Here is a 72,089-nt window from a genome sequence, read left to right as displayed (position 1 = left end):
TCCCCTTAATTTGGCAGACAAGGGTATATAATCTATTGGCCATATTATTCTGTTAATGGATGGTCATGTTTTCTTCTCGAGTAATAAGTCTCGGGACACCACTTCCGTTCTATTCTTAGCCCTATTCTTAGCCCTATTCACTGGGTTCAATTTCAGCCTGCTCTGTTTCAACCATGCCATCACAGCCTCCAGAGCTCTGGCCAGATTGTCCGGGGCTGTGTCTGGCCGGCTGTCCATCAACAGAAAAAGCTGGGTTTCATCCGCGTATTGATGACAGCCCAGCCCAAACCTCCGCACCAACTGGGTGAGGGGTGCATGTAGATGTTAAATAACATCGGGGAGCGTATCGCCCCTTGGGGAACCCCGCACACCAAAGGGTGATGGTGCGATAAATCTCCCCCGAGCGCCACCTTCTGTCCCCGACCCTGGAGAAAGGAGACCAGCCACTGTAAGGCTGTCCCCCTAATCCCCACGTCGGCAAGGCGGCTGGCCAACAAATCATAGTCATAGAATCATAGAATCATAGAGTTGGAAGGGGCCATACAGACCATCTAGTCCAACCCCCTGCCCAGTGCAGGATCAGCCTAAAGCATCTCTGACAAGTATTCATCCAGCCTCTTCTTGAAAACTGCCAGTGAGGGGGAGCTCACCACCTCCCTAGGCAGCTGATTCCACTTTTGAACTACTCTGACTGTGAAAAAGTTTTTCCTAATATCCAGTCGGTACCTGTGTGCATGTAGTTTTAGCCCATTGCTTCACGTCCTACCTTCTGCTGCCAACTGGAACAGCTCTTTGCCCTCCTCCAAATGACAGCCTTTCACATATTTAAAGAGAGAATCATGTCCCCCCTCAACCTCCTCTTCTCCAAACTAAACATTCCCAAGGCCCTCAGCCTTTCCTCGTAGGGCTCAGTCTCCAGACCCCTGATCATTCTTGTCGCTCTCCTCTGCACCCTCTCGATTTTGTCCACATCCTTTTTGAAGTGAGGCCTCCAGAACTGCACACAATACTCCAGGTGTGGCCTGACCAAGGCAGTATAGAGAGGGGCTATGACCTCCTGCAATTTCGACACTATGGCCCCTTTGATACAACCCAGGACTGAATTAGCCTTTTTTGCCACAGCATCACACTGACTGCTCATATTCAGTTTACAGTCCACTCTTACCCCAAGATCCCTTTCACATATACTACTGCCCAGAAGTGTATCCCCCATCCAGTATTTGTGCTTCCCATTTTTGTGGCCCAGATGTAATACTGTGCACTTGTCTTTGTTGAATTGCATCCTATTCACAGCTGCCCACTTCTCCAGAGTATTCAGGTCTTGTTGAATTTTAATTCTATCTTCTTGGGTGTTTGCTACCGCTCCCAATTTGGTATCATCAGCAAATTTAATGAGCAGCCCTTCCACTCCTTCATCCAGATCATTGATAAAAATATTGAAAAGTACCGGGCCCAAAACCGAGCCCTGCGGCACCCCACTGGACACCTCCCTCCAATCTGATGAAACGCCGTTGACCACCACTCTGAGTGCGGTCCTCCAACCAGTTCCCTATCCACTGAACTGTCCCATAGTCTACTCCACAGTCTTCCAGTTTGCCCATCAGAATGTCATGGGGGACCTTATCAAAAGCTTTACTGAAATCCAGATAAATCACGTCAACAGAGTTCCCCCGATCCAGTAAGCTGCTCACTCGATCAAAGAAGGAAACCAATTTGGTTTGGCAAGATCTGTTAGGAACAAAACCATGCTGACTTCCCCGGATCACTGAGTGGTCCTTCAGATGCTTACCAATTGATCCATTTAAAATCTGTTCTAATATCTTCCCAGCAACAGAAGTCAGACTGACCGGCCTGTAGTTTCCCAGGTCATCCTTCCTCCCTTTCTTAAAGATTGGGATAACATTTGCTCTTCTCCAATCTTATGGCACATCCCCAGTCCATCAGGAGGTCTCGAAGATGATGGACAGGGGTTCTGCAAGTTCTCTAGAAAGTTCTTTCAGCACTCTTGGGTGCACCCCATCCGGCCCAGGGGATTTGTATTCATCCAGTGCAGCCAGATGCCTCTCCTCTACCTCTCTGTCAATGTCAATTAGCCACTCAGGTGTCCTGCCACATTTTCTACTATCTCTAGATGTGCTGAGTTCTTCAGGGAGAAAACAGAGGCAAAAAAGTAGTTAAGTCTGTCTGCTTTTTCTCTGTCCTGCATCAGAGTTTCTCCATCTACTCCCAACAGCGGTCCAATTGCCTCTTTTACCTTGCTTTTGCTTCTCACATATCTGTAGAAGTTTTTCTTATTGTAGCGAGCCCTCCTGGCCAGACCCAGCTCGTACTGAGCTTTGGCCTCTCTGATGGCTGATCTGCAGTGCCTAGTAACCCTCATATACTCTTCTTTAGAGGTCTGTCCTTCTCTCCATTTCCTGAACATTTCCTTTTTCTCCCTTAGCTTATTCTGGAGCTCTCTGTGCATCCACATCGGTTTCTTGGAGCCCTTACCATGTTTCCGTCTTGCTGGGATAGTGAGGGCTTGAGCTTGCAAAAGCTCATGTTTGAGAATGGCCCACCCTTCACTCGCTCCTTTCCCTTCCAGCACACTCCCCCCCGGAATGACTCTCATCAAGCCTCTGAGTTCATCGAAGTTGCCCCTACGAAAATCTAACCTACGAGTCTGGCTACGAACTTCCTTGGCTCCCCACAGCAACTGGAATTCAAGAAGGACATGGTCACTTCCCCCTAAGGTCCCCACCACCTTCATCTCATCTACCAATTCTTCCCTGTTGGATAATATGAAGTCTAGTATGGCCGAGCTCCTCCACCTTTCCTGACTGGCCAGGCAGGTCAGGAAATTGCGTGATTCATGACGCTTTGCTGAGCCTGTCTCCCAGCACACATCGGGGAAGTTGAAGTCACCCATAATTACAAGGTTCTGATGTCTGGATACTCTGCCAATCTGTTCAAAGAGGGCAGCATCCATTTCTTCTCGCTGGTCAGGTGGTCTGTAGCAGACTCCAACAATAATACCCTTTGTCCTTCCTCCCCTTATTTCTACCCATATGCTTTCCACCGGGCTGTCCGCCCCATTCTCCATAATTTCTTGACAGTCAAGCCCTCTCCTCCCATACAACGCCACCCCACCTCCTCTTCTACACTTCCGGTTTTTCTTGAACAACTCATACCCATCCACTAGCACATTCCAGTCATGGGAATTGTCCCACCAAGTCTCAGTAATTCCTACTATATCATAGCCCTCTGTTTGCAATAGAAGCTCAAGCTCTTTTTTCTTATTGCTCATACTTTGGGCATTGGTATATAGACACTTGTATCCTTGTACCTTTGTTTGACCTTTCCTACCCAGGTGGGTCCCCACTGTGTTCACTTCATCATTGAAGTCGCCATGTCGATCATCCCCTGCCCCCTGCAGCATCAGTTTAAAGCTCTCCTAATGAATTTCTCCAGGTTTGTTCCAAACGTTTTCTTCCCTGCCCTTGAGAGGTGAAGCCCATCATGTGCTAGAAGGCCTTCTCTAAGAAAACCTATCCCATGGTCCCAGAACCCAAAGCGCTCCTGCCGGCACCACCATCTCAGCCAGCGATTCACCTCAAGTATGGTCCGCTCCCTGCGTGCTCCTCTTCCTGTGACTGGAAAGATAGATGAGAATACCACCTGAGCCCCCAATGTCTTCAACTGCCTTCCAAGGGCTTCATAATCCTCTTTAATTCTTGCAACAGTATTCGAAGCCATGTCGTTCGTTCCCACATGAATCAGCACAAACGGGTACTTATCAGCAGGTCTGAAGAGTTTTGGCAGCCGGTCGGTAATATCCTGAATTCTGGCTCCCGGCAAGCAACACATCTCTCGGAATAGGGGATCTGGCCCAGAGACTTGGCGTTCCATACCCCTGAGCAAGGAGTCCCCGACGACTACCACCTTCCGTTTTTTTCCACTTCCATGTGGCCCCATGTCTTCTGCACTCCCTCTTCCAGATCTTTGCAGTTCTCCTTCCACTGTCACCTCTGTCACCATCTTTAGCACTTCAAAGCGATTCTTGAGCTCAAGTGGACCAGAGCATCTTCTTCGTTGACGCCTTCGGGTTTGTACTGTAGATCTGAGAGGAGGCTCAGAAGGGAGATCGTCTCTTTCTCCTCCTCCTCGACTTTCCTCTTCTTGGCTGTGCAGAGCCCCCAGGCTGTTGTCAATAAAATCCTCTCCCTCCTTGATCTCCTGAAGGGTGGTGATCCTCTCCTCCAGGCTCTGAACCTTTTCTTCCAAAACTCTGACCAGCTTACACTTCTGGCAAGTGAACTCTGTCTTCTCTTCTGGGAGGAAAACAAACATGGCACACTCCATGCAGGTGACTGCGAAGGGGGCTTCAGTAGACATGATTGCCTTCCAAATATACCTAGAGTACTAGCAGAACCAGTATACTAGCAGAGTTTCAGGTTCCCCAGGCAGATCCCCAGGCTAAGAGCCACGGCTCGCACCAAAGGCTTGCTCCTCTGGCGAGGAGGAGCCTTTTGTTTCAAAAGGTGCCTTCCTGCCTAGCCCAGCAGGGCCCCAGGACACTAGGGGGCGGGGCTTGTCACCAAGAGCAACAGCAACCAGCAGCAAACAACAGCAATTCACTCAGCCCCCAACAGCCTCACACAGAACTTAACCAGAACCACTCTCTAGCAAGCTACCCAGAACCCACTCACCCTCAGCTTCTCACACAGTAGCTAGGAAAGGCAAAAGGCAGAAAGACAACAAACCCTTACCATCTAGCTTTAGCTCTCCACCATGTGCTCTTGCCTCAGCTCAGGTGCTTCAACCGTGTCAAACGCTGCTGTGAGATCAAATAACACAAGCAGCGCTGACCCGCCTCGATCCAGATGCCTGTGAAGGTCATCTGTGAGGGCAACCAAGGCCATCTCCGTCCCATGGCCAGGATGGAAGCCAGACTGGAATGGGCCCAGGACTACAGCATTATTCAGGAATGCCTGCAGTTGTACTTCCACCGCCACTTTAGAACTTTCCCATAAACATATGTAAAAATTAAGCAAATAAAAGGTAGGCTTGGTGTTATTTGGTACTAATGATTCATACTGTTAGAAGGGTTGCCAACTCTGGCTTAGACAATTCCTGGAGATTTGGAGGCAGTGCCTGAGGAGGGAACAGAACAGGGAAATAATACATAGAGTCTGCTTTCCAAAGCTGTCATTTCCTTCAAGGGAACTGATGTCTGTAGTTTGGCAAAGAGTAGAAATTCTGGGAGAACTCCCATCTGGAAGTTAACAACTGTAATTCCTAGCCACCTTGAGGACTGATATTGGCCAAGAGAGAGGCAGGATACCAATTATGCAAATCAAGTAAAAGGCATACACATTTGGCACCTAAATTCCCAGACTGCCTGGTGGCAGTCCCCTCCCCCACTTTTTTTTTAAAAAAAGTTTTTTAGCTCACTCATACCCAGAGTCTCTGAATAGATTATAATTTTTCAAAAACATACAACAAAAATAGATCTGAACATATAAATTTAAAGAAATGCAACAACAATACCAACACACACAACAACAAAAGAGCGCCTCCTGACCCTGCAATAAATAACATTCATACTGGTAGTCAGTCTCTTTATAGTATCTTGTGGTGTCTTAAGGAACAACAGATTTATTATAGTGCAAGTTCTTGTACTGCAATAAATCTGCTTTCAGTGTGCCACTGGACAAAGAAAGAACAAAGTAAAAGTGCAGTCCAAAACTAAGTTATACAATTCACTTGGTTTAGGATTGCACTGTAACATGGCTTGGCATTCGGTGCTATAATTTTTTGCTGGTTGTTCTTTGGGAGGGGGGCTGTTTTTCCCTGTTGTTGGGCTTGGGGGTATTCAAAGAGGGTGGTGATTACTTGTCAAAAGGCTTTTTAAGATAGGCTAATTGTAGGTCTTGTAAAGCAAAAAAAATAATTTGTAGCTTTTAGGGACCAACGGTTGTTTCCCATTTAATAGGCTTGTTGGGTAGGAAGAATTAAGAAGGGTCAAGGTGTGTTCTGATCTATATATACAAAGACAAGTTTCCTGACTGATTCATCAACACCCAAAAACATGAACCTGGACCTAGAAACATGAAATTTGGGGAGAACATTCCTTTAATGATGTAAACACCCTCTAAGAAGGGTTTTTAAGAATGTTGCCTCCTAAGGGGGTCAAAAGGGGTAAAATGTGTTTTCCCAAAGGGATACAGCTTCCCTGTGTGGTTGGTAGGCTGCTGCCTGCTTGCACCCCCACCCACTGGCAGCTCGGCCACTCTCCCCTGACTGGGCCAGCCTTTCAAGGTCATTTGTGTATGTGGCCTGATTGGTCCTTGCCCCCCACATTCTAAGCAGTATGCAGTTGCTATTGGGAGACATTGAATATGTACTGAGGTCAAATGCACCTCCCAGTCTTCTCAAATTTTACTAAGGTTGCCAACTTAAAACACACACACACAAACCAAAAAATGTTACATACTCCTAAGAATTATAACTGGATTTAAAGTAGTTAAATACTGTAGTGAAGCATGGGTATCAAACTAATCCAATTATAAATAAACTAGCAACAAAGCCCGTTATGGGGAAAAATACAACGGGCTTTAGAAAGGGGAGAGCAGGCAAGTGGGCTTTCCCTCCTCTTTCAACACTGGTAACAGCCAGATGAATGCGGGGGGCGGGCAGGCATGGCCACTTCCTCTGCACTTCATCTTGGCCAAGTGAAGGGGAGGAGAGCATTTTCACCTGCTCTGCATCTGATCCTGACTGAGTGAAGGGGGGTGGGCATTGCCACCTGCTCCACTCCTGATCCCGGCTGGATGAAGGGGCGAGCATTGCTGCCTGCTCTGCACCAGATCCTGGCTGGGGAAGCAGGTGCAGGTATCGCCTCTTGCTCTGCACCTGATTCCAGCGAGGTGAAGTGGGGGGGGCATTGCTGCCTGCTCCATGCCTGATTCCAGTAGGTTGAACAGGAGGCGGGCATTGGCTCCTGCTCTGCTCCTGATCCCTGCTTGGTGAAGGGGAGGCAGTCATTACCTCCTACTCTGTGCCTGATCCAGGCTGGATGAAGGGGGGCAGGCATTGCCTCTTGCTCCATGCCTGATCCTGGCTGGGTGAAGGGGAGGTGGTCGTTACCTCCTGCTCTGTGCCTGATCCAGACTGGGTGAATGGGCATGCATTGTCACCTGCCCCTTGCCTGATTTTAGCCAGGTGAAGACAGGAGGCAGGCGTTGCTACCTGCTCTACTCTTGATCCCAGCTGGGTGAAGGGGGGCAGACATTTCCATCTGTTCTGCCCCTGATCCAAGCTAGTTGTGGGGGGGCGGGCATTGCCACCTGCTTTGCTCCTGATCAGAGCTTGGTGAAGAGGGGAGAGGAATTGTTATGTGCTCTGCTCCTGAGGAATATCTTACATATGCTTAGTGCCATAAATATTAGACCATATAACTCCGAATAGTCTCTCAGTATGATGAACTCAAAGTCTCTAAGCTTATAGAAAAATAAATTCTGGATTTGCCAAAACACTGGAGACAATGAAAAGTCCACAGAACTCTTGTTCCAGGTGGGAGAAGTGAGGAGACTGCACAGAAGCGCTGCCCCCCTCCCTTTCTCACTTGTGGTAATGAAGAGCAAGTGAGTAAAGTTGCGTGATCCCAACTGTTGTTGATGCGTTTTGTATTGATTTCTCTCTCTTTTCTCTTATTACTCAGGTGGAATGATGAACAATAGCAAAAGAATGATTACAAAAAATAAGCCAGATTAAGTTCGGAATTCAAACCCCTAGGTTGTAAGGATCCCAAATCGTGAATCCAATGTGCTTCTCGTCCTAACTGGTCTTTTTGCACAGAATGTTGTTTTCCCAGAAGATACATATAGAACAGTGAACGTAAATTCAGTCTCCTTGGAATGAAATTCAACAAAATGCATCTAGCATTTGGTTTTTTATCCTGGATAAATGTTCTAATATCCGTATGCCTACAGGATGTATGGTGCTTCCTACATAAAGTTTCTTACAGGTGCAACTTATTAGATATACCACAGACTCCGTCTAGCAAGTGGAGAAGTGGCAGAGATTGATATTCGATGTCCTACCCTCTATCCTACCCTCCCTTCCTGACCATACCAAGGGGCAGACTTGGCAGTGGCCACAGGCAAAATGGCCCCTAGGGAGTTCACTGGTGTTTCAAATCTCATGTGCACTAAAATATCCTTGATGTTCCTAGTGCATTTAAATCCCACCCTAAGGGGTCTCTCACAGCCCTCAATCTCCAAAACTAGATGCCAATGGTGATGAATGATGTGTCTAATTTCTTGTGCCAATGGCATATACTCTAAAGAACAAAAAATGGATTCCTGAACCCAAGACTCTCTTGATTTAAACAATTCCATTCTAGGAGTATGCTCTACCTTATTCTCTGCTTCCAGTAGCATGGTCAGGAAGGGAGATTCAAATAGAGGGTAGGACATCGAATATCAATCTTTGCCACTTCTCCACTTGCCAGACAGAGTCTGTGGTATATCTAATAAGTTACACCTGTAAGAAAGTTTATGTAGGAAGCACCACACGTCCTATACGCATATGGATATTAGAACATTTCTGGACACTGGCATGCTTGCCCTGTGTCTATGTTTCCCAAGAACTAACTTGGAAAATTTCCTATCATTGGGAAGAATGGAGATTGGCTGTGCGCAGCTTGTTCAGGGACACTTAGGTGGGTGGGCGGGCTTCAGTTTGTTTCTCTTGGACTGTTTGTGTGTTGAGATTGCATTTGGTAGGGTGCCTTTGGCCATGGTAACCTTTCTCCATGTATTTCTGCAGTGGAAGTCAGCTTGGACTTTTTCCCACAAGAGGAACAAATAGAGTGGCTGGGTGGGGGACCTTGTTCAGGGGTGCATAGAATTGGACCCCAGAGTCCAATCTTCCTGAATCTTAGGTGGTCTTTAGAGGACAGACAGGAGTAGGCTCCTGACAAATTTGGTGGATTTTCTTGCAAAATGCCACACCTAGCCCCCTGGATAGCCCCCAGATATTTTTACCCATAAGGGATAATGGAGAGTAGCTGGGGGCACCTCCTTTAGGCCCCCCCCGGGTCCAATCTTTATGAAACATGGGGGAGTCCTTAGAGGACAGCCAGGAGTAGGTAACCTGACAATATGGTGAAGTTTGATTGAAAATGACCCCCTCCCCCACCCCAGGCCACCGGATAGCCCCTGGATTGAGTTTCCTTTACCGAATTTGTTCTGTATTACCGAACTGAACTAGAGAATCAATTCGGTAATCAGGGATCACCAAATTTTTTCGCTAGTTTTGTATTACCAAACTGGATTTACCTTTTTTCTTTTTGGCACATTCCTATTTCCCACTGACCATACACTTGTGGAAGAGCTTCTTGTTCTGGTAAGTTCCTTGCAGTGTGAAAAGGACCACCATTAGGAGAACAGGTTCCATAGGATTTTTTCCCTTGTTGTTACCCAATATGAAAAATATTTTTTAACAAATAAACTATTTTTTTGTTTTAAAAATCATTTACTGGGGAATAATTGTAGGGATGTGTGACCCTATCCACTCACATCACTACTCTTATCAAGATATTTGACTTCCCGTGAAATACTTGTGTCTCTCAAGGAGAAGCCTTCAGATTTGCTTTACATTTCACAATAGATAAGATCCGGTGGCAACTAAGGGAGGACCCTTAAAACCAAGATATTTCACTAGTCTTACTGAAAATCTTTTGACTTTAGGCTCATCCTGCATTGGGAAGGGGGTTGGACTAGAAATTCTGTATGGCCCCTTCCAACTCTGAGATTCTGTGATTTCTCAGATATTTTGTCTGAGGAGAAATCTCCAAATTCTCCAGAATTTCATTTTTATGCAGCATTAAGACGTGACATTTCTAAGCTAGAGAAGGGCCAGTTTGGTCCATTGGACAGCCTTAAACTGGGAAACTTGAGCTCTGGTTCCATCTGTGACATGAGCTTGCTGTGGGGCATCGGCCAAGTCCCATGTCAAAGAAATAAATGGGTAATAATGGTAAAAAATATATATTCCCTCAACTCATTATATTTTATTTTGTTTATCATAAAGTGCTTTCACTTAAACACTTTTTAAATGTGATTGAAGGCACTGCTTATGACTCTTTGTTTACTAAATCATGAAAACAGTGAACTCCATCCAATAATGTGGGGCATTAGTCTCTAGTTGGATACTGCTGAAAAGGAATGGAAAACAATTAAAGCTTGTGTACCAGTGCTGTTCTCTTTCTACAGCATCTTGCACAGTTACCTTGCAATTTAAGCAGGCTGTTGAAGCGTGCCTAATTTCACAGATTGTGCCCCCAGGCCCTCTGCATCCCTGTGTCTAACGAACATAATTTAGGTAGAATTGATTTAGCTTGACCTGTTTTGAGATGCAAATGTAGTTGTACCTAATTTCTTAAGTTGTCTGCATTGTGCTCCGTGGTGGAAGATGTAAACATTTGGTACATCTGTGAGATGAAGAATAAAATCTTTCTTGAAACTGGAGAGCGTAAGCAGAAAAAGAAACATACTTAACACAGTGTTTTCTGAAAGAAGTGTAAATATGGGGAAAGGATGATTGATAGTGCAAGCCTTCAGGGAGTTACTCTTGTTTAAGGTCATTGAAATTAATGGTCTTAGAGTGGAGTAACTCTGTCTAAGGTCACATTGTAATACCAGCAGTGAGTGTATTCCTGATGCTTGATTTGGGAACTTGGGTCCTGAAAAATCTTGGGTGCCTGTTTTGCTAAGGGGCGCAATGTCCTTTTGGATTTGGAGACAATGAACACAAGTGTGGAAGGAAAGCAGATTTATTAAATCCCTCCAGTAATTTACAGGAAAGAAATGAATACGTACAAAGCAGAACAGAGACAGAATGTAGTTTGTTTATGCCCCTATACTGCTGTCGGGAACCCCTGGAGACGACAACGGAAGGACCCTTGGCTCTGACCAGTTGCATGATGCTCCCCGCAGGTCAGCCCAAGCTGAGGTTCTGCTTTGTAGGGGTTCTCTGAGACTTATACAAATGCTAAATTGCATACATAGTTACACCTGGAACTTGTTTTTCCCTTTCTTTAGAAAGAGATGGTGCATTCATGGCCAACTGATAAGCAGTATGTATGGCAAAAGTCCCAAATGGAAAGTGTTCCCTAAAACTCTCATATCAGGTGCTTAGTCTAAATGACCTCACTCAGTAACATGACACCAAGATTATATAAATAGAATGAAAAAAGGGAATGTCCAGACCTGGTCTGCACAGCAAATCAGGCCTACGATGGAGGAACTGTGGCACGCCACTAAACTCCTCAAAACTATAATATTCTTCCATATATTCCTCAAATCTCTTCCACATACAGTGCCTCCTGCCAGTCTGTCGGAAAACACCTGATGCAGTTCTGTTCCAAGTCATATTCTATGGCTTTCTGGGTATTTTATAGTTTAACAATGTTTATGTTCTGATAAGTAACATTGTGGAGCCATGGAGATGGAGCTGTTCAAAGTACAGTCTAGAGGCAGAGAATAAATTGGGCATCGCAGGCCATGTAACTTTATCCATTGTAAAATATTATGTAATCATTAATGCTTAAATTAATTCAAGGTGCTGTATGAAAAGCTGAGAGGCTGGGACATTTGCTGAGAGGCTTAGTGAGAGAAGCAGGTTAGACAGAGACATTTGCTGAGAGGCTTAGTGAGAGAAGCAGGTTAGACAGAGCAGCTGCATTCTATGGTCTCATTGGTTCTCTTCCTGCAGCCTAACACATGTTCTAACCCTCATAAACTTACTCATGATAGCATAGAAAGAGCAAGCAATCTAAGTAGTGAAAACTTGAGAATTTGCTCCCTTCCCCTACCCAGTTGAAATAAAAGGCAGACACAAAGCTTGGGTATAAAATTGGGCCACTTTATTAATAACAACATAAAAGGTCAATACAGCCATGATCACCTCCTTGACCTGTCTGGGCGAGCCCCCACTGCCCCAGGGGAGAGCCATCCAACGCATGGCTGTACCTGGTGGCCAGACAAATGGTTCCCCCCTCCAAACCTATAGCACCTCTCTGTAAAGCAAGAGGGCCTTACTTATACAGGGGAGCCATGTAGCAGTCTGCCCTCACAACTGGCAGCCATACAGCCTACCAGCTGCTCCTGACAGACCCCAATTCCCTACCAATGGGGATGTGCCAAGGGGTCACCAGCCTGCTCATTTTCCCATCCTAACCTGCCAACAGCTGCACCATACCAGGTACATAACATCATCCCACAGTGCAAGGTAGGCAAAAAACACCCCTCCCTATATGAGAATTGGAAGAGGAGAAAAAATTCCTACCTGGCTCTGATAAACAGCGACCAGCTAATCCTGCACTGCTATTAGGAGGGTGGGCAGAGGAAGGAAGGTGACTTTGTGTTGGGGGAGGGTGGAGCCAGCTTATACGCTTTTACCTCTGCCCACCCAGCCAATCCCAGATGCCCGGGAAAGGCTGCCTGCCTTTCCTTCTTCTGAGGCTGCAAACACGGCCCCCATCCAAGCTGCTTTGGTGCAGTCCAAGAGGGCCTACTTAGCAGAGTTGCACTATCATTCTCAATTCACCACACAGTTTATGGAATGCTGCTGCTACAGTTCTTCCAGTGGCTGCCTAGTATTGCAATAAGGCTGCTTTCATATGTTCCTCTTTGGGTGAAGATATCATTGTGCATCATTCGGGACAGTCGGTTGGCTTTGACTAGGGCCAAGGCCTTTTCTGCCCTGGCCCTGGCCTGGTGGAACGCTCTCCCAATGGGGGTCCAGGCCCTGTGCGATCTCCTACAATTCCACAAGGCCTGCAAGACGGAGATATTCCACTGGGCCTTTGGCTACGGACCAGCATCTTGTCCCCCTTCTGACTACCCTGCCCTGGAGTTACATCATGGTGGTGCCCGTGTGGCTTATGGTGACTTTGCAGTAGCCTGATTTGCTTGGTGGCACCTGGACTTTTTCATACTATTTGGACCAATGTGGTTATAATATTTTATTGTATTTTTAACTGCATATCTTGTTGGAATCCACCCTGAGCCTGCTTGCAGGAAGGGCAGGGTATAAGCTGAATAAAATAAAATAAATAAATAAATCTAGTGCAAGTAAGACTGGCAACTTGCCATATACCGTCTGTCTCTCTTGCATTGGGGTCAGAGTTTGAGGTGGCATCCCTCTCCTAGGGCAACTTCTTCAGCTTGGGGCGAGCCTCAGAACTTAACGGCACCAAAATTGCATAGAACACAGTCCTTCCTTGAAACCACTGAGCCCCTTTTCCCTCAGTTATACTACATGCAACTGCAACAACAACAACAACAACAACAACGGACTCTGATAAAGGCAAATGTCAGTGGGTGCACACTATAGTGGGAAACAGTCTGGCAAAGGGGTAGAGCTTTGCCACATGCTGTTTGCATTTCTTCCGCTAGAGCAGTGGCATTGCCTCAGTGGGACGCTTCCTGGCTCCCCCCATCATCTGCTTGGTACTCAGGCCGGGTGGCTTTCCTGCTAGAGCGTCCAGGTTGGCCTGGCTGCAGGACATCTCTGCATCCCTTCCTGGAGCTGCGCCTTTATCTTCAGTGCTGGGAGACCTCCTTCAAGGGGCCTGGGGGCCCCTGATCTGGCTGGTAAGTGCAAGGGCAGGGCGGTAGGTCCCCCACATACAAACACCCTTATTTGAAACTCTGCCTGTATGGATCTTATTATTGAATGATTGATGTCATTTATAGTCTGCCTTTCTCACTGAGACTCCAGGCAGATTACACAGTGTGAGATAAGTACATTCAGTATTACCGAAATTTCCATAAACAATGCCATAGGGTAAATAAACACATTTTTTCCAAAGAATCCAATTCAGAGTTGAAAAAGTGCTAAAACAGCAATTCTCGGACTGACATTAGACCACATGAAGCACAAGTTGCTCATAGGAGCACATATTTTAGACAACAGGTAGTAAGTAAGGCAACATAGTAGGGAGCCCCTCCCTACAATACAAAAACTTTTTTGAATAATTTGGTTTTGCATTGTTTGCAGAAAGCTAGGAGAGTGGGGGCTCTCCTGACCTCCTCGGGCAGGCTGTTCCACAGGGTGGGGGCTACCACAGAGAAAGTCTGTGTACGGGCTGCTGTTGATTTTGCCCATGTGCAGGGTGGCCCCTGCAAGAAACCCTGTTCAGATGAGTGAAGCTGTCATTGAGGAACATAGAGATGGAGGTGGTCCCATAGGTATGCTGGGCCAAGGCCGTGAAGAGCTTTGTATGTGTGGCCTATGTATCTAAGGCTGTTTCCAGATAGGGCTCTGAAAAAATGTTCTCCCATCACAGCAGCAGCAAGTGGCCTGGGAGTGGATAGGAACAGCATTCATGGACCCCCTCCCATTACCCTACCACCCACTGCTGCTATTGACCCTGCCCCCAGACTGCCCCTTTTCCTTTTCCTGACTGCACCTGCCACTTGGACCCCCGCTCCATTTACCTACTAAACTGCATTGTAGCACTACAGTACAGCTAGGCAAGAAAAGGGGGAAAACCTTCATAGAGCTAAAAAGCAGGGGAATAGCATGCTGTATCATAGTACTGTGATATGGTAGTACTGTGATAGAGGGTGTACTCATGTAGAACCTTCCCCCAAAACCACTCCACAAATTCCCCTCTGAGCCACAAAAAAGCAAACAGGTTTATTTTAATCTGGTTTGTGCAAGAGAGCCACAAGAATCACATGAATCCTGTCTGGAATGAACAGGATGTCATATGACTGGTCCTCTTTTAGTGAGGGGGCTTCCTGCTTCCTGTGCAAGGAGAAAACTCTGATTTAGACTCTGTGTGGTTAGAGTGTTGAACTGGGGTCTGGGAGACCCAGGTTCAAATCACCATTCAGTCATGGAGTCTTTTTGGATGACCTTGAGTCAGTCACACTTTCTAAGGCACAACCTCACAGTGTTGTTGGGTGGATAACTTGGAAGGGAGGAGAACAATATAAGCTGCTTTAAGTCCCCATTGAGAAGATGGAGTATAAAATAAATAAATAAACGAGTGATATGAAGTGGAACAGTCCAATTTACTTTATGATACTTGAACGGGGTGGTTCAGTCCTATCGGGTAGAACTTTCTTTAGTTTGATTCTGAAATCCTTCTCATTAAAAGCAAGTTGCTGTAAACCTGAGTACCATTCTAAACCTCTGGTCCCATCAGGGCTTGGAACCCCACCCATGGAACTCACAGACAAAGGGAAAACATCACAGGTCTAAAACTGAACATTCTGTTGTGGAGTCAGTTTTAGCCTTGTCAGGCTCACAAATGTGGCCACTGCTGCCATGAGGTTCTATGACATGAGCAAGGTTGGCGTCCACAGCAAGCTGGGAAGGGGTTGAACCATGTCTATTCCCTTACAAATAGACCAACAATATGAGGCTGCAGAACAATTCTCCTTTATTAAATACAGAGGTAGGTGGAGTTCACTTCATGGCCTTGTCCAGTGGCTCTCTCCTCCATCTTCAACCCAAGTCACTCCCAGCTGCTCCTCCACACAGCTATGGGCTCTGCCTCTCTCCTTCTGTCTCCAGCCCAAGGGCATACCCTCATTAGTTACAGCAGCATCTGTGAGTGCTGGCCAGCCCCAGCATATTGTTGGAATTCCGGGAATCATCTACCCCACAGATAGTTTCAGGGGAGTACTCATCTCCCAGTGCTCCTTGAAACATGCCCAAGTCAGTCACTCACATGCCCAGACTCATGATCTGACCACTCCAGGGTAGAGATGGGCACGAACCTAAATACAAACCAAAAAACCCCACAAACTTCCACGGACTGGTTTACTGGTTCATTTGGTTCGTATTAAAGGGGCAGTTTAAATGGCCATTTCCTGTGCTTGTGATGGCATTTCCTGAATATGGAGCCTTACTGAACGAACATCAAGGATCTGGTAGTGCATTCTGACTTTGGGAGGGAAGAGACAACTAGTACCTTACCAACTGGCCACTTTCCCTGTGGCCACTATAATGTCTGTTCTTTGTCTGTCAATACAGACACTATAGTGAATCCTGTGACCAAGAGAAATTTATATTCAAGGGATTTTTCCACGTGCAGTACCCAAAATGTGATTTATGCAGTTAAGTGTTCATGTGGTTTGCTGTACATAGGGAGCACAATTCGTTCAGTAAGGCTCCGTATTCAGGAGCACATGTCGAAAATTAGAAACAAAATTCCAGAAGCGCCTCTCACTCAACACTTCATTCATCACCACACAAATGAACGGGAGTTACAATTCACAGTTCTTAAAGTTCTAAAATATGGGGCAGGTGTGAATATCAGGAGATCTTTATTACGACTGGAAACAGAATTGATTTTCAGACTTCATATCTTAGCCCCAAATGGTCTCAATCAGGAGGCAGACTTCATACCGTTCCTGTAGTGTATTGGGGGCAACTTGCAACCTCAACACTAAGAACCATGTATATAAAAGAACTATGTCCCAGTTCATGTGGTTCAACATCATTACAGTATGGATTGTGTGGCTGTTAAAATAGGAAATTTGACTTTTAGCATATTGTGACATGGGTCACTTTAAGTAGTTTAACACCTGGCAGCAACGCTCATTAGGGGGCTGCATTTTTAAACTCCACCCGGAATTGCAGCAGCACCTTAGAGGAGATCGAGAGAAGACAGAGGCTTTCAGCCCGGGATTGAAACAAGGAAAATTCAATGGTAGACGACTCCTGCTTTGCAATTAACGAATTTATTGGTAAGCATGTAGGAAGGGTAGCTACTGATTGTACCATCGGTAGTTTCAAAACAACTCCTGTGTAAATGATATAATTTATGCACTTTTGTATGTATATGTATTAATTGTATATATGTAATTCCAGGCAATTGTATGGAGGCTTTTGAAGAAGCGTGTTTATAGCGAAACGGGATATTCAGCCGGGCATACCCGTTGCCATTCTCCCGTCGGGAGGAACCCCCCCCCCCAGCGGGTGTTCACTCTCTGTACGGTCATCACCACCTTGGTTGTTTATGGTGTTGCCTGAGAATAATCAGTAAAACGACATTGGAAACAAAAATTGGTTGTTCTGCAACGGTCCTTTTTGGCTCCTGCTGTGGTATATTGCCCACCACCTCATTAAGAGCTGTCCAGGGTGGGGGGGATTCAATGGTGCCAGTTTTATCACAAAGTTTTGCCCAAATCCAAGAGAATCTCATCAACATCATGCTGACAACACATACACTGGATGTGACTTAATGCAGCTGGTGCTGCACCATTTTCTCCACTCCTGTGACTCACACTGTTCCCCTGGTTGTGTCACCCATATTTTTTTCGCTGTTTTTACCTGCTGCTATGAAAGATGAAATGTGGCTGATTTATTTTTTGCTGTTTATATTTTTATCCTGCTTATAAAAATATTGATATAATTTGTTTGTAATTTGTGTGTTTTAGTGAAGTTTTGGTGCCTTAGACTTTTTTTTTGGAAAGATGGAAGACAAATAAATAAATCTGTCACTAACACAAAAAGGAATTGCATGCAGAGGTGATGTAGAGATCACTTTTCTCCTTAGAAAACAGGTGCATTTTGAGCTGAAAAGCTCTTCCATAGAGGTATTTTCTTTCTGTTTTCAGTGCTTTTGGAAGCAGAGAAAAGGAAAACAAGCGGAGAGCAAGAAAGCCTACATTCTGTTGAAACAAATGAAGGAAAAGCATTAAGACTAGACAAAGAACTGCTTAACAGCTCCAACTGCACAATTTTTCCTAGATTAAAAGTGATTTATGTACCTCCTTTGGATTCAGTTGTTTGTGCTTTGAAAACAAAAAAAAAATCCAACCTATTTCTTGGCTTCGGGTTTTTGCCATCCTGTTGCACTTAAGCCAAAGGAAGTAATAAATGCGGCCCTGACCTGGCTGCCGTGAAGCGGCTTTATCTGGGGGCCGAAAATTGCCCCCTTGGGAGGAGGAGGCAGATGGCTTAACATTGCTACCATAAGCTATACCTTATAAAATATAAATAATAATAATAATATCCTGCTTGGTAGTTTTAAGGCCAGCGGAGATTGACCTGAGGTGCTTCCCAAAAAGGCAAGGGCCAGTACAAGGGTAAACAGCCCACCAAGAAGCAGCCTCCCAAGACGGCCCCTCCAAATCAGCTTCCTGTTTGAAGATTCTGAAACGTCTTTCTTCCCTTGAGTCTTTGTCAGGTCCAGTTGAGGCGGTGGCTATTACTGGTCTCATGGCACAAGATGCCAAGGATGATGTTGTGGTGGAAGTCGAACCAGAAGAACAAATGAAGGTGGTCAGGTGCCAGAGGGTAAGTCCGCCCTGTCTCAGCAGACATGGAGCGTATCCATCTTGGGGCTTTCTGCTTTATGGAGGATATGGGCAAGTCCCATATAGGGCGCTTCCTTTTGGCGATACAGTTTTGCCCCTTGGGGACCATCTTACCCAGGCTACCAGGGATAAGATAGTTGAAGGGGAGTGTGTGGATGTCTTCACTCTTCTTTTCTGGGAGCTGGAGAAGAAGGATAAAGACGATCTAAATGAACGAGATAAGGAAAAATCAGGAGAAGGAAGGTAGACCTTAACTGGCATAATTGGCTCCTGGGATTCCTGATTTATGCTGGGGTGTTGGGTAGAGCCCAGCCTTTATGGGTGGTGTCTCTATTTCAATACCTGAACATTATATATAGGAGAATCACTGACGTCGTTGGTGCTGCTTGGCTGCAGTATGATGAAGAGTTTAGGATGAAGGCCGCCCTCAATCCTTGGCTTCCCTGGGACCAAATTCATCAGCAGCTGTGGCTGCAGGTGATGTCTCCCGCAAAGCCAAACTCTGGTGATAGGTTAGATAGTGGCCACCTGATTCACTGCACTTTAACAAGCTTAGTGTGTGTGATTGGCAGCAGTTGCAACCCCGCCTTCTCTGCTGGGACTTTACAGCGAAGGGGGCCTGTAACAGGAAAACTTGTAAGTACAGGCATGAGTGCCCATCTTGTTCTGGCCCTCACCCTTATGCTGCCTGCCCTGGATCCAAGCAGGGAGGAGGTGGCAGAAGATCAGGGGGCGGTGGAGGCCAGCAGACAGCTGGGAAAGGGACCCAGCCCAGTGGGGTGGTGGATAGTTGAGTGCCCGTTTTAAAAAGTTAGCTGGAGCACCAGGCTGCCAGTTCCTATTTGAGTGTTAACTTTTGCTCAGTTCTGTGAAAGGTAAAGTTTTCCTGTTCCTGTTGGGTGTTAGGTTTAGTTTTCAAATTTAACAATAATAAAGAAAGAGAGAGACAAAAAAGATATGAAAAAGATGAGGAGAAATTGTACGTCCCTCTGCTTCCCTTTGAACGTCATACTAATTAAGTTTTCTTAGGTTTGACGCCTCTCCAAGGTGGGCTCCAAGGCAGTGACAGATCCAGTGGGGACACAGCAGCGCGTTCTGATCATCCCATCTTGCCAGCATGACAGCGTGTCACAGCTCAGGCTGGGTAATTGGGCCAAGGTCGTGGCTGCTTCTGTTTAGGGGAAGGAAAGGTCCTCCCCCACCTGTTTTGGGGAAAGGAAGGGTCCTCCCCCGCATACGTTACTGGGGGAAGGAAGGGTCCTCCCTGGCAGCCTGGTTTGGGGGAAGGAATGGTCCTTGTACGTTAATTGTACATTAAATGTATGTTAATTGGGGGAGGATTAGTTTCCCCCCACACATGGTTATGCGAAGGAGTGGCTTAGGGCCATGCAGTGTACATTGGTTGGGAACCAAGAACCCAGGCTTTGTCAGCCTCTGATGGGGTAACGAGGTTTGAATTACCTCTCCTGTTGGGGGGAGGAAGGGGCCTTCCTTGCACATGGTGGTCATTCACTTGGGTAATGACCTGGCATTGATGAGAGGCAGGGCCACATTTTGCAGGTTATTGCTGGGCCTTATGGGAATGGCTCGAGCTAGATGGAAGGCCAAGAGGGCCATTCAAAAGCATTGGGGGAGGGATGAGGAATTTACCTGCCTCACCGTAGGATCTGGGTCGCATTTGCCACCCTTTTACATTGATGACAGGGTTCTCCTGTCAGTGGCTCACGACATCTTCTTAGATGATCTGTGGCAAGGGCTCAGGTGGGCACTAGGCCACCTGTGGGGTACGAGGGTCTAGGCAGAGGCTTGGCCTTTCGCATTGGCAGGAGAAAGTTGGGGAATAGGGAGAGGGCCAGTGTGACCCCTTTGGTGGGGAAATGGGGTCTGTCATGAGGGATGGTATGCTTCATGGCTACCACCACCTGTGCAGACTGCCTACGGGGAACCCCAGGTGCAAGTCCTTCCCTCATGCTGTATGGCAGAGGCTTTAGGAGCTTGATGGGAGGGAACATTTTGTCTGGCTGGCCGGGTCCAGGCCATTCCAAGAATGGCTCATGCCCGGGGCAGTGGGGCTCACCCAAACGGGTCAAGGTGGAGGTCGCAGAGTAACCCTGTGGCTTGACCTGTACTGCAAGTTTGCCTTGCCACAGTTTAGTGTTGATGTTGTATTTAATAAAGCGTCCCTTAAGTCCAATCCTTTGTGTCTGTCTCATTCTTGCAACTGGGGGGCAATTAACCTAATTATGTCTAATAATTGTGTTGGCTGCCTCCCAACTAAGTGAAATAAAAGGCTTTGGGGGCAAGAGAGCAAAATGGTGGGTGGATTTGTTACTGGAATGTTTTTGTTTGGGCATCCGCTATGTTGCATCTGGTGGAGGAACATGACCTTCAACCAAGAAGCATGGAAGAGGTATATAGGACGTGGAGATCAGGTTAGGGGTTAGTAGTTGTATTGCTCCAGCTAGCTGTCCGCAATATAATCTTATTCCCAAATAGGGTTGGCAACCTCCAGGTGGGGCCTGGAGATCTCCAGCAATTACAACTCATCCCCATACTGCCAAGATCAATTCCTGTGGTAACAATGGCTGTTTTGGAGGGTGGGCTGTATGGAGTTAAGGCTAACAAATATTTAACAAAAATGAACCTCTATGCCCTTATTGTAGCCAAAAGATATATATTATGTCCTTGGGATCTGATTTGCACTGTTCAGGAAAATAAGGTGCTGCCTTGCCAGGCAAGCCCAGTGTCTGCCTGCTGTTGGAAGGTATGAACTGGAAAAAAACACACAAACCTTTTCGCAGGAAGGACTTGTTACAGTTTAGTGTCCTGGATTTAGTTAACTGTTCTGGAAGCTGTTTTAACAATCCAAACCAGTTAGTTCTAATTTGGGCTCTTTTTCTCCATTATGCACACCCCTAGTTTTAAATTTTTTATATATTTATTTATTATTATTTATTTATTTTGTTCAATTTATATCCCACCCTCTCTGCAAGTGGGCTCAGGGTGGGTCACAACATCATAAAATCATAAAAACCACAATTTAAATACAATAAATAGTTAAAATCATTAAAAAATAATAAAATCCACAGATTGCATTAAAAAGTGGAGCAGAACAGAGGAAAACAGGCAAGGGACCAGCAGGATAGTTCGCCAACTCCTCAACCACTCTCATAGGCCTGGCAGAACATCTCCATTTTACAGGCCTGGCAAAACTGTAATAAGTCCCACAGGGTCTGAGTCTCAACTTGGATAGCGTTCCAACAGGCTGGAGAAAGAGCTGAAAAGGCTCTTGCCCCAATTGAGGTCAAGTGAACATCTTTGGGGCCAGGGACCATCAGCAGATGTTTATCTACCAAGTGTAACGCCCTCCAGGGATTCATGAGTTCCAGCTGCGTTCTTTCCAATGGGACCTTTGAGGCTCTTTGAGCAATTAATGGCACCAAAATCTCACAGAACACAAGCCTCACTCTAAACCATTGATCCATCAAGTTTTACCTCAATTACACTACACACATATATAACAATGGACCCCAAAGAAGGCAAGTGTCAGAGGGCACACGCTATGGTGGGAAACTATCTGGCAAAGTGGTAGTGGAGAGATGGTGGCATTAAAAACAATCCTGCTTCATGTTCACTTTTTTCTAAGTGCCAATAAATTATTACCTTTGCATCTTTCGGTTGTTGCCATGTTGCCTTATTCTTTGCAAATGTTCCTATGATGAGGTTCAAATCCTTACTTTTGACACTCATCATTCTGCTGCAAAATGAGGTGTTCTTGCATTAATTGCCACCAATCTCCATCATCAAAGTGCAGACAGACAACATGATTGTCTTAATCACACCCACCCACACATCACAGACCTATGTTTTCCCCATAACTTTTCCTTTAGCTCTGGGCAGGCAGGATTGTTTTTGAAAGGGCAGAGTAGGTGAATGGTTCGAAGGGGGCTTGATTTAAGCTTGACATGGATAATTTGTTTTTATATAATGTTCTGAAGGATGTTAGATGTGGGGGAAGCAATCCTAAACAGGCCTACTTAGATGTAAGTCCCATGGTATTCAATAGTGCTTACTCTCAGGTAAAGGTCCTTAGAATTTCAGGTAACAATTGAAGTCATTTGACTGAACAGACTTCTTGCAACCCCACTTTACCCTGCCACTTTTCCTCACAGCGACCAACTGTCCAAGTGCCTTGGTATGCATTGGGGAGACAGACCAGTGGCTGATTAGCACTGCAAAAAAAAAGAGGGGGAAAGGAAAAGGAAAGAAAAAAATCAAGATGCACCTTCCACCTTCCAAATGTTTCCAAAGCTGAAAGACAAGGAGAGTTTTCCCCATGCAAGGAACTAATAGGCAGGGAGACAATGCCATTGCCCGGGTAGTAATTGGGGGGTGGAGGGAATGCACTCATATGCATTGTGCACATTCCCTGTTCTGCCAATGGGGTTAGTTAATAATTTAAGGGCTCTCTCCCCTTGGAATCTGATTGGTCAATGCCATTAAGGAAAACAAGATCCCATCATGCTGGCCTAGTGCCTGTCTGCTGCTGTGCTGCGAGGCAAGAACCAATATAAAACCACATAAAGTGTTTGGTGAGAGGGTGTCATTATAATTTGGTTTCCCATATTTGGTTCATTGTTCTGGAAGCTGCTTCAATGAAATGAAACAGCAATTTCCAGTTTCCGAGTTTATTTCTGGCTCATTTGTTTAGTTTTGCACACTGCTAGTAAAAACTGCATAGTGCCAGGAACTGTAAAATAAAATACACGGATTAACTTAAATATTACTCCTCTGTTTCAACATAAAAGAAAACCAGTGAATTATAGCAAGCCATTAAGCTCAAAAACAAACTTTTTCTGACCTTCCTTGGCATAGCAAGACCAAATGTAGTTTCTGGTTGCACAATTCAAAATTGAAATGTCAATGTCTGATTAGAAGGCAGCTGAAGGATAGATACTTAGAACAGTCATGAGTGTATAAATTAGATATTCTTTATAACCAACCTTAACAGATAAAGAAGGTACATAAAAAGCAACCCACTGAATTAAAACAAGTTACAGTTTTTAACAGGCAGCAGAGAATCTATAAAATCAATAAAATCAAGCTTAATTGACACTGTTAGTATTTTCCCATTTGATTTATGTGTCAGTGTTGGATTCTTCGTATTGCTGATAGTACTATCCACTTCAACAAGATACGATTGCAAGTAAAACCTGCTTCTTTAGAAATGGTTTATCAGAAGTCTTGTGAACAGATGAAGCTGGCTCAAATCATTGGCCCATTCGTATAGTCTACACCCAGACTGGCAGCAGCACTCAACAGAGACCTTATTACTACTTTTAAGTGGCATGTTATGCATAAGCATGCTGGTAGCAATAAAGAACCCAGCCAGGGGAAAAATGAAGTCCAGAATCAAACAATGTGCTGCTATCCTAATGCATACAGTCCCAATTGCAATGGTTATTCCCTCGGGCTCCTCTATGAGACCTACTCAGCACTGGAATGAATCAGTACTACATGGACAAAAAGCTCTCTTTGTACCTTAAGAAATCCAGAGGTTAAGCAACCCAGAGAGCTGCCTATGGAATAACCACTGACATGGGAATGTCAGGGCCATTTTCTGTGTCCATCATTAGTTGCTGTGCTAGTTGACGTTTCTATGATTATTCAGTGTACATTAGACTGGTAGGGGAGCTACATTTCATTCACAGATTCTCATGAAAATAATGTTCTACAGGCATTTATGTATAGGCAAATATGCTCCCAGTCACCAGCAATGGGACATCATGGATGATTATTTTTATTTATTTATTTATGTCATTTATATTCCGCCTTTCTCACTGAGACTCAAGGTGGATTACATAGTGTGAGATTAGTACAATCAGTAGCAAGGACAAGGGCAGGTATTTCCACACAGTATCAAGAACATTTCCATAAATAATGTAATAGGGTAAATAAATACAAGTTTTCAAAGACATAGCATTAGCAAGAATCCAATATGGGGTTGAAGAATTGCTGAAACAGAACACAATCAATTCTAGGACTTACATTAAACAACATGAAGCACAGGTAGTATATAGGTGTACATATTTAAAGCAACAGATAATATGTAAGGCAACATAATGGTGAAGTCTATGGTTCCTAACTCATTAGCAAAACATCTGAGACTCCCTCCCTACAATACCACCTTCCTATCTGAGAAAAAAAAGCCTTTTTGAATAATTCAGTTTTGCATTGTTTGTGGAAAGCCAGGAGAGTGGGGGCTCTCCTGACCTCCTCAGGCTGGCCATTCCACAGGGTAGGGGCCACCACAGAGAAAGCCTGTGCACGGGCTGCTGTTGATTTCACCCATGTACAGGCCGGCACCTGCAAGAGACCCTGTTCAGATGAACGAAGCTGCCATGGAGGGACATAGGAAGGGAGGTGGTCCTGTAGGTATGCTGGACCAAGGCCACGAAGAGCTTTTTATGTAATAATCAATACTTTGAACTGAGCACGGTGACTGATAGGTAGCCAGTGGAGTGACTGCAGGATGAGAGTGATGTTCAAGCTCCTGCTCACACCTGATAATAATCCAGATGCAGCATTTTGCACCAATTGGAGCCTCCTAGTTAACTTAGATGGTAGAGTAGTGTATAATGCATTACAATAGTCAAGTTTTGATGTTACCATAGCATGGATCCAGGTAGCCATTATGACTTTTTTGTTCCCATCTTTTAAAAATCTTCACGATTTCATAGCCAAGAAGTACCTGTACTTCAAAACCACCTCCCCCATTGCATTATTGCATTGTGGAATCTCTCATTAATTGTGAGTCATTATGGAGTCCGTATGATCACATCCTGTCATATCTCTTCGTACAATCAAGATAAATTTGCAATACATTTACAAGATGTCAAAATGTTAACTTGATAGGGAGAATCAGAAAAGTAGTCAGTAATTAATAAATTGATGATAGAACATTTGAAACTGCAATCCATTTAAAGAAATAGTGTTAACAACAGCGGGACTACTCTTGGGTAAAGGAATGTACTGCTATTATGTCTACTGACTCACAGGGAATTCTACTACCCAAGTGCGCCACACAATCCAGATTGCTCATCATCTGTACTTGATTAAAGAAGTCCATAATATTAGCTATTTGGAATATTAATTATTCCATTTATAATGCTGTAATTTTTGATGTCATCATTATTCCATTTTTAATCTTATACACATTATGGGTTGGATACAGCCAGCTGCTCCTAATTTCCTTCTCTATTACAGCTCCCACTCCACCTGGGTTTTGTTCAGGCAAGTCCCATGACACAGTATTAGTGGTGAAAGGTGATCCCCACATGTATCCATGAAGAAGCTGATTGGATCCAACTATGAATCAAAGAGTATCTCCCCCCCCCCCAGATGTTCCTCTATAGCTCTGATTATAAAATGGGATTCTGCAGATATGTAGTCTCATGTGTAACACATGACCAGCCACTCAAATCTAATTGCTTTGTAGGCATATGTGCAAATGCTAAATCTTTACACTCAATGAAAACACTTGTTCATTGTTGTGAAACATCATGAAACACAATGCTCGTTGATTTTACAGGCATGTGCATAGTGTCAGGATCTGTTTGTATAGTGCCTGAAAGGAAGCAACCTGAGTAACGCCATGTTTAATTCTGTAGTTGTTTAGTCTTCTTTTCCCTCTAGGCCCCACCATCTGCGAGGAGCCGATTCCATGGGAGAGGATATTGTCTTATCTATTCTTCGAGCCGATTCGACCTTGGCTGGTGTTCCCACAGAGAACTCTCCTGCTATGTGAACTCTGGGGGGAGGCTGGGCTCTGAGAGTGTGAAATGTAACAACTTCTGTTCTATGTCTCATTCCTAACAATGCTTTGTTCAGCCAGGATCTCTAATACTGGAATATGGACATCTGGGCCTGAATGCTGTCTTTCAAAATAAAACCTTTTGAAATCAAAAGACCTTGTCTTCTTGCAGAAGGGAGTAAGACAGACTATCGTGTCTGGAATGTCATAGTCTGACATTTTGTTAGGAATCTCTCTTTGAAATCTCCAACACCTCACCCAGGGAGGATGGATACCAAGGACGCCTTGATTGATCTAACTGACCCTGGCACAGAGGATGGGGGACTTCCTGGTTCGATACCGTTGGTACCCGACAATGGATCTGAGATGGTCCCTGATCCAAGAGTTGTACCTACCGACGTAGTCTTCACTGTTCCTATCGGAGGAGCGGCGCCTGTTCCTGATGGCCGGACAGAACCTGTGCCCGGCAGAGGGGTGGAACAGGCCGACCCGGCTATAGCTGGTGCACGGCCAAAGGTGCGCGGAGCTCCCAGGGAGAATCATTTAATTTTGCTGCCGACACCGTGGCAGTGGGGCTCCCGGCCTCGAGAGGCGAGGGAGAGGCGAGCGGGCACCATGTTTTCCCGGTCGATGATCGATGTGAGGCGCACCGTCGGACTGATGGAGCAGGAGGGCCCCAGCATCGTGTGGGATCTAACGAGGGCAGCCTGCACTCCAGATGAAATGCGGGCCAGAACCCAATCCTGGTATAAGTGGGATGCAGATGTGGGCCGCCTGGAAGAGTGGGTTCCTGGAGGGGGGACCGAAGATGTCCAGGATTGGAAAACTACCCGACATGAGCTCATGAGCTGGTATTATATAGACGTGAATTCGGCCAGAACATGGGAGCGAGGGCACACACATCAATTGGAATATCGAGCCCAGGTAGTGGATACCGGAATTTCAGCCATTACTGGCTTAACAAAAGGGATTTTGGCCAGCATGACTATGGAGGATGAGCAACTGTCACAAGGTGGCGGAGAAGAAGGTCTGATATGGCCCTATGACATTGCCCATGATTGGGGGTCAGTCAGGGGTGCAGAAGGACCGATAAGGCCTTGACCCACAGACTATGTTCCTCTGAGGTCAAGGGAACCATCTGAATTCAGTGAACAAGGGGAGGATGGAGCGAACCGTGAAATTCAAGAACATTACCACTGGATGGAAGACAGAATGGGAGCAATGGAGGAGGACCTAGCCCAAGCCATCTACTTCATTGGCATGTTGGTGAGAGAGCAGAGGGAGGCGAGAGCGGCGGCTGGCCAAACAATAGCCCCGCTTGTGCCACCCGTGGCACAGGGACAAGTACCACGGAGGGGCCCAATATTGGTGGGTACCCAATCCACTCCGGAGTCGGATGCAGGTCCGCCCCGTGGCCGATGCAGCCAGACAGATGAAGGGAGCCTGAGCTACCGTGGGGATGGATTAAACTAGAAGCTACCTTTGATGGTGATACGCAAAAGTTGGGATTCTTCGTAGTACAAGCACTCCAGTTCTTCAACCGTTGGGGGCACCTTTTTCCGGATGAGGAAAGTAGAATTGATCACCTGGCGTCTAGATTGGAAGGCAAGGCAGCCGAATGGTATGTGACTTTATATGATTCGGGTGCTCCTGAATTAGACACACTACAAAGTTTTGTGTCAGCATTGCGGGCCCAATATGAGGATCCACTTGAAGAAGATCGTTCCCGCACAGAACTACAAACTTTATGGCAAAGTATGCAACCAATCAGAGATTATGCTCTCTCTCATTTCAGCATAATGGCAGACAATACATTGTAACTGATCCTGAATCAGGTCGTTCCTTTCTGAGAAGCATTAACTTAAACCCTGACATGGAGATTGATCAGTCATCACAGAAAAGGAAGAGGCCGCAGGACTTCTCTCCTAACAAAGGGAGTAAATTTCCTGTCAGGAATTCCTGAAGTGGAACAGCAACAATTCTCCTATGCTCTATAAGAAATGTTATACTTTTCACAACAATAAATATATACAGTGATAGCCGGGGTTTGGGGTGGGGGAGGATGGGGACCTTCTATAGTTAGCTCTCTACAGCAAGGGTTTGATTCTTAGATTAGATTAATATACAATTTCTGTTTCATTGGAATTAATTTCAACTCCAAACGTTTGGGTTGGCAGAGAGCCAACAGTTGGTGTGTGAATAACAACACACTAACTACACGGAGTTGGAATAGCACTTGTTAAAGGGGATTATCTGACTAGATTTTTTCAAAAAATTTATATATATATATATATATATATATATATATATATATATATATATATATATATTTACTATTATCTACACATTATCCTATATAACGTTTAAAATATAAGAGGGGAATAAGTAAGTTGAAGGGGCTATTTTGGAGGGAGGGGAAGGGAGGGGGGAGGAGGGAGAAATAAGAGTCTATAGATAATTAAAGAGAAACCTCAGTTAGATAAGGTCTCTAAAATTATTGTTATTGGTTGTTTGTGGTTGAGTTTGCAAAGGTAAATACAAAGAAAAAACTAACAAAAAATAAAATAAGTTAATAGAAAATAATTATAAATAATAAAAAAAATAAAAAATTAACTAAAAAAATACTGCATAAAAAAGTACATAAGAGGAAGACAAAGTTGTAAGTTGATAGTTACTAAGTAAATTTCCTTTATTTGGTTTGATTGTTGGTCTTTACAGTTAATTGTAAGCAGTTGTTTATTATAGTTTGTGGTTTACTGTAATAGTGATGAATAGTTTGAAGTTACATTGGTGGTCTAAGTACATAGGGATTTTAAGCAATATTAGCGACCTATATCAAAGTTAACCAGGACAATATTTAAAGTTCATTATAAGTACAAGGCTCAAGGAGTTTAAAAAATTGTTAGATTTGTTTATATTAAAATTGTTGAGTGTATTATAGGTAGATCATAGCAAATCATTGTGGTATACTGCTATTCTAGTTTTATTGAGTTAATTGCAACTTTTGGTATTAATATTAATGGATAAACTAGTATAATACAAATACTGTTGGGTTAAGGACTGCTTTATATATCTCTTTACAACACTTATACAGGTTCAGATTGATTTGCAATTATTATACTAAATCAAAACAATATAACTCCATCTAGAAGCACATTATATTGAATCTACAATCTTTTTGTAACCTTTCTATCTTGAAATGCTACCAAAATTGAACATAATTTCTTATATCGTTAGAGGTATCAACAATGTAATCAAAAGGAAAAAAAATTTGTCAGATCTGGCTCAACAAAAAACAAACATTGCCCTTCTCCAAGAAACGCACCTTCATTCATCCAGGGACACTATACTTAAGGCAAAATGGATTCAACATCAGCATAATGCGAAAGGTTCCTCAAAATCTAGGGGGGTTTCAATCCTAATATCCAGGTCAACCAATTACCAGCACAAAGCCTCTCTAATAGATCCTAAGGGGAGGTATATCTTTATAAAAGGCACCATTGATAATCAATTACTTACCCTGGGATCAATATATGCCCCGAATTCCAATCAGTTAGGGTTTTTGAATGAATGCTTACACAATCTAGCTAATTTTCAGGAAGGCGAAACTATAATAGGGGGGGACCTTAATTACATTTGCAATTACAAACGTGACAAAACTTCCCATAATTCTCGCAAATGGTCAAAAAAGTTAGACACAGAATTACCCACAATTTTAAATAAATGTCAATTAATTGACCTGTGGCGTATAATGCATCCAAATGAGAAAGATTTCACCTACTATTCGGCTAGACACAAAACGTACACCAGAATTGATTATATCTTAATAACTGACAATTTAAGAGGCAAGGTCATAAATTCTCAAATAGGCAACTTTACTAATTCAGACCATGCCTGGGTCTCCTGCGCATTGGCTACTCAATCATCAGAAAAGCCTGAACGACACTGGAGTTTCAACAAATACCTTCTCTATAATGATAACATATCAAACTCCATAGAACAGGCCATCAAAAATTATCTTAAAGATAATGATTCGCCAGAAATATCTCCTCATTTTAGATGGGATGCATTGAAAGCTGTATTACGAGGACAATTAATTTCAATTTCAGCCCAAGTCCATAAGTCCAAACAATTACAAAAAAAATCAATATTGGAGAATATCTCCTCATTAGAAAAACAACATAAAATAACAGGTAGCAACAAAATTTGCCGCAAACTTTTAAATGAACGAAAATTGTTAGAATCTTTAGAAACTAATCGTATACAAACGAATTTACTATATCTAATGCAGAGGTACTGGTTCCACTCACCAAAGCAATTGAGATTACTATCCTGGAGAATAAAAGAAAAAAGAGCTTCTAGAACAATTAACGCCATTCAAGATAGAAATAGCAAGACACTTTATAAATCAATGGATATCACAAACTGTTTTGGAGAGTTTTATAACATGTTGTACACTTCAACTAATCCTTCAAAAGATGCAATAAGCAATTTTTTGTCCTCAGCGAAGCACATCAAACAATTAAAGGAGGAACATAAATTATTGTTAAATAGCTTGATCACAAATATAGAGGTTCAAACAGTGATAAAAAACTTAAAAAACAATAAATCTGCAGGCCCGGATGGCTTTCCGCCAGAGTTTTACAAGAAATTTAGTATGATTATAGCCCAGCCACTAACAGATGCGTGCAACCTTTTACTAAATACAGGAATACAACCCCCCACATGGAAGGAGGCAAATATTATAGTGATCCCAAAGCCTGGCAAAAATCACCTCAACCCAGCATCATACCGCCCAATCTCACTTCTTAACCAGGATTACAAAATATTTACTTCTATAATAACTCACAGATTAAATTCAATTATTAAACACTACATTCACTTAGATCAATCTGGATTTATCTCAGGAAGAGATATAATGGACAACATACATAAAACACTTCATATTATCTCTTTAAGTAAATTACAGAAAACAGAATTATTGCTAGCTTCATTAGACATAGAGAAAGCCTTTGACACCCTTGAAACATCATATTTACTCTTGTTACTCCATTATATGAATTTAGGCCCTAAAATATGCCAAGCTCTACACACTATCTATTCTCAAGCCACAGCTAAAATTCAAATAAATAACACATCATCAAAAGAAATGCACCTTACTAGGGGCACAAGGCAAGGGTGTCCCCTGTCGCCACTACTCTTTGCGCTAGCTAATGAAATTCGTCACAACACACAAATTCATGGAATTATAAATTTGCTGATGACATGCTATTGTATATTACAAACCCAGAAAACTCCCTAAAGCATCTGGAAACCACCCTAGACAATTTTACACAATTAACAGGGCTGAAAGAACATACAAAAATCAACACTAATGCCGATCAACCTTTCCCAAACCGCAAGGAACAGTATCTCTTCAAAATATAACTATCAATGGGCAAACAACTATCTTCCATATTTGGGCATTAATATTCCATCTAATTTGGCTCATCTATTAAAATATAATCATCTGCAAAAAATCCAGGAAATATAAAAAGAATTATTAGAATGGAATAAACAACAGCACAGTTGGTACTCTCGATTTCACTTGATCAAGAATTTCTCTGGAATTAAAATTAAACACTACCATCCCATGGTGTTCATATTTGCAACTGTCTAATATGGCAAATAAGATAGGTTTGAAAGACATTGTGACGAAGCCACAAACCCATTTTGAAGAGCTCTTGGAAAATAATAACAACCAAAGGAAGGGATTAATTTCTAAAATCTACAAATCTATCATAACCATCCATAAACCAAAACAGTACGCCTATCAAAACAAATGGCAACAAGAATGTAATGCCCAGATTTCTCAGGATCAGTGGAAGGAAATTTGGTCCTCCTCGACATTAAAATCAAAAGCAATAAATATTAAGCTTCAATCATTTAAAATTCTCACTCATTGGTATCTAACCCCAAAGAAACTTTCAGTCATCACCTCTAATTATTCACCTATGTGCTGGAAAAATTGTGGCAATATAGGCACCTTTGCTCACCTTTGGTGGCAATGCCCCAAAATTAATGCATTCTGGACGGAAATATTAAAACAGATAAAACTAATAACGAATTATATGACATACCATTGGACCCTCTTTTAATCTTCTTAAACCTTTGGCAAAATCGCGACATACCTCCCTCACAGAAAGAGTTAATTAATAACCTACTATCGATAGCAAAATCGTCAATTGCTTATTTTTGGAAAAAACAGACACCCCCACCAATCTCACACTGGCTCTCAAAAGTATGGGATCAACTTATCATAGACAAAATAACAGATAATTTAACAAGCAAAGTACACAAATCCAACTTCTATGAAAAATGGTGGCATTTCTTAGATTACATTGACAGAACAGAAGCAAATCCTCCAAACCATCTATATCAGAAAATTCTTGATAGTTAGGTATAAGATAAGTTGTTTCACTAGACTCTGTATACTGTGTCTATTGTCTCCTCCTGCTTGCTTTTATGTTGGAGCATGCGCGAAAGGGCATCTGCTAAAAAATGGTTTTGCCTGGTAGGAATTGGAGGGTGAAGTTGAATTTTGAAAAGTATTCCGCCCATCTCAATTGTTTGGCGTTGAGCCTTCGGGGACTACATAACGCTTCTAAGTTTTTATGATCGGTCCAAACTTCAAACGGATGACACTCCCCTTCTAGCCAATGTCTCCAAGTGGAGAGCGCCGCTTTTACAGCAAATGCCTCCTTCTCCCACACATTCCAATTTCTTTCGGCTTCAGTAAATTTACGAGAAAGGTATGCACAGGGTCTGAGAATATTGTCTGTTCCTTGCCGGAGAAGGATGCCTCCAATTGCCGTATCGCTGGCGTCCACCTGCACTATGAAGGGGCGATTTTCATCAGGGTGCTGCAGCACTGGTTCGGATACGAATTGCTGCTTTAATTGATTAAAAGCTAATTGGCATTGTGGCGTCCAATTCAGTTTAGCTTTTGGCTGTTTAGCTTGCTCCCCTTTATCTTTTGTTTTTAGGAGTTCAGTGAGGGGAAGAGTTATTTGGGCAAAGTTTTGTATAAATTCTCTATAGAAATTGGCAAACCCCAGGAAGGATTGTAGTTCTTTACGAGTTGTGGGGGTTTGCCAGTCTTGAACAGCTTTGACTTTGCCCGGATCCATTTTCAACCCATCTTTTGAGATACAATATCCCAAATAAGTAAGTTCAGTTTTGTGGAATTCACATTTAGACAGTTTGATGGGTAGCTTATTACACATGAGAGTAGTTAATACTTGCTGCACTAGGTGAACATGTTCTTCTTCAAAATCAGAGTAAATTAACACATCATCTAGGTAAACAACTACCCCCTTGTACAAAAATTTGTGCAGTACTTCATTGATCATGGACATGAAAACCGAAGGGGCCCCGGACAAACCAAAAGGCATAACTAAATATTCATATTGTCCCAATGGCGTATTGAACGCGGTTTTCCATTCATCCCCTTCTCTTATACGAACGTGGAAATAAGCATCTTTTAAGTCCAATTTTGTGAAGATCTTACCTTGGGCCACGACGTTGAGAATGATGAGAGGAATGGGATAGGCGTTTGCATTAAGTCCTCTGAAGTCTGTGCACAGTCTCAAACCCCCATCTTTCTTTTTTACAAACAGTACTGGTGCAGATGGGGGCTGTTTGCTGGTCGGATAAATCCCCTTTGGAGATTGGTGTCAATGAATTTGCGGAGCTCCTCCCTCTCATTTGGGCTCATGGGGTAAAGTCTACCTTTGGGTAAGGTGACTCCTGGGATAAGTTCCACTGCACAATCAGTTCTTCTATGGGGAGGTAAGGTGTTGGCCTCTTCCTCGGTAAAAGCTTGCAAATAGGCTCTGTACGGTTTGGGTATTTGATTAATTTCCTCCTGGGTCAGGAGTAGGGGTGTGCAAAGGCACCCTGATTCGTGTTTTCCGAATCTTCTAAACCCGAATCGAGAGGCCGATTTGGGTTTAGCAGAAACCCGAATCGCCCAGCCGATTCGGGTTTACCGATTCGGATTGATTCGGATTGATTCGGGTTGATTCGGTTTTTTTTAAAATGGGAAAAAGCCTCTCCAGGCTTCTCTGAAGCCTGGGGGAGGCACTTTCCCACCGAATCACCCCAAGTTTGGTGGGGGACTTTCTCTAACTCCCCTCTAACAACCCCCCAAGTTTCAGAACGATTGGACTTTGGGGGGCCATGTTATGGCCCCCCAAACCAGGTCCCCCTATCCTCTCCTACAAAAAAAAAACCATAGCTTTAGGTTGCTGCTGCTCATCTTCATTCATTTTTTCCTATGGGGAAAAAATGAAGAGGAAGGCTTCCTTTGCCAGGGGTGGAATTTTGCATGCAAAATGCCCCCCAACCCTCAGGGGTCCTTCTCCCACCTTTTCTCCCACCCCCCACCAAGGCTCAGCCTGCTCCCACTTGGGGGGGCATTTCATGGCCTCCCCAAGTAGGTGCTCTTTTCTCTACTACAGCTGGGGGAGGCTTGTCTTGCCAGGGATGGCATTTTGCATGCAAAATGCCCCCCAACCCTCAGGGGCCCTTCTCCCACCTTTCCTCCCACCCCCCACCAAGGCTCAGCCTGCTCCCACTTGGGGGGGCATTTCATGGCCCCCCCAAGTAGGTGCTCTCAGCCCCCAAAGTCCACCCCTTACAGCCCCACACAAACCCAATTCCCCCCCAGCTGCCACACACAGACCCAAATCCCCACATTAGCCCCTCACAGACCCAAATCCACCCCCAGCAGCCCCACACCCATAACCCCAGGAACAGGCTGGCAAAGGCCAGCCCTCTCCCTTTGTTCCCTATGCTGGGAACTTCTAAACTCTCTTTCCCTGGGCAATTCTGCACAGCCCAGGGGTGCCACAATGGTGGGCACACTTCTGAGTGCCAGCTGGTCCCTGTGAAAGAGCACCTGAACCACAGACACCCTCCCTCAAATTCCCCCACCACCTACAGAGATGGCTGGCCAGCCAGCCCCATTGTTCCCTATGATGGCAACCAACTGCACAACAAAGAATAAAACACGAACAACACAAAATAAAGTTTTTTAAAAATTATTTTCTCCCTTTCAAAGTACAAGTAGGCAAAGCATTATGACACATTACACCAGCAGTCCCCCACGCAGAAAAATAACACAACTCACTTAACATCAGAGAATCACAAAAGCACAATTCCTGTCAAAAACACTTTATTTCTCGAACAGCTTTCGGTTACACAGTAGGAGGGCACAACAGGGCATGATAGCAGTGTACTACACAAAATAATACAACCCACTTCACCGTTTTTGACAGCAATTGTGTTTGGGTGATTCTCTGTTGTGAAGTGAGTTGTGTTATTTTTGTGTAGTACACTGCTTTCATGCCCTGTTGTGCCTTCCTACTGTGTAATCTAAAGCAGTTAAAGTAATAAAGTGTGTTTGACAGCATTTTTTTGGGGTGATTCTTTAATGTGAAGTGAGTTGTGTTATTTTTGTGAGGTGGAATGCTGGAATGCCCTTTGGTGTGCCCCCCTGCTGTGTAACCTAAAGCTGTTCAAGAAATAAAGTGTTTTTGACAGGAATTGTGTTTTTGTGATTCTCTGATGTTAAATGAGTTGTGTTATTTTTGTGAGGTGGAATGCTGCCATGTCCTTTGGTGTTCCCCCCTACCGTGTAACCTAAAGCTGTTCAAGAAATAAAGTGTTTTTGACAGGAATTGTGCTTTTGTGATTCTCTGATGTTAAGTGAGTTGTGTTATTTTTCTGTGTGGGGGACTGCTGGTGTAATGTGTCATAATGCTTTGCCTACTTGTACTTTGAAAGGGAGAAAATAATTTTTAAAAAACTTTATTTTGTGTTGTTCGTGTTTTATTCTTTGTTGTGCAGTTGGTTGCCATCATAGGGAACAATGGGGCTGGCTGGCCAGCCATCTCTGTAGGTGGTGGGGGAATTTGAGGGAGGGTGTCTGTGGTTCAGGTGCTCTTTCACAGGGACCAGCTGGCACTCAGAAGTGTGCCCACCATTGTGGCACCCCTGGGCTGTGCAGAATTGCCCAGGGAAAGAGAGTTTAGAAGTTCCCAGCATAGGGAACAAAGGGAGAGGGCTGGCCTTTGCCAGCCTGTTCCTGGGGTTATGGGTGTGGGGCTGCTGGGGGTGGATTTGGGTCTGTGAGGGGCTAATTTGGGTCTGAGGGGGATTTGGGTCTGTGTGTGGCAGCTGGGGGGGAATTGGGTTTGTGTGGGGCTGCAAGGGGTGGACTTTGGGGGCTGAGAGCACCTACTTGGGGGGGCCATGAAATGCCCCCCCAAGTGGGAGCAGGCTGAGCCTTGGAGGGGGGTGGGAGGAAAGGTGGGAGAAGGGCCCCTGAGGGTTGGGGGGCATTTTGCATGCGAAATGCCAACCCCTGGCAAGACAAGCCTCCCCCAGCTATAGTAGAGAAAAGAGCACCTACTTGGGGAGGCCATGAAATGCCCCCCCCAAGTGGGAGCAGGCTGAGCCTTGGTGGGGGGTGGGAGGAAAGGTGGGAGAAGGGCCCCTGAGGGTTGGGGGGCATTTTGCATGCAAAATTCCACCCCTGGCAAAGGAAGCCTTCCTCTTCATTTTTTCCCCATAGGAAAAAATGAATGAAGATGAGCAGCAGCAACCTAAAGCTATGGGTTTTTTTTGTAGGAGAGGATAGGGGGACCTGGTTTGGGGGGCCATAACATGGCCCCCCAAAATCCAATCGTTCTGAAACTTGGGGGCTGTTAGAGGGGAGTTAGAGGAAGGTCCCCACCAATTTTGGCTTGATTCAGTGGGAAAATGCCTCCCTGAGGCGTCCAGGAAGACGGAGGCATTTTCCCATTGAAAAACCCGAATCAACCCGAATCGATTCGGGTTATGATGATTCGGAAAACCCGAATCGATTCAGGTTTCTCCGAATCAATTCAGGTTTCTCCGAATCAACCCAAATCGGGGTGATTCGGGTTTTTTCGGGTTTTCCAAAACCTGAACTGCACACCCCTAGTCAGGAGTGCAAGCTCTGTGAGGGTAGGATTATTACCCCAATTCTGGTTCCAACGATGTGACTTGCAAATATCTGTTTTGAATGTGATGCTTCCAGCTGCCCAATTAATGTCCGGGTTGTGATCCCACAACCATCTGCTTCCCAAAATTAACGGGTACTTTGCTGTAGAGCTAATTACAAAGGATCTTGTCTCCCAGTGTTGGCTCATGCCTGTAATAACTGGTATTGTTTCAGTGGTAACTGGATTCATATTAGTGCCATCCATTTGTTCAAAAATGACCGGATTTTCAAGTTCTCGTACTGAGAGTACTAGTCCATTCACCAAAGCTGGTACAATTATGTCTCTGGAGCACCCAGAGTCAATGAGCACTTGCACTCGAATGTGAGTCTTTCTTTCCGGGTTAACTAGCGTAACAGGCATGAATAGTATGGACCCTTGAGGTCTATCCACTATGGGAACTGAGTATTGATCTGCCGTTTGGGTCTGCTTACGACAGATCCATCTTGTTTCCCGAGTTGGGACTCTTGGGCGCTTCTTCGCCGATTAGAGCGGTTGAGTCAAAGTCCATAACTTCCTCCAGCTCTAATCCTCTTTAGGGGGGGGGTTCTTCTGAACGTACCTCTCCCACACGAAGTTCGCGGAGCGGGTGTCGGACGGGACGGCTGAGGGAGGGTGGCAGGGGGCGGATGCCTTGGTGGGAATGGAGTTCTTTGCACAGGCCGGAAGGGACATTGCGCTGTGAAGTGGCCGCTTTGTCCACACTGTAGACACAGTCCTTGTTGCCATCTAGCATCTCTCACTCCTCTAGTTGCCTATCCTGCCCCTCTGCCCCCTCTGACAATTATGGAGGTTCAGCGGCTGCCGCTCGCCTGCTGTTGCTCAACCAGACGCACTTCTTGCATCCGGTTCTCTACTTCACAAGCTAATTGAATCCAACCCAAAAGTGTGGGGGAATTATCTTGCATAAGGGCTCGATCTAACAGTCTGGGATTCATGCCTTGCTTGAACATGATTATTTTGGTGGATTCCTCACACCTTGGGCATTTGGCAGCTAACTGTCAGAATTTTGTAACATAGTCTCTAGCCGACATGCTACCTTGCCTGATCAATTGTAATTCCGTTTGGGCTCTGCTCTCCTCTAATGGGTCTTCGTATTGCGCTCGAAGTGCATTTACTAACCCTTGTAGAGAATCTAATTCTGGGGCCCCCAAATCGTATAATGCTACATACCATTCAGCGGCTTTTCCTTGCAATCGGGATCCCAAATGCTCAATTTGACTAGCTTCGTCATCGAACAAGTGTCCCCAATGATTAAAAAATTGCAGGGCTTGCACTAGAAAAAATCCCAACTTCGAGGGATCCCCATCAAAAGTAGCTTCCAACTTGAAAGGACTTCCGGTTTGGGATTTATGGAGGTCTAACGCAGCTCCATTTGTGGAGCTGACCGGACTGCCGTTTTAACCGGCCGGAGGGGTGAAAATAACCCGCGGCTGACTGCTCTCAGGCGGGGAGCAGGCAAAGAACGCTCAAGACCCTAGGGTGAGCTAGATCTCGGACGAGGGGGGGCTCTACTCAAGGAGTCTCCCCCCGATCCTTGAGGTCCCACCTTGCGACGGGTCGGCTATAATCTCTGCGGCAGTTTTGGGGCCAATTCGGCTGGCATAAGACCTACATACCCAAGCTTCGATCGGGGAGGGAAGTCGAGAGGAGAATTTAAGATCGAAACAGCGATTACAACCCGAGAAAGTTGAAGAGAAGGTAAAGATCGCTATCTCTTGAAACGGGACAGATTGATAAAAACAGAGAGGAAAGAAAGTAGATTTTTAAACTGCAACAGACTAGTGAAAAGGAGGTGAAGACTCGGCAGGAGTTGTATTTTAAAAGAGACTAAGTTTAAAGAAGTTATTACAAAAATCGGACTATTGTTTTGAATACCTGTGGTTTTGGAGCTGTGGGAAAAAGACACCATCGCGAGACCTGCTGTGGGAAGACAGGAGACAGGAAGTGCGTAACAACAATAGAGTGGCTGGAGGGAAGCGGCCCTTGCCGACGGACAGGAAGTAGGGAATCGCCATTTTTGAAAGGGGAAGGGTCGCGGCTTCAGCGGAAGAGGAAGTAGGCCATCTTGGATTACAATAACATAGAGAAACCATAGAGAAAAGACGCCCGACATTTTGGATACAAAAAAATTAATTTTGGCAAAGATTGGGACATTTGAAAAAAAGGAAAACGTTTAATTATATGCCACGGAGCTAAGGAAGAGAGCAGATTCGTGGGAGCGAGCTAAAGCAAGCCCCACGATGTCGAAAAAAGAGTGGCAATCGGCAATAGAAAATTTGGACAAAAAACTTATAGACATGATGAAAGAACTTAAGGATACGAAATTGGAGCTTATTAAAGAGGTCAAAGAAGTTACACAGACAGTAAAGTCGGAGCTGTCAGAAGTGAAAAAAGGCGTGGAAACGATTAGTAGTGAATTACAAGGAACGCAGCAGAGAGTTAAAACAGTAGAAGACGCGATGGAGAATTTAATAGACACACAACAAACAGAGATGAGACTGGTGAAGGGGAGGATGTCAGTTGCAGAAACTAAACACATGGAGAAGCAGCTTCGTTTTCGTGGTCTGCCAGAAGTGGAAGGGAAGTCAGCGCAAGAACAGATGACTGAGGTGTTGGCTGATTACCTGGGGAAGGAGGAGGAGGAAATTGTGGCTATCCTAGATGTGGCGTACCGTGTGAATTCGAGAATTGCAACCCAGAGGAAACTACCAAGGGATGTGATTGTGCAGTTTACAACTAGAAACATGAAAGAGAGGATTGTGACAAAACAATTTCAAGATCCATTGGAGATTGATGGCAAGATGATTATCATAATGAAGGAACTGCCCAGATCAGTGTTACTGGACAGGAAAAAATATAGAGTGCTAATTCAGACTTTGAAGGACATGAATATCAGGTACAGATGGGAGTTACCGGAAGGAGTGTCCTTTGAGTTTGGAGGGGCAAAAAAACGCATCAGATCTGAGCGGGAGATGGAGAGATTTATTAAGGACAATGAAAAAGACTTACCAACAAAACCATGAATATGGAGTGTAAAGTATTATCTTGGAATGTAAATGGACTAAACTCACCGAATAAGAGGAAAAATATTTTTCATTGGCTACTAAAACAAAAATGTGATATTGTTTGTTTGCAGGAGACCCATATTAGAAAACAGGATGTAAAATATTTAAAATCTGGAAAATTGGGCAAAGAATTTGTAGCGGCCTCTAATAAGAAAAAAAGAGGAGTGGTGTTGTACATAAAAGAGGAGCTGCAGCCAAAATTTGTTATGAGAGATGTGGATGCTAGATTTGTAGCAGTGGAATGTAATTGGAATTTAAAGAGAGTGTTGGTAGTCGGACTTTATGCACCTAACGGTGCAAAGGAAAGCTTCTTTGAGGATTTAAGGAAGCATTTAGACGATCTTGTATATGACCAGATAATTCTTGCTGGAGATTTCAATGGAGTGACAGATTTGGAACTAGACAAAAAGACTACAATAGCACAAAAGAAAAGAGGACTATTGCCAAAGCTTTTTTTTGAGTTGATTCAACAAGAGACTCTCGAAGACGTATGGAGGAGAGAATATCCTAAAACCAGACAGTTTACTTTTTATTCTGCAAGGCATCTTACATTATCAAGAATTGATATGATCTGGGCCTCAAAGGACTTAGCGTTATGGACTAAGGAGGTAGAAATAATGCCGATGGTAGGCTCAGATCACAATCCAATTATGTGGAAATTTGGAAAAAGGAGAAAAAGGAAAGCCTGGAGAATAAATGAGGACTTGTTACAGGAAAGTGAGAATATGGAAATATTGAGAAGAGAGACAAAGTTTTTCATACAATACAACGTGAATAAAGAAGTACCAACCAGTAAAGTTTGGGACGCGTATAAGGCGGTTGTAAGGGGCATACTAATGGACTTAAATGGCAGAGCAAGGAAAAAGAAAGAGGAGAAAAGACAAGAGATTGAGGAGAAAATAAAGGCCAAAGAAGCACAGTTAAGAAAGAGACCAGGGAAAAAGAAAATACATCAGGAAATCAAAATTCTTCAAGAACAGTTAACAGCAATGAGTAATAAAGAATTGGAGTGGAACCTTAAAAGACTGAATCAAAAAGCTTTTGAGGGTGCTAATAAACCTGGGAAATATTTGGCATGGCAATTGAAGAAGAAAAGGGAAAAGAAAATAATAAATAAAATCTGTGAAGAAAATAAAACGTATCTGGAGCAGACTACCATTAGTAGAGCCTTTTATAAATTCTATGCTAAGTTGTATAATAAAAAAGAAGTAAACAAAGAATCAATAGCATCATATTTGGAGAAAACCAAACTTCCAGTGATCTCGGAAGCTTGGAGAAATAAGTTGAACAGTGAAGTAACTGATGAGGAAATAAGTAAGGCAATACAATCCGCAAATCTAGGAAAGGCGCCAGGGCCAGATGGACTTACGGCTAAATTTTATAAGACAATGGCCAATGAACTGGCACCATTCCTAAAAGAGGTGATGAACGGAGTTTTTAGGGATCAAAGGATTCCAGACACTTGGAGCGAAGCGAATATATCATTGATCCCAAAAGAGGGCCAAGATCTGACTAACGTGAAAAATTACAGGCCTATATCATTACTTAACAATGATTATAAAATTTTTGCGAAGATATTGGCGGAGAGATTGAAGGGGTGGCTCTCGGAAGTCATAGAGGAAAAACAAGCAGGCTTTTTGCCAGACAGACAAATAAGAGACAATTTAAGGACAGTGATCAATGCTATTGAATACTATGACAAGCGTTGTGATAAAGAGGTTGGTTTCTTCTTTGTAGACGCTGAAAAAGCGTTTGACAATTTAAACTGGGATTTTTTGTTTGCCACTATGGAAAAGCTACAACTGGGAGAAAGATTCATCAGAGCAATTAAAGAAATTTATAGAGACCAGACTGTAGCAATTGTAGTGAATGATGAACTGACCAAGAAATTGACGATTAGTAAAGGAACAAGACAAGGTTGCCCGTTATCTCCATTGTTGTTCATTTTAGTATTGGAGATTCTGATTATACAAATACGACAAGATGAGGAAATACGAGGAATAAAAATAAAGGACTATTCATACAAGGTTAGAGCATTTGCAGATGACATAATGTTAGTTGTAGAAGATCCACTGGAGAACATGCCAAAAGTGATAGATAAGATCAAGGAGTTTGGTGACTTGGCAGGTTTCTTCATTAACAAAAAGAAGTCAAAGATATTATGCAAAAACATGACTAAGCAGAAACAACAATTGTTAATGGAAACAACGGATTGTGAAGTAACTAGTAAGGTGAAATACTTGGGAGTTGAGCTGACTGCAAAAAATATAGATTTGTTCAAGAATAATTATGAAAAATTATGGACTCAGATAGAGAGAGACTTGATCAAATGGAATAGATTGAATTTGTCATGGTTGGGCAGGATTGCAGCAGTTAAGATGAATGTGTTACCAAGAGTAATGTTTTTGCTACAGACAATACCAATCATCAGAGACTCTAAACAATTTGAAAAATGGCAGAGGAAAATATCAGATTTTGTTTGGGCAGGCAAGAAGCCTCGAGTGAAAGTAAAAGTTCTACAAGATGCAAAGGAAAGAGGCGGAATGCAACTGCCCAACCTGAGACTTTATCATGATGCAATCTGCCTAGTTTGGTTAAAAGAGTGGATGACATTAAAGAATAAGAAACTATTAGCCCTAGAGGGATATAAAAAATTTTTTGGATGGCACGCATACCTATGGCATGACAAAGTAAAGGTCAACTCGATGTTCCTGCATCATTTTGTAAGGAGAAGTTTATATACAATCTGGAAGAAGTACAGAATTTACCTACAAGAAGGAACCCCCTCGTGGATGGTTCCATACGAGGTGATAGATCCGAGAGTTGTTGATAATGAACAACAATGTTTAACGTACAAAGAAATAACTAAAACTGAAGTATCTAAACTTAGAATAAAGACGCAAGAGGAACTATCACCTAACTATGATTGGTTCCAGTATAGACAGATTAGAGACTTATACAATTCGGACTCTGCAAAGGGGGGCATACGAACAGAGAACTCGGAACTAGAGCAGACCCTTCTTAAAGAAGACAAGAAAAGAGTATCCAAGGTATACCAAGTACTGTTGAAATGGTATACTGAGGATGAGATAGTTAAAACACAGATGGTGAAATGGGCTATAAATTTCAATAAAGAAATAACAATGGAGGCATGGGAATACTTGTGGAAAACTACAATGAAGACAACGACATGTATTAATATTAAAGAGAACATTTACAAAATGATCTATCGTTGGTACATGACACCAAAGAAGATTGCGCTAGGGAACTTGAACACTTCTAATAAATGTTGGAAATGTAGGAAGCATGAGGGCTCCCTCCATCATATGTGGTGGTCGTGTGAGGTAGCTAGGCAGTTCTGGGGGGAAATAATAAGAGAAATGAGTGAAATTTTACAGTTTCAAATAAATAAGAACCCAGAACTCCTGCTGCTAAACTTGGGAATGGAGGGAATTCCAGCCCATCATAGGACGTTGATATTTTATATGACTGCAGCAGCTAGACTTTTGTATGCGCAGAAATGGAAAGTACAAGAAGTGCCAACTATTGAAGATTGGATCTACAAATTGCTGTATATGGCTGAAATGGACAAGATGACAAGAAAACTGAGAGATCTGGACTCAGGGCAGTTTAACACAGACTGGGAGAAGCTGAAACAATATCTGGAGAAGAAGTGGGAGGTGGGAGGAAAACTGTGGCAGTTTGAGAACTACTGAAGTACAATAAAAGTATAAAAGAGAGGGGTGACTTTACCGGGGGAGGAAGAGAAATGTGAATTTATAAGCAATTAGATTAATTAATTGATTGAGATATATATAGATATGCAAAGGTTAATTGATAGAATATTGATAGAGAATAATTAATGGTTTAAACATGAGGATTGAGTAATTAACAATATTTTCTTTCTTTGATAAGATTTATATGCACCAAACTGAATGTATAGAAGAGTTAAAACGACTGACTATGTGATGAGTTATATAGAAATACCATAAAAAGAAGAAATGAGTAATATATAGAGAACAAATCAAATTGTTTGATTTAAATGTGGGAAATTTTTATGGTTTATGATATATAGAAATATTCAAAACTGGAAAATGGGATAAATTGTTTATCTAAGGAAGTATAGTTTGGATGTATAATAAGTAAAAGAGTTAAAGATGTACTGCTTAATATAATGGAGAATATATATTTGTTTTAGACAGAGGAAGTTAATAGAAGTAAGGGAAAAGGGACAGAGGGTGGGAAAGCTGTTGGAAGTCAACAAAAGGGGGGGAAAGGGAGGGGGTTAGAAACGAAAAATTAGGGGAAAATTGAATGTAATGTAAAAATATTAATGTTCTAACCCAATAAAAATTTTTATAAAAAAAAAAAAAGTAGCTTCCAACTTCACCCATCCCATTGGTAATTCTTGAGGTCTGGGTGCTGGTGCTGGGGGTGGGTGATATGGTACCGGCACCCATTCCTGCCTTGGTGGCCAGTCAGGTTGGCACGGGAGCAGTTGCATAGGAGGGAGTTGGGGTCTTGGCTGCGGGACTCCGTGGGGCCTCGGTATTGGAGGAGCTTGTGGCCGTGGCTGAGGTCTCTGCGGTCACGGGGCTGGGGGGCCTTGCGGAGGCGGACCTCGCAGTCTAAACGGTGGAGGAAGTCTAGGCCCTGGCAGCCCCCGTGGCGGCCCCTGTGGTGGCGGCGGGAGTGCCAGATCCTCCTCTTGCGGCTGTACTGGGCGGATCGGAAGCTCCTGCAGCTGCTCTTGGGGTTGCCCCGGCGGTAACTCTTGGGGCTGCTCCTGCGGTTGTTCTTGTGGTTGGTCTGGCGGTGCCTCTTCCTCGTCTTCCTCATCTCGTGGCCCTCTTGGCTCCTCTAAGGGAAGTTCCTCTAGTCTCTCACCTGCTGGCCCCGGAGGTTGCTCTGGAGGATGTACTGGCTGTTGCTGATCGTTGGTAGGTATCAGCGGTTGTCCCCTCGGGATCAAAGCTTGTAGGGCAGCCAGATTACGCTCCACAACTCGGCCGGGAGCCCCTTCCAGTTGGGTTGGGGCTTCCTCAGATCCTCCTACAACAAGTACGGAGAGTAAATGAACTGCATGTGCTAAACTCTCCTCCATGGTACAAAGTCTTTCTTCGAGTATTTGTACTCATTCTGGGGCTGCCGTGGCCCCCTCTTCAGCATACTCTTGGGGAGTTTCTCTGGGAACTTGAGTAGTTTCCATATATTCTGTGTAAGACGCTGTAGCACGGGGCCAAGGTTGGATTTCTCCCATGCCCTGAACCCCGTTACCTTGCTCCATTTCTGATCTCCCCACCAATATCCCTTTGGTCAATCCAGTTACCGCCAAGATTCCAGCATCTACTGCCAAAGTTTGACTTTGCAATTGTACCCAACTCTGTTTGGTTGGCTCGCGTTGCCCCATCCACGGGGTACTCTCTGCATAATCCCAACTCATCACATCGCGACGGGAGGTTTCCCACACCTGGCTGCTCTCTGCAGCTCTCCGGTTTCATTCAAGTTGATTGGCTTCTCGATTCCAGTGGTACCACGGCTGGCTACCTGGATGCTCGGGTATAGAGCCGATACTTCTTTTCCCATCCATCTGCGACTTAGTAAACACCGCACTTGTCCTCCTTTCCCTCGTGTCGCACGGCCTTGAGCCCCACTGCCTCGGCATAGGCAGAGATATCAGAGGTTCTGCCGCCACCCTGGGCATACCTTCAGCTCTATCAGGTGCAAGGGTAATCAGCGCAGTACGTCTGGGCTCCGTCCCTCCCTGGACGGGTCCCATAGGTTCCAGTCCTTCTGAACCAGGGGAGGCGTAGGGATCAAACAAAGGGTCCCTGTTGGGAGCACCCTTGGAATCCGTCTGCCCCAGTTTAGGCATTGGAACAGATGTGATTCGTAACAAAATGTCAGACTGTGGCTTATTAAAAGTTGCAATCCAGACTATCTTTTGCAATTAGACATGAGTCCATTGGTTCCAAAAGATTTTACTGAATAAAAACAACCATTATAGTCCACTGTCCAAGATTCAATATCCTGGCTGGTACACGTATATTGTTATGAATGAAGGTAAGGGTTCAGATACAGAATAGCATAGCCCAGTAAATCGCATCCTCCCCCCACAGTTCTCAAAACATGCAGCTTGAAGCTGAGAGAATGAAACTTTCCCAAGGCTGGAAAGGCTGTAGTCAAAACAGTGCTCTTTGTTGAGATAAGTGTTGCTGGACTGCTTGGCACCTGCAAAAGAAGAGCTTAAAACACTGACAGCATTAAAATGGAGTCTCTCTGGTTAGAATACACAAGGAACATATATCAGACCTGACAACGAGATGGATCTGTTGTAAAGGGACCTGAACAGCAGATCGAAAAAAGAACCATCTGTATTATTTCTTCCTGTGATACTACTAAATCCGAAAAGAGGAACTCATATATGTGTAGAAGCCTTGATTGATTCTGGATGTTCCAGAGACATTATAGCCCCAGCCTTAGTAAACGGCTTGGGATTAGAAACCAAAGAGTTAGAAAATCCTATCATCTTTGAGCAAATGGATGGCTCCAACATGAACCCAGTGACTTTAGAAACCAAACCGATACCCACAGGTATGGGGAAGCACTGGGAAAGCAGATGCTTCGTCGTCAGCCAAGCAGCAAAATACCCCCTTATCATAGGTAGCTGTTGGTTATGGGATCATATCCCTTACATAGACTGGGCTAAGGGAATAGTTATGTTCAACAAAGACTATTGTAATCATCATTGCTGGCTGGCAGAATGGGGGAGAGCCAAACCACCCCAGCTGGATGTAGCTCTTCTAACTCAAGAAGAAATTCATCGCATTCCTAAAGAATATAGAAGTCTGAAACAAGCTTTCAGTGAAGAGGAAGCTGACAGTCTTCCCCCCCATCGTGCCACAGACTGCGCCACTGAAATAATACTGGTGGGAAAGTTTAACCAAAGGCAAATTATATTCCATGAGCCCCTTGGAAAGGGAAGAACTGTGAAAGTTCATTGATAAAAATTTGGAAAGAGGATTCATACGCCCTGCTAATAGTCCTCATGCAGCTCCAGTACTTTTCGTCAAAAAAAAAGGATGGTGGCTTGAGATTATGCACAGATTTCAGAGGAATCAATGCAGTGTCAAAAACCAATGCCTACCCCATCCCACTCATCCGAGATCTACTCAACGTTGTGGCTCAAGGTAAGATCTTTTCCAAATTACATTTAAAAGATGCCTACTTCCATGTCAGAATCAAGGAAGGAGATGAATGGAAAACCACGTTCAATATGCCATTAGGTCAATATGAATTCCTTGTTATGCCTTTTGGCTTATCCGGAGCTCCATCAATGAAGTACTGCATAAATACTTATATAAGGGAGTGGTTGTTTACCTAGATGATGTGTTAATTTATTCAAAAACAAAACATGAAGCTAGTATGGGAAGTATTAACCACTTTAATGTGCCACAAACTCCCTATTAAACTCTCCAAATGTGAATTCCATAAAAAGGAATTGGATTACTTAGGCTATCGCATATTTGGACAAGGGCTAAAAATGGATCCTGCCAAAGTAAAAGTGGTACAGGACTGGCGAACTCCCTCCACTCATAAACAATTGCAATCCTTCCTGGGATTTGCCAACTTCTACAGAGATTTCGTAGAGGGATTTGCCCAAATCGCCCTACCTCTGACTGAGCTTCTAAAAATGAAAGGGAGAGGGGAGCAGGCAAAGAAACCCACATCCAAATTGGAGTGGAACCGAGAATGCCAACTGGCTTTCAATGAACTCAAAGCTAAATTTACGTCTGAGCCATGATGAAAATCGCCCTTTCATAGTACAGGTCGATGCCAGTGATATGGCCATAGGGGGAGTGCTCCTGCAGAAGGGGGGAGACGGGAAAGCCATACCATGTGCATATCTATCTAGAAAATTTTCTGAAGCAGAACGACATTGGAACGTCTGGGAGAAGGAAGTCTTTGCCGTTAAAGTAGCTCTCACAGTATGGCGCCATTGGCTTGAAGGGGCACGGCACCCGTTCGAAGTTTGGACAGATCACAAAAACTTAGAAGCCCTAAAAAGCCCTAGACGTCTTAACGCCAAACAACTCAGGTGGGCAGAATTCTTCTCCAAATTTAACTTCACCCTCAACTTTTTACCGGGGAAAACTAACTTCTTGGCCGACGCTCTTTCGCGCATGCCCCAACATCAGAGCAAGAGGGAGGAGACCATTGACACAGTATTCACCCCCCGTCAACTAGGAGGTGTGGTTACTACTCGTAGCCAAACTGCACAAATGTAAGCAGAAGAAAAGGGGTGGAGAGCAAAAGTGAAAAGCGAGGTGGAAAAAGAAGGGGAGGGAGCGCCCAAAGCCAAAATGTCTCAAACGGCAGATGGAGACTGGGTTAAAGATGATCGTTTGTATGTACCAGCCAGCCTTAGAAAAGAAATTCTACACCACTGTCATGATACCCGTACCGCTAGTCATTTTGGCTATCTGAAAACCCTCCACCTAATACAAAGACAATTTTGGTGGCCTTGGATCCGAAAAGATGTGTCCCAATATGTATCCTCCTGCCCAACCTGTATAAGAGCCAAAACCAGGAAAGGAAAACCACCGGGACTTTTACAACCATTAGAAACCCCCAATAGACCCTGGGAAGTAATATCCATGTATTTTATTACCGATTTATCTCCCTCCAGAGGCTGCTCTTGTATTTTGGTAGTTGTGGATTTGTTTTCTAAACAAGCACATTTTATTCCATGCACAACTATACCCACGGCCAAAAAACTAGCTGAGTTATTTATGAAACATATTGTGAAGCTGCACTCTTTTCCCTCTATGGTGATATCGGATCGCAGGGGACAATTTGTTGCCAACTTTTGGCGGGAGCTTCTCCAATTAATGGGAATAGAACAAGGAATCAGCTCCGCTTTCCATCCCAAATCAGATGGGCAATCCGAAAAAACAAATCAAGTCTTAGAACAGTTCCTGCGTTGCTACTTTAATTTCCAGCAAGACAACTGGGTGGAGCTTCTTCATTTCACCGAATATGCTTATAACAACGCAGTCCACAGTTCAACAGGTGAAACCCCCTTTAAAATTGTACATGGCTACGATGGCAAAGCATTCCCCTTTGAAATGCAACTGGGAAAACAACCCGCCGGAGACCTTCACCAATGGTGGACTACCATCACAGAACAGTGGGCGGCTATCCAAACAGCTTTAACCAAAGCCAAAGCAGACTACAAAAAGTATGCTGATCGCCACCATGCGGCGCAATGGGAATTGCAGCTGGGAGATAAAGTATATATCTCTACCAAAAACCTCAAAGTGGAGCAAACCAGCAAAAAGCTGGCTTTAAAATATTTAGGTCCATTTCCTGTCAAGAAAATAATAAACCGCGTGATTGCAGAAATTACTCTTCCAAAGAATCTACGTCATGTCCACCCTACATTTCATATCAGTTTGTTAAAAAAAGATCCTGCACCAGACAAATGGCATCCATCGCCAGCAACCCCTATTCCCACCATGATTGATGACCAAGTACATTATGAAGCTGAAGAAATTCTGGACTCTAAAATCAGATGCCATAAACTTTACTATTTAGTCCGTTGGAAAGAATTTGAGGAGGGGTATAGAGAATCGGTTGAGTCAGTTCACGTCAGAGCCCTCCATCTACTCAAACGATTCCATCGTCAATATGCCAACAAGCCGGGGGGAGAGGGGTCTTAAAGGGGGCAGAATGTCAGGATCTGTTTGTATAGTGCCTGAAAGGAAGCAACCTGAGTAATGCCATGTTTAATTCTGTAGTTGTTTAGTCTTCTTTTCCCTCTAGGCCCCACCACCTGTGAGGAGCCGATTCCATTCTATTCTTCGAGCCGATTCGACCTTGGCTGGTGTTCCCACAGAGAACTCTCCTGCTATGTGAACTCTGGGGGGAGGCTGGGCTCTGAGAGTGTGAAATGTAACAACTTTCGTTCTATGTCTCATTCCTAACAATGCTTTGTTCAGGATCTCTAATCCTGGAATATGGACGTCTGGGCCTGAATGCTGTCTTTCAAAATAAAACCTTTTGAAATCAAAAGACCTTGTCTTCTTGCAGAAGGGAGTAAGACAGACTATCGTGTCTGGAATGCCATAGTCTGACACATAGAAGCTCTTTAATGTTCGAATTGTGAGCTCCTGATTGTTTGCTGAGAACTATTTGACCAATCGAGGAGCACTGTGTTTAGTGGCTTCTGTTTGGATTAATATTCTCCATTGTTTCTTATGAACATTTGATGTGGTTGCTCTCCCTATTCAGATCTAAGCCCTTGACATTCTCTGCTCTGCTTGTGCGAGCAGGGAGAGAACAGGGCTGAATTTTCAGGTGGCTCTCAGTTATGGCCAGTGCTGAGAATTACAGCTCCCAGAGAGAAACAGGAGACTCGTGTCCACAGCACCATCAGCAAGCATGTGCGAACATTACAAACCAGAAAGTGCTGTTTTTAAAACAGACAAACCTTTCCTGAATACTCACTCAAGAAAGTTTGTAAATCTCATGCTGATCTAGGATCAAACCAAGAGGAGCTCATCCGTCACTAGATTTAATTACTCTACAAGCTGAGGCTACTGCTGAACATTCAGTTAAAAGCACAGGTTTGTAACACAATGAACCTGGACTCTTTCCCCCATAACTGGGGGTCCCCTTAAGGGATCTTGGGGGCAATGCTTGGCAGGGACAAGCCCAGCTTGGGGCTGTCAGGCCATGCTTGCTCCCAGGAGGCAGGGTATCCATGCAGAGACTTACACCTACGTGGAATCCCATCTACTGTCACCTTATGGTGTCCCTCATCAGCAGGTCAGCTGAAGGAATTTATAAAGACCAAAGTGCAGCGATTGTAGTGAATGACGATTTGACAAAAAAACTGAAAATAAGCAAAGGCACAAGGCAAGGCTGCCCATTGTCTCCATTGCTGTTCATATTGATTTTGGAGATATTGATGATTCAGATACGAGAGGATGACACAATCCGAGGTATAAAGATAAGAGAGTTTACCTACAAGGTCAGAGCATTTGCGGACGACATAATGTTGATTGTAGAGGATCCAATTGACAATATGCCAAAGGTAATAAAGAAGATAAAGGAATTTGGAGATCTGGCTGGTTTTTTTGTAAATAAAAAGAAGTCGAAGATACTATGCAAAAATATGACCAAACAGAAACAACAAGAACTGATGGAATTAACGGACTGCGAGGTAACAAACAAAGTAAAGTATTTGGGAATTGAACTAACCGCAAAAAATATAGACTTATTTAAGAACAACTATGAGAAGTTGTGGATACAAATAGAGAGAGATTTGATAAAGTGGAACAAGTTGAATTTATCATGGTTGGGCAGAATCGCGACAATAAAAATGAATGTTCTACCTCGTGTGATGTTTCTGTTACAAACGATTCCGATTATTCGAGACTCTAAACAATTTGAAAAATGGCAAAGAAAAATTTCGAATTTTGTGTGGGCAGGCAAGAAACCACGTGTTAAAATGAAAGTGTTACAGGATGCGAAAGAAAGAGGTGGCTTGCAACTGCCCAACTTAAGACTGTATTATGAAGCAATTTGTTTGACATGGATAAAGGATTGGATAACGTTGAAAAATCGCAAGCTTCTGGCATTGGAAGGTTATAAGAAAATATTTGGATGGCATGCATACCTATGGTACGATAAAATAAAAGCGGACTCTCTGTTTCTGCATCACTATATTAGAAGAATCCTCTTCACAATCTGGAAGAAATATAAGATGTATCTGGAAGATCAAATCCCCTCTTGGGTGGTCCCGTATGAAGTAATAGACCCGAGAACTGTCGAGAATGAACAGCAACGTTTAACTTATAAGGAGATAACACAAATACAATATTCAACATTAAGAATAAAGTCACAAGAAGAATTGTCTCCTTGCTATAGTTGGTTTCAATACAGACAGATAAGGGATCTTTATAAATCGGACTGTTCAAGGGGAGGAATAAGAATGGAAAATACAAAATTGGAAGAAGTAATGCTACAAGAAGGCAAGAAACAAATCTCAAAGATCTATAAGATACTTCTAAAATGGTACACTGAGGATGAAACAGTGAAAGTACGGATGGTGAAGTGGGCAATAAATTTTCATAAAGAAATAGCAATGGAGGCATGGGAGCACTTGTGGAAGAATACAATTAAGATTACAACGTGTACGAATATTAAAGAAAATGTATACAAGATGATATACAGATGGTACCTAACACTGAAGAAAATTGCACTGGGGAATGCTAAAATGTCAGATAAGTGCTGGAAATGCAAAAAGCACGAAGGATCATTATACCATATGTGGTGGACTTGTGAAGTAGCGAAGCAGTACTGGGGAGATATAATAGAAGTATTTAATGAGGTGTTACAAACCCAAATAAATAAGAACCCAGAACTGCTGCTACTAAATTTGGGAATGGAGAATGTTCCAGTGCAAAATAGAAGATTGTTATTTTATATGACAGCTGCAGCAAGATTACTGTATGCGCAGAAATGGAAAGTGCAAGAAGTACCTACTGTAGAGGACTGGATTTACAAATTGCTGTACATGGCAGAGATGGATAAAATGACAAGAAAACTTAAAGACCTAGATCCGGGACAGTATTTGGCGGACTGGGCGAAACTGAAACAATTTTTGGAAAAAAAATGGGATGTGAAAGGAGAACTGTGGCAGTTTGAGACCTTTTGAAACAAGACATTTTAAACAGAAGAGAGAAGTGACTTTACCATTAAGAATTTATATCTATTTTAATCTAAGCTTGGATTATAATATAGCAGAAGTGGGATGAAATTTAGAACTGATTTTTTAAAGAATAAGATAGGGAGGTTATGATAAGTAATACCTTTATCAGAGTATATGAATAAGGGAATAGTTAAACAAATATACTGATGGGGCATACTATATATACTATTATGTTGGTAGATTAGATTGCATATTATATAATGAATGTGCAGTATGGTGCTGTGTGCGGTGCCACATTGGTGGCAGGGTGCACAGTAGGGGTGTTAATACATATTATAATGACAATAGTATATTTGATAGAATATATGTTTAAAAGAAATAGAATATGTTTAAACTAAGACTTTTGTTATATATTATATTATATCATACTGGTCTATATTGAGGGGTATAAGATTTATACTATATTGATAGTATAATTGATAGATGTATATTATACTGATAGAATATTTGATAGTATAATTGATAGAAGCATGCTATATTGATAGGGTATTTGATATATATGATAGAATACCTGGAAAAAAAATTAGAATGTGCTTAGACTAAGGGAATTATCAAGTAATAAGAGGGGGTAAGGGTTGGAAAGCTGTTGGAAGTCGATAGAGAGGGGGGAGGAAAAGGGTGGGGGATAGGGTTAATTAGATATTGAGGGAATGTATGTATTGAATTTGAAAAGTATACTCACCAATAAAATTTTCTAAAAAAATAAAAATCAGCAGGTCAGCTGAAAAGGTAAGGGGGTCATTGGCTGGCACGTAGCCGATGCTTGAGTCTGTGCCCCAAGGCATCAGCTAGCTGTAATCAATCAAGTTGTGGCCATTTTAACTCCACTTGGTGTCTCTGTGTCTTTGCTGTCCTGCCCTCACCCCGCACTCCTTGAGCTGCCCGCACAAGGTTTTACCTATCTTTTTAGACAGATAAACTGAAGTGGTTATCCGGGCCTTTCTATGTGTGGAGTACCATTAAAAAGATGCCATTTATTTATTATTGAGAGCCAGTTTGGGGTAGTGGTTAAGAGCAGCAGGACTCTAATCTGGAGAGCCGGGTTTGATTCCCCACTCCTCCTCCGCTTGAAGCCAGCTGGGTGACCTTGGGCCAGTCACAGCTCTCTTAGAGCCCTCTCAGTCCCACCCATCTCACAGGGTGATTGTCTTGAGGATAATAATAACACATTTTGTAAACTGCTCCGAGGGGGTGTTAAGTTGTCCTGAAGTTTGGTATATAAATTGATTGTTGTTGTTATTGTATATGCCCCATTTTTGTTCCCAAAGGAAGTCCAAAGCAGCCAATATCACTCTCCCCTTCTGCTTGACCCTAAGAACTGCTTAGGCTGAAAAAGATTGGCTGGCCCAAGATCAACCAGAGAGCTTCTACGGTAGCATGGAGATATAAACCTGGGTCTCCCAGAACCCAGGCCAACATTTTAACCACTGTACTACACTGGCTCAAGAATAGACCCATTTTCATTATGTTTTCATGCTATCATTGTGAGCTTTTTTATTTTGTTCCTGGTTCATTTTATTTTTATGGCCATTTTATTCTATCGCTATGCAATTAATGCCAAAATAATGTTTAAAATAGCTTCAGTCAACACAAGGCAGGATTTTTGAGTCAAAACAGTGGAGCAGGGAAATCCACTAGCACCTCTAATGCTAACATTGGCCTGCCTCACCTCAGATGCACAAGGCTCCCTGGTCCATCTCAGTACGTAGGAAATCATAGACATGAGCAGCTATTTCTTCAGATAACCACAATTAAGACCATGGCAGCCTCTAAAGGTCAAAAGCATTTGGAACCATTTCACAGAAGACATGGTGAGAAGTTAAGAGATGCTTTTTATTTAGCTCTGTTTACAACCTGATAGCTTCCTTTAGCGAGGTCTGGCCAGTGAATTAAATTCTTCCTTTCTTCTAAGCTGGTAAGATGATAATGGTCACCTGTGCACACAGAGCCAGCTTCAGTGTTACATTCATCCAAACCACAACTACATACTAGCAAGAAAACTGCAGTGCCTGAAAAAAAGTTACTAGTAGGGACTGAAGTTTAACATCCTTCCTCATGTGCCACTTTGCCTCTAATGGAAAACAAGCTCTGGGTCTAGGGTTGCCAGGTCCTCCTATCCCCTGGGCAGGAGGTAGGGGGCCTGGCACTTACCTTTTCTTCACTGATCCTGGCCTGCACAATGATGTCATTTCTGGGAAGTGAAGTCATTACGCAGGCTGCAGGCCACCCTGGGAGTGCACCCGCACTCTGCAAGGGCCCAAATTGGCTTGGATCGGGCCACTACAGAGCACAGGAGTGCTGCTGTGCACAACAGCAACCGGATTGGGCTGATTCAGACCAGATCCGGGCCAATTCAGGCCAGATCTGGGCTGATTCTGCCCCAATTTGGGCTGATTTGGGCCCAAAGTGCACCGTGCAGCCTGGGAGTGCACCCCAGGAGGGTGGGAGCAGAGGATCCCCCACCCCCAGCAAACCTATCTGGGTCCCAACCCTAGTGAACTCTGACTCCATTTCAGCCCTTCTTTAAAAAGTGGTAACTCTTTGCTTAGACCCCATTGGCATGCACATCAAGCTGTTCAGGACATGCTTTCCCATAGTACCCTCCCATGTGACTCTAAAGGGTATGGTGGATTGCGTCAATGCCACAATCATGTAGGTGAAGCTTAGTACATGGATCTTTCCCTTCTGGTTGACAACCTATACTGGGAAGAGCCTACAAAATGGGAAAAAACCCTCCTGGTACATAACTCCAGAGATTTGGCCTAACATGCAACCACACACTGCCATGGCCAAGAGACATCGGCATGTTGAAGCATTTCCTATGCAGCCATGAGTGTATATAATAAAAAGGGCTTTCACCTAACGATGTTCAATCTGTTTTAACAATCCCTGTTCATATCTTCAATTGAAGTTACACTGTAATGCAGGCACCTCTCCAGTGAAGCCCCCTCCCCCCCAAGAGTAGACATAACAAATCACTGAAGCTTCAGAAGTCCTGTAGAGTCTTATCAGCCAATTTCTGATTAAATTCTTCTTTCTTGATATTGCCTGACTGTTGCAAACTGTTTGACAATTCTCTGGTGAGCCACAAGAAACAAGATGTTTTGAACAAAACCTGTGGATGTTTGCTTCCTGTGGTGCTTTTCAAAGCCTGCTTTTACAGATTTTGCTCCCAAAAGATGGATGCTATAATGGAAGTTACACAAAAAAAGTGATAACAAAGGATACAAGAGGCACTTGTGTCAGAAATATTACTTTGATTCCTTTTTTTAAAAAAAAAAAACCAAAGTATTATTGTTTTACCATGGAACCTCTCAGAATTTTAGTTTTTCTTTGGTAGGTAAATGAAGTGCAGCACCCAGGAGATCATCTCCGAGCTGTTCCCAGAGCAGAAAACGGGTTTATGTACACCTACTGAGACAGTAATAATACCCAACTTGAATATTTAATATGATTGGTAAAGATGCTACTTTACACACCTGCACAGTTTTATAAACTGTGGGAAGAATGAATCTGCTTCCTGGTTTTCTGTGTTTTTATTTCAACACTATTTATTGCAGAAATTACAATTCATGTTCTGATAACTATCTTTGACATCAGCATATATCAGTGGAAATGGGAAAGTGTGCCTTTATTTTTCTAAAACCTAAAACTGAAAATTGATCACATTTCAACTCTTCGGTCCTATGAAGAAGTTACATCCAATTCTACTTTGATGGCAATTTCCATAGTAACAACTATTGGGTTTCATCTGCACGCTATAATGATTCGATGGTAAGTGCTACCCCTCTAAGCTCCCTTTTTGCTAGCTGTGTTTCAGCCTTGGGACTGCTGGTTTGAGGGACAAATCTCTTGGGTGCTAAAGGAGTTTGCCAACCCTGAGCTTTCCCATGTTCACCAGCAAGAAGTCTTCTGGTCCATTCACATGGTTTTGTTAGCTGTCTACTATGTGAATCAGCAGCCAGCTTCCTTTTGTAAGAACTTAAGAACAGTCCTGCTGGATCAGACCAATGGTCCATCTAGTCCAACGTTCTGTTTCAAACAGTAGTCTCTAACAGCTCATGCAAAGAGGAAAGGTCCAGTGTGTCCCCTGCCCAAACCACCACCCAGACTGTAGGCTGGAGTTGGCTGTATCAAGAAAGAAGCTCTACATCCCCTCCTGACCCACTACCTCAACAGTGCTGACCCGATTACCTTCAAGCTGGGTTTAGCAGTGGGTTTCTTATAACCTTCTTTGGCCCCCGCATATTTCTAGTCTGCTAACATTTGTCAAAGCAGAAATTGCCTACATATCAAAAAAGAATGTTTCCTAAGAGTCACAAATTGATTGGCCTTACTTAGACCAGTTTTGATCAAATTGATAAATGTTACAAGAATTAAAATGAGCACAAAATAGTTAATCCTTTGTATAAGTCACAAGAAGCAAATGTCAACCTCTAGCAGAATCACATGGCATTTTTGTTTCAAATGAGTCAACAATGTGTTCTTTGCAACCTAGGTTGGGCATATACTGTTGGGCATTCTATGTTGTTTAGTAGCACTAAAAATATAAACAAATCATACTTCAGTATAAGAGAAATTCTGGTCCAGCCAGCCACTTCTCCACCCATATGTCATTTCAAGCATATGGTGATTCAAACTCTTGATCATGACACACACTAATGACACAATGAGGAAAGTTAATGTCATGGGCTAATTGGGACCATCTTCTAAGCACAGGCCATTTCACACAGTTAATACAGAAAGCTTTCATTAATTGGCAATTAAACAATCTTGGATGCCCAGGCTGTCAAAACTGCGAAAGCTGAAAGCATCATTCATATATTTTATCCCTCACTTTCATGGTGAACAGTATCATTACTGGGCCAAACAAAACGGCGGCATTTGCTTTCATGCAGAAGAGAGCTGGCAAAACGCCAGCAACAAATTTAGCCAGTAAGTGGTGACAGCTTAGTGATTTTGCAACTATTTTTAAGCATCTCCCTTCCAAAATTAGGGCTGCAACCACTATATAATTTTTAAACCTATATATAAAGCAAATATAATTTTTCTTACAAAGTATATGGCTCATCATTTATCAATCAGATACTTTGAGAGGAATCCTGGTCTGCTCAGAATCCAACTCAGGTATATTCAATGGTGTTTACTCCTAGGAAAGAATTTTTAAGATTGCATTGTAAATTGATTTCTCCGAGATAGCTTAAGTACTATTTTGCTGGTTGATATTGCTACATCATTCATCAAAAAGGGCTAAAATATATTTGCTTACATGCAACATTGTCTTCACTTGAATACCCCAGGCAAGCTGGATCTCATCAGATCTCAGAAGCTAAGCAGGGTCAACCTTGGTTAGTAATTGGATGGGAGACCTCCAATGAAGATCAGGGTTGCAGAGGCAGGCAATGGCAAACCACCTCTGTTAGTCTCTTGCCTTGAAAACGCTGCCAGGGGTCGACACAAGTGAGCAATGACTTGACAGCATTTTCCATCACCACATGCAATATTAATTTGAAAGGGTTAGAGTATTTCCTTTGGTGATTTAACTTCACCTGGTACAACAACATGGGACCTTTCCACCAGCTCTGCATTCTGGAATAGCAGGAGCCAAGGCTGCAAAATGATAGATAATTGAATGTAGTACAATACTCCTCTGATGCAAGCATTCAGTACCATCTCCAACAGCTTTTTCGGATTTTTGAAGCACCACATATACCTACAAAATCTGTCTCACCAGGGAAACAGTGAGCTAGAAAGGGCAACTGGGTGTGTTATGAATAACGATGGCTATGACATCCTCATTTCAACTCTGGCAAACACTGCTGCTTTTCTCCAAATAAATCTGAGACCTTGTTTGCACAAAGAGCAGCTGCGGGGGGGGGGGTCATCCTGTGTTGGGACTGAATCTTTTCACACTAATGATGATAATGATGATAATGATAATGATGATGATGATGATAGATTAAATGGCTGGAAGAAGAAACCCTTATATGGGCAACATCTAAAAAATATTGAAGGAAAAAGTGACAACAGCCTAACTTGGGCATGGTTGAAGATGGGTACAATCAAGAAAGAAACTGAAGGTCTGATCTCTGCAGCATAAGAACAAACATTGCAAACGAATGTTAGGAAAGCCAACATTCAGAAAATCAGTGAAAATCCAAAATGTCGAAATTTGCCAGGCAAAAGATGAAACTGTGTCCCATCTTATTTGTGAATGCAGCAAAATTGCACAGATGGATCACAAAGCTAGACACGACCGGGTCACAAAGCTGATTCATTGGTCATTGAGTAAAAAGTATAATCTGCCAGTATCAAAGGATTCATGGGAACATCAGGTGAAAAAGCTGCTAGAAAATGATCAAGTCAAAGATCTTATGGGATTTTAGAATACAAACGGATTGACACTTTGAACATAATATACTAGACGTAACAGCTGTGGAAAAAAATTGAAAAGTTTGGATAATTGACATTGCAATTCCAGGGGATGCCAGAGTCGAAGAAAAAGAACAAGAAAAAATGATCAAATATAGAGATCTGGCAATAGAACCCACCTGACTATGGATGAAGAATACAACAGTAATCTCCATTGTCATTGGGGTGCTGGGAACTATTTTGAAAAACTTCACAACTTATATGGAAAAACTGCAGCTTTCTGATATAACACCTACAGAACTGCAAAAGATGGTGTTACTTGGAACAGTGTACATATTATACAGATACCTGGCTGATACTTAGGTCTCTGGTGGAAATGTGTATCAGCTCAGCAAGGCCAATCAATGATAACATGTGATCTTTATTATTGATTGTGTTGTGTGAAATTCGAATAACAACAACAACAACATTCCATTTATATACCACCCTTCAGGAAAATGCCCACTCAGAGCGGTTTACAAAATATGTCATTATTATCTCCACAACAAACACCCTGTGAGGTGGGTGGGGCTGAGAGAGCTCCTAGAAGCTGTGACTGACCGAAGGTCACCGAGCTGGCTTCAAGTGGAGGAGTGAGAAATCAAACCCGGTTCTCCAGAGTCCCGTGCTCTTAACCACTACACCAAACTGGCTCTCTACAAGAGGGAGATCACACAATGAAATGACAAATCCCTGCACATAGAAATCTACAGGTCAGGAAGCAGTGTTTCCAAGTACAAGATTGGATCTAGCAGCAATTTCCATGATGGAAAGTGTTTTCTTCCGCAAAACAGGACTGTCTTGGATAGTTTTTCCTGCTGCAACCCAAAATGCTTTTCCTGGGGGATAGGGTGTGTGACACACAGTCTGTTCAGGGAACTGCCACCACGTCTTGATCCCAAACATACCTTCAAGAATACCTTGAAATATATTAATCAGTATGGTAACTGCAGGGCCGGATCGATGGGGCGGGGGGCAGGGGGGGTAGTCTGCCCCTGGCGCCGCCAAAGAGGGGGCGCCGGGCACAGTTGCCAGGCCCGGGAGCGTGCTGCCAGCCCCGGGAGCACGCCTGGGGAAAGGCAAATGGCACGGGTGGCCGAAATATCAGAAAGGCAGCACGGGTGGCTGGGAGGCCGCCCGCGCCATTCGCCTTTCCCCAGGACAAGGGGCGTCCGGCTTGCCGCATGCCCCTTGTCCTGGGGAAAGGCAAAAGGCAGTGTGGGTGGCTGGGAGGCTGCCAGCGCCATTCGCCTTTCCCCAGGACAAGGGGCACGCGGCAAGCTGGCCGCCCCTTGTCCTGCGGGGCAGGTGAACAGCGTGGGCAGCCTCCGAGCCACTCGCGCTGCCGCCAGCTCCGCAGCACGCCGGGACAGCTGGCTTGCCGTGGGGGTGGGGGCGGGGTGCCCCAGTGTGATGATGTCACAGGAGTGATGTCATCATGCAGCGCCAGGAGCATGCGCACGCTATGCATGTGCGCATAGAGCCTGCCTACGGTTGCCCTGGGCACTGGCAACCGTAGATCCGGCCCTGGGTAAATGGTATACTGACTCCTGAGTGCTAGACTCAGGGATTAATTTAGGAAATGGATTTTTACAAGATTTAAACCATAGAACACATTTCAAATTCAAGTACACTAAGTCAAGAAAAATAATTTAAGGAAGAAAGCCACACACTACCTACACTTCATGCATGTGCCTTTCTATTTCTGCCCCATTTGTTTCCACCACATACTCTTTTCTCGGCTGTTCTCTTAACTATCTTCTTTGCAGAGTTTCCATTACTGTCCTCTCTTCAACCCTTGCTTTGCCCAACTGTCATTAACTGTCTCTTCACAGCATTTTTAGACTTCCACCAATCAGGCCCACAGCACCTCAACCCCATCAATTACAGGCTAGGCAAGCAGTAGCCAATCCCCTTCCAATTCCAATTTCTAACCTCATCCTTCCAAGCTCACTTTCTCCTCTGAACTTTTCCTGTCCTTTTGAAAACTTTGCTATTTGTTATTTAACTAAAGCCTTCATTTTGTTAAATATTCTCTTCCCTTCTTGTAAGTGGAACACTAATCCTAGCAAAAGATAAATGTGCAGCGCTCAGTATAAAGCAGGAGAATCTCTTACATTAGTCAGGTAATTTCTCATAGCTGCACCTCGAGAGTGCATCTGCTTTTCCTGTTACTTTGCCATCAGTTACAATTCTAGGTGGACTCATATATAATTAATAAACATAAATAAATATGTCATTTACTCTAACTCTGCAAGGTAATTTTTTCAGATGTATACAATGACCAGCTGATCTTTGGAAATGGAATGCTCCATCACCATTTCTACAACTTACACCATCTATCAAATTATATTAGCACCCTTCAAGGCACTGAAACTACAGAGGTAAAATCACCGGAACACAGAAGCTTAGGGATAAAGGAGGTGTGACAGTATCTGTCCATCCGACCTGTGAATGACAATGCTATTTTTAAAAGATTTAAACATGCCCTCAGTGCCTGATCCTTATTGGGACTGAAGCGCAGGGGATTGAGGTGCTCTTGTTCCATGCCTTTTCAAATGTCAAAACAGCTGGGGTGTGTGTGGCCATTTCGGCATTTGGAATGGGGCAGGGGCAGAGGACAAGAATGCCTCAGCCTGCCTTTAAACACGATAAACTATTCTGTGACTGTATCACTTACCTTGTGGATTTTTCGAATATTCTTTTTCATACCTACCTTATATATACATATATACATATATACATATACATATATATATGTATATATATATGTACACACATATATATGTGTGTGTGTGTGTGTGTATGTGTATATATATATGTATATATATATATATATATATATATATATATATATATATATATATATATATATATATATGTATCTGTCCATCCGACCTGTGAATGACAATGCTATTTTTAAAAGATTTAAACATGCCCTCAGTGCCTGATCCTTATTGGGACTGAAGCGCAGGGGATTGAGGTGCTCTTGTTCCATGCCTTTTCAAATGTCAAAACAGCTGGGGTGTGTGTGGCCATTTCGGCATTTGGAATGGGGCAGGGGCAGAGGACAAGAATGCCTCAGCCTGCCTTTAAACACGATAAACTATTCTGTGACTGTATCACTTACCTTGTGGATTTTTCGAATATTCTTTTTCATACCTACCTTATATATACATATATACATATATACATATACATATATATATATATGTGTGTGTATGTGTATATATATATGTGTATATATATATATATATATATGTATATATATATATAATTCAGTATACTTAGTGTTAATGATTGACTGATTGATTTTGTATCAATATTTATAGTATTTATTATATCTGTACTTCGTACTCACTCACAATTACTTCGAATTTGGTGACAGCTTATATCTACAGGTTAATGGCACAGCCATGGGCACACACATGGCACCACAATATGCCATATCAGAAGGAGCTGTTTGCATCTACTCCGCCCTCCCCTCTCCTCCTCTATATCTGACCAGTTTCTTTTTGCCCTCCATGCATCTGACGAAGAGAACTGTGATTCTCGAAAGCTTATGCTACAATAAAATTGGTTAGTCTTAAAGGTGCTACTGGACTCTTTTTGATATAGATCACTTCAAGTACTTTGCACTTTCTAAAATATATAAAATAGAAAAATTGCTCTAAGTATACTCTATGAAATTTTGTGTAAATTGAACTTTGACCTCCGGTGGTTTTTTTGCCCTATAGAGTTGTGAGCTTTACTGTGGCTTTAATCAGGATCAGGCCCTCACAGCATTTCCAAATCTCTTTAAAATGGCGATGGCCTCCCCAGATCAGACCAGGGGATGCCATCATGTCGAGTCTGACCTTTACAAACACTGTTTTGAATTATATTGTTATCTATAGTATAGAAGCAGAATTGCTTTTTGGAGGTAAACCTCTGCATTTAACTATTGTTGAAATGAATATTCACAAACTTTCCAAACAGACCATAGTTTCATAACCATAAACTTGAATTTAAATTTGATTATGAAATTTTACCTAAAAACAACATTATTAGACTTGCTAGTATCTGCTGAGTATTTTAAATTTTGTGAGTATCAGCTATGAAATTTCATGGCAAAGGTGTTAAATCTAGAACAGTATCACCTGCCAGTTATTTATTTATATCACTCTCCTCCCACTCCAAAGTAGCTTACAACATTCTCTCCTCCATTTAACCCTCATACCAGCCCTGTGAGGAAGGTTAGGCTGAGTGTGTGTGACTAGCCCGTGGCCACCAAGCAAGCTATTCCTTGCATGTGTGTGCACACATTTATTTATTGTTTATTTGCTGTATTTGTATCCCACAATCCCTGCAAGTGGGCTCAGGGCGGGTCACAGCATCATAAAACCACAGTTTAAAATACAATAACTAACAGTTAAAATCATAAAACAATAAAATCAACATTAACTTGCGCTCACACTGTCCATTAGCTCCAGACTCAGCAGCCTTTTATGATTAAAGAGCCAAACTTTGCCAAAATTTAGAGCAAGAGCTCAACAGCTACACAAATTAACATTATTGATAACTGACCTGTAGATTAATAATAGCAAAATGGCATTTATGCCATATCATCTTTGCATTCATGGACGGTTTTCAACAGGACTTCAGCTGCCGTGTTATTCCACTCATCTATTTGAAGCTACCATCATGAAACTTGCATGGTCCAAACTTGCCGTCCACATGCATTCAGGCTTTGTTCTGTCAGTCTTAACTGCCAGCTAGCCCTTCTGCAGGCAGCAGTGACCCTCTCCTTAGCCCCACTTCCACTGCCTTGCCACGCCTCCACCCTCCTCTCCTTCAGAGCTCATGGACTCTCCAGTCCTCTGGGTTGCTCATAGGCAGCCACCATCTTAGAAGGCACAACATGGCAACATTCTATGCTAGAAGTGACTTCTGTCACTTCCCAGCATCACTGATCTCAAATGGAAGCTTCTGTGACAGCCTGAGATTGTCCTCCATGGCCAAGTAACTATTCAGACCTGGGTCTCCCAGAATCTAGTCCGGTATCCCAATCATTATGCCACAATGGCGCCCCTTCCCACACCACCTTGCTTCTGGTACCAGGTCTTCAAGCCAATCAGCATCCAGCAACAGCATCCAGAAGAAAGCAAGCAGCTTAGCAGAAGACTGAATCTGGGAGGGGCTGCCTGCTAACTAGCCAAGCCAACAGAGGAGCTGCTTTTCAGGAGTAGTCACTGAATAGTCACAGATAGGCACATTTGGGAGAGTTTTAAGATCTGATTCTTTGTGAGCTCTTAACTGCCTCCTACCTTCCCATTGAGGGTAAGTTCTACAAGCCATTGATGTTCATATTCCTAGGGAATGTACGTTTTTCGTACATTTTTTGTTTTTTGTACCTCAAGATAAACTATGAAAAAGCAGTCTAAGAAAACAGAAAGGTTTCAGACTAGTAATCAATGCTGCCTCACATATATTTATAAGGAGAGGTAGGGCATAAATGACAAATCACAAACTCACCAAGAATGTGGTGATTGGTTGCGCAAAATGTTTTAATTAACACGTTCTTTTAAAAATGCCTCTCTTGCTTGTCTTGTTTAGAATCACAGCTCTCTCTCACTTGGAAGGGCATTTAGGGGTGGCAGCATCCGGGTGGAGCCTGCGGTTCTCCCAGAATTCCAACTGCTCTCCGGACTACAGAAATCAAATCCCCTAGAGGAAGTGGCAGCTTTGGATGATGGACTGGATGACCTCACATACCTGCTGAGCTCCCTCTTATCCCCAAATTCCACTCTTCCAAGGACTAAATCTCTAGAAATTTCCCAAGCCATAATTAACAGCCCTATCTTCATTTAAGTCTAAACAAGCTGTGTCTAGTGCTTTGCAACTACAAAACTCATGAAATTTAATTTTTAACTAAGTATGGTTGTTCCTCTCCAATTTAAAAGATGCATGTATTAATGTAATCCACACCATTTACATCCTGCCTTTCTGCCCTTTCAGGACTACCTTGTCCTGCAGGACAGTTCCCAATAGACTGCTGACTATCTGGAACAGCTTCACTGCCCTACATTGCATAGATGCAATGGTGCCAGAAAGATATTGTTTCTTTCCCGCCACCACCACCACCACCAAATGCTTTAAAAAGAGCTTTAGCTCATGTCCTATTTGGTTCTTCCTGAGGCTTTTTCTGCTGTCACTCTAGCTGTCTCCTCTGACTTTTCATCACCCACAGCCCTTCAGTAAATTAAGAGCCAAGCTTCAAGTGATGCCTTGCACAGGTTGGACACTTGTCAGCTTCCCTCAAGTTTTGATGGGAGATGTAGGCGTCCTGGTTTTATAGCTTGGCTATCCATTACAGCTGCAAGAACAGGATGCCTACATTTCCCATCAAAACTTGACGGAAGCTGACAAGTGTCCAACCTGTGTCAGGTGTCACTTGTAGCTTGGCTCTAAGTAACTGCCTGAGTGCCTAGGAGCAATCTGACCATGTCAACTGTTCAGGTCATTTTCTCATTTCAGATGTTGACCAGGGCATCAAGAGAAATACTGACCATATCAACAAGAAAACATTTGTACTTATTTGTTTTGTCAATTAAGCTGTTAGCTAAAACAGAGACTGATGGTTAAAACTTACTTATGTGAATTGTCTTTTTCTCCCACATACCATTTAGTCTTGGAAGGTTTCTCATGAAACTTACAGCACAATCCTATGTAGAGACACTCTGCATAGGATTGCAATCTTAGTCATGAGACTGTGTTCAGTCAACTGAAGAATACAACTTGAGTTCATGGAATAATTACGGGAGTGGATGTCATTATGAAACATCATCTTACAGCATCAAAGGTAACGAAGATCAGAAACCTGCCCAGTAGGAGACCTTGAGCATGTGTCAGATATTTCATTTGCTTTTGGATTGCTTGTGGATAAATAGAAGAATAGAGAAGAAAATAGAAGAAAAGAGAGATGGTCGGAAGAATAGGCCATAGTAGAGCACATTGAAGTGGTATAAAGGTGATGGTTGCCTTACAGCCTTGAAAAAATGCCAGTCAAATTTGGCAGGCAGGCAGGCAGGCAGGCAGGCAGGCAGACAGACAGACAGAGTTTTCTATGGTTTTTCAGTAAACAAATGTTATACCTAACTATTTATTTATTTAGAAAACTACTGTTCTTCTGTTACCAGTCAAACAAGAACTTCTGAAAGTTCTGCATTCACTTCTTCAAAGGAAAAGATCAATGCCCCTGAGTACTGTAGGTTCTTTGAGTGCTTTTATCTCCCAGCATCAAATGAACATAGCCTTGAGAAAGGCCACTTCAAGATCCAACAATTTTCTGATAAAACAGAATATCAATATCAATTTGGCCAAGCCTTTTTTATTTCTGAGGCTGAAATGTGAAACTGATATATTTGTTGCCAATAGGTCAGCCAACCATTAAAAAAATTGGCTATATTTTAGAAATCAGATTGTTGATTAATTTAAGTAAAAGTATATATTACAAATATTAGTGTTAGTGCCCACTTGAGGCAGTAAAAGAATTATCAAATGACTTACTATTTCATACACAAAAAAGAAAGGCCATCTGTTTCTTTTCCTTTGACTGTAATACAGCAGAACAAAAAGTAAACATCTTTACTGTATACTTCCCAATTTTAAAATTTCAACTTGCCAGTTAAAACTAGACCCTATTAATCAATCAGCACTTCTACCATTTATATTCCAGCCCTAATAACTGAACCAAATTCTCTTGGAAAATAATTATCTTATTATTTTTGAATCTGGATCTTCACAAAAATTAAAATTTATTTCAAACAATTCTTTTATTGTGGTACAATACTATCTAGATTTTTCTGTGGAAAAGAAAGAAAACATTAAAGAAAAAAATTCTTTCTAATCATTTGTTATTTAAAATGTTTACTTATTTACATATGTACCCACATCCCTCACTGTAGGAACAAAGCTCATGGAAACATGAAACCCACAGACAACAGCAGAACACAAAAGTAATAAGTCATTGGGACTATAGAAAAAGAAAAACATGAACATGATGTAGGATTGTTTTTAATGTTGCTGAACTGGGTGGAGCGCTCTTCTACTTCACCCACCAACATTTGCCTTCTACGGGTCCATAGTTGTGTGTGTATTATTGTGCTTGAGGAAAAGCTCAGTGGATCAATGGTTTACAGTGCAATCCTAAACAGAGTTACTGCAGTCTAAGCCCATTAAAATGGGCTTAGACTGGAGTAATTTTGCTTAGGATGGCACTGTTAGACTAACAGGGGGATTAATGATTAGTGCTGATTTTGGTTAAGCATGAAAACAGCTGCCCCAGAGTCTTGTCCCCCACCCTTGAAAAGAACAGTGTGTGTTTGCATGTGTAGCCAAAGTGCATGCAATGGGGGAAAACCCCCCAAATGGATCAGTTCTGAGCAACACCGGTCCAGATGGAACTAATTAGTAATGAATTTATGGGATGATTCCGGAACCCTCAGAACAGAAATGGAAACTTTCTCGTGCACACCCCAAACAGCAGAATTGATTCATAATCATTATTTGGAGCTTCACTTTTTTACTGACTCATCTACAACCTGCCTGGCCAGAAAAAGAAATTTTTTTAATATTGATATAGTTTTATTATGTGTTAATATAATTTTGACCACTGAAGAAGGCCCTCAGGGCCAAAATGCATTAGGTCTTTTGATTAATTTTCATGTGTAACCATTATCATGATTTTCTGTTATAGGATGTACAATTTCATCTTGTTACCATAGACTATGATCTGAATTTTTAATGGTTCCTTATATACGTTGTTTTTAATCCCAAGGCTCTGTACACTGTGTAATAAATAGCTGTAGTTTGTTGTTTTTGTTCCTCAACCTTGTGTTTCCTGACTTGATTTTCAGGGTGTCCCCCCCTTTGTCTTTCTTTGAGATAGAATTATGGAACATCATCCACATATTAGTGTTGCTTCACTTCAGATAACATCTCCCAGTGGCTTGTCATAGATGTTGAAAAGCATAGGAGATAAGATCAACCCAGAAGAACCCTCAAGCTCAAATGCCACAAGACCAAATAATGCTTCTTCAGAGCCACTTTCTGGTAACTGATGGCCAGAAAGAGCCAGAACCACTGGAATAGTACAGCAGCCTTGATACTATCAGGATGACCAAGGATGTGCCAGAAGAACTTGGTGTGAAGTCAATATGAAATGCATGTAAATCAATGGTACTCACTTCACAGCTCTGAGGATCACATTCACAACCAAAAGAGCCACCATTTTCTTGCATCCTTGACATGATGCCTGCACCTGAAGGTAGCTTCTGCAAATCGTGCAGTAGCTTTTGTTGATTACGGTTCAGCTTAAGTTATCTTAAGAAAAGCAACGTTCTTCCTTTAAAGAGCCACCTACACTGTGTTTCTGTTGGCATCAATTTAATTGACCAATAAAAAGGTAGATGGTAAATTGATTGACAACCCTCATTGGAAGTGGTATGGAATGAGTTGATGTTGAATGAGATTAAAAATGTTATCTCACCATTTCTGTTCCTCACCCTCTAGGACTAATACAGGAACAACCAACCATGCCAAAGGTATCTGAATGCACTTCTCAATTAACAGCAAACCATTCTCTGCACATCTTTTTCTCCTTTGTTTTTGCATTAGGATCAGATTCTGCTGGAGTCTTTGCAAAGCACTAATAAATTATCCCAATAGATTTCAAGAATGAGTTTACATTGTGGTTTTTAAGCTGCCCCCTTCGTCTTGATTATAAAGGCATTTTTCATTTTCAGGTTGATATATTAATGTATCATTGATGCCAACATGGGTTGGCAATGCAGTGACAGCTCTTTCAACAGGAACAGTGTCATACTACAAAATAATCTACTGAATCTGTGGTTTTCCATGCAACATGAATCTCAATTACAGTCCCCCTAATTGCTGTAAAATGAAGGCAATTGATTATTTCCCACAAGCATAATTTTCATTCCCATCAGAAAGGACCTTATAGGTATTCAGCCTCTTACCCAGCAGCTTACATTAATAAGGCACCATCTTTTTAAAACTGTAAGGGAAAGTGAATAAAAGGCCTCTCTACACCTTTTAATTAAAAATGCATAGCCCACCTTTCTGTGTACAATCAGTTAAAGTGAAAACACATAAAACATAAAAACATAATACAGAATGTCCAGCTGAAATCCCCAATGACTCTAAAGCCTTGCAAAATAATGACCGCAAAGAGGAAGGGGGAATGCAGCCCAGAGAACAAGGTGTGCTGCCAAGGAAGACGGCAAGTCATGCAAACCTGGGGAATAGAAAATGCCATCACAAAGACCTGTTGAGCAGATCTTAATGTATTTCAAAATGTATCTGGCACATTACTAGCTTCAAATGATATATTTTATTTATTCATTTAAACAAATTCTATGCTGCCTTTCCATCTAAATAGGCAGTGAACATCCAAAACATTTAAACAATGAGTGTTTAAAATAATATATACAATTAAAAAAATATATAAATGTACACAACACACAACACCAAAACCAGGGAAGAGGATCACCACACAACAAAACACACAACACCAAAACCCCAATGGAGAAAATGTAGACTATTTTGCTAGGCAAACTCAAGTTCTTGAGCATGCTTAAGAAGCTGATCTCAGTCTATGCCTCCAAATGCCTGTAATCAAAGGCCAATGTTTAAGGATGTTATCCAGTTTAAGGAATATGCTGTTGATTTAAAAACCCCAGTTTATGACATGGGCTTTTCTTGCTCAAGCCAAAACTGTAGTCATTCCCCCTTTCTCATACATCCATATTAATTAAATTCAATAGGTTGGATCCACCAATTGTTCTATAGGTGAAAAAGGAATGAGGGATCCCCTTTGACCACCTCAAAAGGCTTTGCTGAGGATCATGGGACCTGCATGGGCAAAAGCTACGTGGTATGGAAGCTGCAATATGGAGGGGAACTGGGTAGGACTAAGAGAGAAAAAAGCTAGCTAGAGCCAATGGGATAGAATTATTCTTATTTATATCTGAATACGTCTGTCTTGTCTCTATCACTGGATGTTCTTTCTTTCCCCCCCACTGATTTCCTCACACCTCCTGCTGCCAAGCCCTCCTTTTCATCACAGCCCAGGGGAAACCGCTCATTCTCCTTTTCCAGCCAGGATATGAGGTCAGGTTTGGCAATCAGAGGTTCTTTAGCCAGAGAGGCCACGTGCCCAAAATTCTCCAGCCTGACTTCCTTGTCTGGAAGCACTCTGGACTGGGCTCAGTAGGATCCACTCCCCCTGGGAGAAATGCACAGCCACCCCTTTCTTGAACACCTGACCCCAAGCTGGCTGCATGGTGACTCTTTTTGCTCCACCACATGGAGGAGATAGCTTTGCCGGGGAAAAAAAGAGCCACTAGAGCCAACCGGATAAAGTTATTACTATTAAAATGGATACGTGTTTATGTGCCATAAATATGTCATTAAATATTATAAAATGCCATAAAAGAAACAAATCAGACTCAACAGCAGCAGAAATGGATGAAGCAAAAGGATCACAAACTACTTACAAAACGAAAAAATACCAGAACCAGACTTGCCAGTGTTTTCTTACTTACAGGCTTGAAAGTTGGCCCCTCTTCTTTTTGCTCAGCCAGCATTGTCTACACTACTCAGAACTCTTCCTTACACGTTTACATCTAATTGTCTTCGGCTTCCAGCTCAGTAGAGAAGGTCCACGTTTATTTATTCACAACAACATTTTAACCCCACTTTTTTGCCCAATCATGGGTCATTTCCCCACATCCTCAAAAGAGCGCCTCAGTCACTGAACGCTGGTTACTTTTCCGTGCGATTTCTGATGTCACCATTTCCAAAACAGATGCAGGCAGTTATGATTCCATTTTTGTGGCATCACAAAAATGGAATCATAACTGCCTGCATCCATTTTGGAAATGGTGACATCAGAAATCGCACGGGAAAGCAGCCAGCGTTCAGTGAGTGGGGTGCTCTTTTGAGGACGTGGGGAAATGCCGATGGTCACCAGAGTGACTGAGTATTAAAACAGCATACTAAAAAGACATCATAAAACCAATTAAAAATGGAGCCAAAATGTATACAAGTAAAACAAAATATGGCAGATTAGAAGGTGAGAAGGAAGAAGGATCATGGAGGGAACATTGGAACAAACAAAAAAATCTTTCTGTTTTAACAGAAGATAATGATAGGAAAGGACAGATGAGTATTTCTGGTGAAGTAGTTCACCATTGACTTAGAAGACCCTCTCTTGGGGAGCCTCAGGAAGCAGGGTGGCCCCGGAAGCAAGGCCCCAGAGGATGACAGTAGCAGTTGGGTAGGCTAGTAGGTGGCCCTTAAAGTATGCTGGTCCCAAACCATATGGGGCTTTGATGATCAAAACCAGAACCTTGAATTGGTCTTGAAACTAAATTGAGAACCAGTATAGATGTACTGGGACTGGAGTGATATAGGGCTGCCAACCAGGGCCGGATCTACATATTTTTTGAATGGGGGCAAAAGTAAAAAATGGCACTCCCTTATAATTTTCTTTATATATATGTATATGATCAATGCTTTTAATATACAACTCTTTAATAAACAACTCTTTTAAAC

This window comes from Eublepharis macularius, chromosome 6 (genome assembly GCF_028583425.1).
Source record: "Eublepharis macularius isolate TG4126 chromosome 6, MPM_Emac_v1.0, whole genome shotgun sequence".
Taxonomy (NCBI): Eukaryota; Metazoa; Chordata; class Lepidosauria; order Squamata; family Eublepharidae; genus Eublepharis; species Eublepharis macularius.
This window is presented reverse-complemented; position numbering follows the sequence as displayed.